General features: G+C 39.8%; 2 protein-coding genes across 3 annotated transcripts; both read right to left on the bottom strand.

Annotated features, from left to right (window-relative positions):
- Positions 1-517: 517 nt before the first annotated feature.
- On the bottom strand, positions 518-25,199 carry LOC127439866 (high affinity cGMP-specific 3',5'-cyclic phosphodiesterase 9A-like). Its single transcript, XM_051696135.1, has 21 exons — positions 25,110-25,199; positions 24,608-24,753; positions 24,249-24,380; positions 22,482-22,552; positions 22,307-22,384; positions 22,134-22,177; positions 21,695-21,749; positions 21,516-21,586; positions 21,342-21,429; positions 19,555-19,636; positions 19,373-19,447; positions 18,778-18,864; positions 18,562-18,666; positions 18,399-18,481; positions 17,871-18,027; positions 17,510-17,623; positions 17,288-17,392; positions 1,583-1,711; positions 1,403-1,498; positions 949-1,018; positions 518-675 (listed from the first exon to the last, which is right to left on the bottom strand). Exons 3-20 carry the CDS (start codon positions 24,315-24,317, stop codon positions 968-970), a joined length of 1,560 nt encoding a protein of 519 aa, XP_051552095.1. The 5' UTR covers positions 24,318-24,380; positions 24,608-24,753; positions 25,110-25,199; the 3' UTR covers positions 518-675; positions 949-967.
- Positions 25,200-26,184: 985 nt separating this feature from the next.
- LOC127439867 (glucose-6-phosphate exchanger SLC37A2) lies at positions 26,185-44,232 on the bottom strand. Of its 2 annotated transcripts, none has more exons than XM_051696137.1 (18): positions 43,625-44,232; positions 42,861-42,942; positions 41,879-41,969; positions 41,631-41,709; positions 40,997-41,132; positions 40,435-40,511; positions 39,805-39,971; positions 38,456-38,493; positions 35,188-35,325; positions 34,703-34,793; positions 34,559-34,621; positions 34,345-34,430; positions 34,071-34,119; positions 33,365-33,438; positions 33,088-33,166; positions 32,725-32,822; positions 30,682-30,793; positions 26,185-28,251 (listed from the first exon to the last, which is right to left on the bottom strand). In XM_051696137.1, the coding sequence occupies exons 1-17, from the start codon at positions 43,681-43,683 to the stop codon at positions 30,725-30,727; spliced, it is 1,476 nt and encodes a 491-aa protein (XP_051552097.1). In that variant the 5' UTR covers positions 43,684-44,232; the 3' UTR covers positions 26,185-28,251; positions 30,682-30,724. The 2 variants fall into 2 exon arrangements, with proteins under 2 accessions (XP_051552097.1, XP_051552096.1); XM_051696136.1 differs by having other exon boundaries at positions 30,729-30,793.
- Between the last annotated feature and the right edge of the window lie 16,716 nt (positions 44,233-60,948).

The following is a 60,948-nucleotide window of genomic DNA, read 5'->3' as shown; positions in this document are numbered from 1 at the left end:
AGATTGTTGGTTAATGGAGAAAAATAACCTTGGGAGAAACCAGGCTCACTGTGGGGGCCAGTTCCCCTCTGGCTAAACAACATGAATATAATGCCAATATTAGTGTGCAGTACAAGTCATGGTTTTAAATTTGTAAATTAAGCATTAAGGTCCAGTGTTTAAAAAAAAAAAAAAAAAAGATTTTTTATGAATTTAAAGATTAATGACTAATGTCTTTGAAGTCCTTCCTGGATTAACTGCAGAACTTCACATAGATGCATTGTCCTTTGTTAGTTGGCTGATGAAGGATTTTGCTGGCCATCAAATGATAGTCTATGTATTCCATTATAAGAGTGTAGTCCATCAATAGACAAAGGTGATGCAGGCTGAGATCATCTATATATATATATATATATATATATATATATATATATATATATATATATATATATATATCTGAGGGCCAAGCACTTCATTTCAATGGTGCAAAAATATCTGTGAAGAATAATTAGACCAGCAAAAGACACATAATCTGTTTTCTTGACCCCTCTCCATACTACTGCTGTTTGCCTTCTGTGGACATTCTTCATGCCTCAATACACAGAAGAGGTCCAAAACTGTCTTTGAACCTTGGAGAGCCCAAACAGTTCTAGACCTCAGTTTCAAGAAACTGGGAACTGGATCAGCTTGAGATCCCTAAAGGAAGAGGACAGGACAATGAAAATGAGGACAAGGCACTCAAGAAATCATGGTATAAGAGGCTTTGTGTTGCAGGAAGGTTAGCAGAGGACAGCTCTGTCATTTAAAAATGTAAAAGTGTTTAAATTTGTAAATGTTAAAATAATTTATCCTTTCACAGTTTAATGAGTAGAGAAAACATTATATTTGACAGAATATTGTTTAGGAAATTGTAATTGATGAAAATAATGGCTAATTAATGGAAATTATTAGCATGTAATTAATTTATACCATAAAAGAAGCAGGCTGTCTATTTCTTCTTTCCACCCAAAGACATGCTCTCTGTTTTCTTCTTCTGTGCCTGAAGGCAAAACATCACATTAATACAAGGTACAAAACAATAAAGTCAAAAAGAGGTTTGCATTCTGTACATATTATGATTGTTCTAAAAAAAAACTGCATGATTGTTGCTAACAGCAGAGGTTAAAACATTATTCTCACAGCTTCTCTTATTCAAAGACTGAGTTGGCAATTCAGATTTAGGCTTCGTCCACTCTATGTTTTCATTTGAAAACACAATGATTTTGACATGTTTACGCATCTCATTCACACTTTTTCCTTCACCGAAAATAAAGACTTAAAAAAAGGTTCTCCATTACTACATACTTTGGAAAACGGATGACTTAGGAAACTAAAAATGGATTAGTGTGGACGTGGCCTTGCTATAGGTGGTAGGGCTCATTACCTCTGTCATGGCATCATCAATCTGCTTTAGCTCTTCATAATGATCACGAGAGTCCCTCAAAGGCTGTACCATGATTTCCTCGATCTGAGGAAAGAGCTGAACACAGACAGTTGTCTTGACATTAGAATTACAAATTCCAATTTAAAATTCCAATTCATAAATCAGTCTGTGAATACACACCTTCATGACTGTCTCAAACATTGGGATGAGGACGAATTTAATGAAGCCAATCTGTGCCGTTGGTTTGGTGACTTTGTCACGGTCCATAAATGGAGCAACAGGAAGACCTTCCGACTTCTCTCGATCGCTCTGCCAAATCAACCCAAAAAGCAGTCAAGATTATCATATATATATATAATTTTGTGCTCTCAGTCGATTAAAATATTGAATTGCGATTAATCACATGATTTTTCATAGATAATCGCGATTAATCGCAGATTCTTCAAAATTCCTGACGTTTGACTATATATATATATAGTTTTTTTTCCTGTCAATTTTGTTTTTTAAAATTTTCCAACCAAACACCACAGTGTAATGACAGAAATGCACTAAAATACCACCAAAACAAGTAATATAAAAAATTTCCCAAAGTGTAAGTGGGAGGTTGACTGATTGATAGAACTAGTCCTCTTAGGTTGCATATTCATTGCAATTAGCATTAAATCTTTTAAACCATCATCCTCAACAATATTAATTGTGGCTTTCCACTTTGCTACAGCAATCATGAAGCCGCATTTATGATATGATTATGATTTGTGCCGCTTCAAACTCCACATGAAATGTGCTTGCAGAGAACGTCTTTTGTTTTTATCGCTGCATGGCACAGCACACGTAAATTATACTTTATCCAAATTTTCCAGTAAGACAGAAGCACAATGTGACACCGTGGAAATTCTGATGCTTCACTCTAGCTTGTCATCTGAATGCATTTCACCACATCTAAGTTTGTTTTGTACAAAAAAAGTACAGTTAAGAGGTCCTCCCTCCATCATTTGATCATTGACACAGAATCGTTGTTGTGTGTGTGTGTGTGTTTGTGGTGTGTGCATCAGTGTAATATCCCCGGACACATCGCAAAGATTCCGCCCTGTTCCAACCACTGATAAGAACCAGAGGTGGGTATAACGCACTACATTTACTTGAGTAACTTTGGAGAAAATGTACTTTTAAGAGTAGATTTAATGGCAGGTAATTTTACTCTTACTCAAATGAAATTCTAATGAAAAACAAAGTACTCTTCATTACAATGGGGGACATTACTCTAGTTACATTACTGATTTTAATTCAATAACAGTTAATAAATGCGTGATTATTGAGAGATTTTTGAATGGGACTTTTACGACACTGGAACTTTACAGTGGCGCTCTGTCACTCGACACTGCAGCATCAGCATGAGGAAAAAACTTGTTCCCTATCTGTCACTCACTCGACGTTGGTGTCGATGTAGTGACACTAGGGGTCACTCTTGGGAGCCCGAGACACCTCTGGTCTTTGATAAAAGGCCAATGAAAATTGGCGAGTGGTATTTGCATGCCACTCCCCCGAACATACGGGTATAAAAGGAGCTGGTATGCAACCACTCATTCAGATTTTCTCTTCGGAGCCGAACGGTCATGCTCATTGAGCTGAATACTACTGTTCATTCACCTGCTGGATCTGACGGCGCATTTCAGCGGCTTCTCCCTCCTCTGCACTGGTGCACTGCAGAGAACGCCCCTGGGCGCTTCGGCAGAAAAACTAGAGAGTATATTTTCTGAAAGAGCATTTTTCCCCTCTAAAAGAGTATATATTTCTCTAAAAGAGCGCACACACGGAACGTCTTTTTAAAGACGCGTCTTTTTAAAGATGCTTTTCCGATTGTGTGTTATTCCTGGTTGTGCTCGTTATCTCTCGCCTTCTAACGGTCACGATCACTGTCTTTCGTGTCTGGGCACTGCTCACGCGGAGACAGCGTTCGTGGATGGTCACATTCTCATTGCGAGAATGTGTCCATGGCAACGTTGCGGTCGCGGCTCGCCTTCGTAAGGAGGCGAGCCACCCCAGAGGCTCCCGCCTCGGTCCTTTTACCCACGGGTTTGAGGCCAGCGCGGCTAGCACTGGGGGCGATTTGGGGACCCCAATGGGACCGCCTCCGCCGGGTATCCCCCCGCGGAACTCCCATCCCCCAGCACGCTCGTCTGCCCCGATCGGGCTTCCGGGTGAGTCCGCCGGCTCGTCTCACGGCGAGTTCGACCTCTTATTCGGAGCCCGCGAAAGTGATGAGCTCTCGAGCGCAGCATCGGAGAGCGGGCTCGTCCAGTCGGAAGCCTCGGCTGGGCTCCTCCCTTCGGGGTCGATCGCCCAGTCACAGGCTGACGCGGAGATGACGACATGCTTTCCCGGACAGCCGCTCAAAGCCACGCCCCGCCCCGTTCCTTTCTTCCCGGAAGTGCATGAAGAGCTGACAAGATCGCGGGAGGCACCTTTTACTGCCCGGTCCCGATCTTTTCAGCTTCCCCGCTCTCACTACCCTCGATGGTGGGGCGGCCAAGGGTTATTCGGCAATCCCCCGGTGGATAAAGGCGCTCGCGGTGCACCTATGCCCGCAGAGCGCCGCCACCTGGCGTGGGTGCCCAAAGCCCCGTCCAAGGCCTGTAGGTTTACGTCGTCTCTGACGGTCGAAGCCTACGGCGCTGCTGGACAAGCCGCCTCCGCCCTGCACGCCATGGCTCTCCTGCAAGTCTGCCAAGGCGCTAAAGGAACTGCACGAGGGTAGTTCCGCCCCGGGATTGATGCAGGAACTGTGCTCGACGACCGACCTCGCTCTCCGAGCGACGGAGGTCACGGCACGGTCTCCCGGGCGGACGATGGCCACACTAGTGGTCCAGGAGCGCCACCTTTGGCTCAACCTGGTCAAGATGGGTGAGGCCAACAGGACACGATCCCTTGCTGCCCCCATTTTCCAGGCGGGCCTATTCGGCGACACTGTCGAGGACTTTGCCCAGCAGTTCTCGATGGTAGAGCAGTAGATGGGTGCTAGCCGGCTTGTCCTGCCCCGGCGTGGCTCAAGATCCCCCCATCTACTCATCGCCGAGGGCGTCCCCCTGCGGTGACTGCACCGGCTCCGCCGCAGCCCGCCCTTCCGGCCCGGCCCCGGCGTGGAGCCCACCGCAGGAAGCCGACGCCACCCGTCTCACAGCCGGCACCGAAGAACCCACGGAGGTCTTCGAAGCGCCCCTGAGACGGGTGACCCAGGGACAACGAAACCCGCTGCTCTGGAGCTGGTAAGCAGATCTTCTTTTTGTTACCTCTTGCATTTAATTGCGCTGCATGCCCAAGTGGCTGCAGTACTCAAGAGCTCCGCAAGAGTGGTTTCCTTGTTCCCTGGGTCACATATTCGGTGTGTACGGCTGGCATCACGACCACCGTCCACCACTCCATTTGGCAGGTTGGCGCTCCAGCGGCGGTCTCCCGCCCTGAGCGCCCAGCTGTGGCACAAATCTGCCCCCGATGTGACAGTCTCCACGGGTCATGAGGACAGGCCTCTTCCTCCCCCGTCCCAGGCTGTTCCGGGGGTGGTCACAAGGAGCCAGGTAAGTGCTTCGATGTCCTCTGACTCAGCACGGCCACGATGGGGTGTGGCACCTCAGGCTCCGCCCCGCCGCGAGGCCCCACCCGCCGGTACATCCGATGACGTTGTCCCTTTGGTCCCCCTTGCGCGGAACTCGGGTGCATGGCTTGCGCTTTCCAGTCCGTCGCGAGGGCTGGTCCGGACCGTCCGACTCGGCTGCACGATTCACTTCGCTGGGCATCCGCCCAGGTCCAGCGGTGTCCACTTCACCTTGGTGAAAGATGGAAACGCTGCTACCTTGCGCGGAGATCGCTACCCTCCTACGGAAGGACGCGATAGAACCTGTAAAAAAAAAAAAAGAAAGCCCTCCAGCCGAGATGAAGAGGGGGTTTTACAGCCCCTACTTCATTGTACCGAAAAAAGGCGGTGGGTTGCGGCCAATCTTGGACCTGCGAGTACTGAACCGGGCCTTACACAGACTCCCGTTCAAGATGCTGACGCAAAGACGCATTCTAGCGAGCGTCCGGCATCAAGATTGGTTCGCGGCGGTAGACCCGAAGGATGCGTACTTTCACGTCTCGATCCTTCCTCGACACAGACCCTTCCTGCGGTTTGCGTTTGAGGGTCAGGCGTATCGGTACAAGTCCTCCCTTTCGGCCTGTCCCTGTCTCCTCGCGTCTTTACGAAGATCGCAGAGGCTGCCCTTGCCCCGTTAAGGGAGGTGGGCATTCGCATTCTCAACTATCTCGACGACTGGCTAATCCTAGCTCACTCTCGAGACGGGTTATGCGCACACAGGGACCTGGTGCTCTCACACCTCAGCCGACTAGGGCTTCGGGTCAGCTGGGAAAAGAGCAAGCTCCTCCCGGTTCAGAGCATCTCTTTTCTCGGTTTGGAGTTGGACTCAGTCTCCTTGACGGCGCACCTTATGAACGAGCGCGCCCAGTCGGTGCTGGCCTGTTTGAAGGCGTTCAAACAGAAAACAGCGGTTCCACTGAAACATTTTCAGAGGCTCCTGGGGCATATGGCGTCCTCGGCGGTGGCCACCCCGCTCGGGTTGATGCATATGAGGCCGCTTCAGCACTGGCTCCAGACTCGAGTCCCGAGACGGGCATGGCGCCACGGGACACACCGCGTGGCCATTACACCGGTCTGTCACCGTCTTTTCAGCCCTTGGACCGACCTCTCGTTTCTACGAGCAGGTGTTCCTCTAGAACTGGTCTCCAGGCGCATCGTGGTCACGACAGACGCCTCCAAGACGGGCTGGGGCGCTGTTTGCAACGGGCACGCAGCCACCGACCTCTGGACGGGTCCGCGGCTGCGTTGGCACATCAACTGCCTCGAGTTACTGGCAATTCTGCTCACCCTGCGGAGGTTCCGGCCGTTGATCCAGGGCAAGCACGTGCTAGTTCGGACAGACAGCACGGCAGCGGTAGCATATGTCAACCGCCAAGGCGGTCTGCGCTCCCGCTGTATGTCACAACTCGCCCGCCGTCTCCTCCTCCGGAGTCAGCAGCACCTCAAGTCGCTGCGAGCCACTCATATCCCGGGCAACCTCAACGTTACAGCGGACGCGCTGTCACGGCAGGTTCCCCGCAGGGGAGAGTGGAGACTCCACCTTCAGGTGGTCCAGCTGATTTGGAGTCGATTCAGTCAGGCACAGGTGCACCTGTTCGCCTCCCAAGAATCCTCCCACTGCCCGCTCTGGTACGCCCTCACCGAGGCCTTCCTCGGCATAGACGCGCTGGCACAGCTGGGCCCCTGGCATTCGCAAATATGCGTTTTCCCCAGTGAGCCTGCTCGCACAGACCCTGTGCAAGGTCAGGGAGGACGAGGAGAAGGTCGTCCTGGTAAGCACCCTACTGGCCCGCCCAGACGTGGTGCTCGGACCTCACGCTCCTCGTGACAGCTCCCCCGGGCAAATTCCCCTGAGAAAGGCCCTTCTTTCTCAGGGAAGGGGCACCATTCGGCACCCGCGCCCAGACCTCTGGAATCTCCATGTCTGGCCCCTGGACGGGACGCGGAAGACCTAAGCCGTCTCCCACCTGCGGTGGTAGACACATTCACTCAGGCTAGGGCTCCCTCTACGAGGCGCCTGTATGCCTTTAAGTGGTGTCTGTTCGCTAAGTGGTGTTCTTCCCATCAGGAAGACCCCCAGAGGTGCGCAGTCAGATCAGTGCTTTCCTTCCTGCAAGAGAGGTTGGAAGGGAGGCTGTCCCCTTCCACCTTGAAGGTGTACGTTGCTGCCATAGCAGCACGCCATGACGCAGTCGACGGTGAGTCCTTAGGGAAGCATGATCTGATCATCAGGTTCCTAAGAGGCGCCAGGAGGCTGAATCCCTCCAGGCCACGCCTTGTTCCCTCATCGGACCTCTGTAGTTTTTCAGGGTCTACAGAGAGCCCCCTTTGAGTTTTGCAGTCAGCCGGGCTTAAGGCACTCTCCTTGAAGACTGCCCTCCTGACTGCGCTCACTTCCATCAAGAGGGTAGGTGACCTGCAAGCGTTCTCTGTCAGCGAAATGTGCCTGGAGTTCGGTCTGGGCTATTCTCACGTGATCCTGAGACCCCCGACCGGGCTATGTGCCCAAGGTTCCCACCACTCCTTTTAGAGACCAGGTGGTGAACCTGCAAGCGCTGCCCCAGGAGGAGGCAGACCCAGCCCTGGCGTTGCTGTGTCCGGTGCGCGCTTTGCGCATCTATTTGGATCGCACGCAGAGCTTTAGACTCTCTGAGCAGCTCTTTGTCTGCTTCGGTGCACAGCGGAAAGGAAGTGCTGTCTCCAAGCAGAGGATCGCCCACTGGCTCATTGACGCCATAACTATGGCATGTCTCGCCCAAAACATGCCGCCCCCGGTAGGGCTACGAGCCCATTCTACTCGTGGTGTAGCGGCTTCTTGGGCCCTGGCCAGAGGTGCCTCTCTAACAGACATTGCAGAGCAGCGGGCTGGGCAACACCCAACACCTTTGCAAGGTTTTACAACCTCCGGGTGGAACCGGTTTCGTCCCAGGTAGTGGCACGCAACACAAGCGGATAAGCCCGGGATAGCCGGCCGGGTGTATCGCTTGCACATAGCGCCTTCCACCTCCTTTTGAGCTGAAGACGTGCGCTGTTAATTCCCAGTAGTGTTCACAAAGGTTGTTCCCTGGTTGACTTCCTCCGAGCCCTGTGGCAGTCGAGTTTTCGGAGAGACTCGCTGCCGGCCCAGTACACGCGCTAACTAAGAGCCCGGTTCTGGGGTAGGTGCTCCGCATGTGGCGGTTCCCTGTAAGGCTAACCCCATGCGATCTATATCTTCCGCTAGTTCGTTTCCCTACTGGCAAACTGCGTCTTCCTTGGGCAGAGCCCCTCAGTCTCCATGTTGTAGTAACTCCTCCCCCATTGGGTAGGATCTACCTTGAAGGCTCTCCACATGGTTGGAAAGACCATGTGATGTATTCTTCCACTTAAATATCCCCCCTCTCTTGGGGCGAGGTGTGGTCTCCGCGGTGTCCTCCCCTTGGGAGGGACACCCCCGACTAGACCTGGCGGCCCAGTCGGATAATCCCCCTTCTTTTTTAGGGAGTGGAAAAAGAGAAGGGGAAAGAGGCCATGACTGGGTTAAGCCTGTCTCTATCTCTGGGTAGTCGACTTGTCCCCAAAAAGGGCCGTTTGACACTCATAACTGTGTTGGGGGAGGTTACGTGTCGACCTGGTGTGCTGGCTATGAGGCACACAGCAAGTCTGCCCACCACACACCGCCAGTTCACGTAACACAGTTCAGCCTTGTGGCGTTTTGTATAGGGACCCCTAGTGTCACTACATCGACACCAACGTCGAGTGAGTGACAGATAGGGAACGTCATGGTTACTGGTGTAACCTCCGTTCCCTGATGGAGGGAACGAGACGTTGGTCCCTCCTGCCACAACGCTGAACTACCCGCTGAAATGGCCGGACCTTATATCGGCTCCTCAGCGTAAAACCTGAATGAGTGGTTGCATACCAGCTCCTTTTATACCCGTATGTTCGGGGGAGTGGCATGCAAATACCACTCGCCAATTTTCATTGGCCTTTTATCAAAGACCAGAGGTGTCTCGGGCTCCCAAGAGTGACCCCTAGTGTCACTACATCGACACCAACGTCTCGTTCCCTCCATCAGGGAACGGAGGTTACACCAGTAACCATGACGTTTTTATTTCACAGTGAAAATGAAGAATTATGTTTATGCGATGTCTTCATTCAACACCAAAACAAGCGGGAATTTCAGCATACAGAATTACGGATTCAGCTAAGAGAACATGTTGCAGTAAGTTGTGGTGATAATGATAACGCGGGCTTGTTTGTTATGGTAATGGTCAGTTTCAGCGTGATTCTGTACCTATGGGCTCTTTTGAACTCAGTTTTTAATTATACATTTTCTGCTGCAATACATCAGTGCATATAAATTCATGTTACAAACTGTCTACAACTGACGCAAGTGATGTCGTGTCACAACGCCATGTGGACCCATCCATTGTAGACAACGTAATTTATTATAATGGGAGCAATTTGTTTTTGTTGCATCGTGCCGCCCTGCTCGCGTCTGATGTAAGGCTTGTTTGAGATGAGCAATCTCTGTGCAGAACCGATCACCGGTGATCAGTGGCAGGTGCATGCCGGTTAAAAATCTGTCTGACTTGCTGTGATGTCATGGTGACATATGCCAAAAAAGTCTCGTGAGAGCGAGGCGCGTGCAGTTGTAAGAGCCAGGTGGCCCAGTTGGATTTTTCCAGCTGCGCAAACTAAAAGCATGATGGGAAACGTCTTGCTGACAACACAGCTTAATGCTCATTGGCTTAAACAACCATGATGAAAAACAAACAACAAAAAAGCACTGAAAACATGTAAAGTTTTAAAAGAACTAAAATGTATGTAAATATTGTGTCTGGCAATGTAAATTATATTAATATGGTGACTATGTATAAATACCTCTTGTTTGTATGGCATTGAACAAATAAAATAAAAATAAAAACAACAACCGTGATGTGATGTGATGTTTCATTCTCTTCTAAAATGTTAGATTTTTATATTCCCAACACTCTGACAGTGCAATCTCTCTATGGGATATGTGATTTTTTTTTTATCATATTTCAGAAATACCTAAAATACGTGTCTTTATTAAACTACAAATGGATGGAAAGACACGTCTTATTAAATAACAGATACATACTACACTGAGTGTCTTTTTCATCATATTTATTTTCATTTTAAAGTAACAGAATTTAAATGATATCCACTTTATCAGCAATCCCCTGATATCTGCCTTTGATCTCGAAGGTGTCTGATCCACAACGAGAAGTGAAAATTGTCCAACTTGACGGCACTTATTTCACTCCTCCCCTGACTGCAGCCGTCTACTTTCAAGGCGAGGCGTTTGGCATGTAGACAGAATGTTATTTTGCTCTGCTGATTGCATGCTTGATAATGCTGCACTAGCATACAGCCATATGTACGGTGGCCGTGAAGTGCAAAACGAAAAAACAAATCTAAAAACAAAATGGCAAATCCGAAAACAAAAGAGCAAATCAGAAAACACAACAGCGAATCAGGAAACAAAACTATGAAGCTATGGTACCTACCGTTTCTGTTTCAACTGAATTGCCGTTGTGTTTTCTGATTTGCTCTTTTGTTTTCTGATTTGCCATTGTGTTTTTAGATTTGTTGTTTTGTACTTCACGGCAACCATACTTATGCATTATAAAGGCCGAAACATACTTCATGCAAGCACGCAGACGCGAGCGCTTGGCCAACGCATGGTCACGTTGTACATATATTACATGCGCTTTTGTGTTGCACTGGCGGTTACAAACCTCAGACCACAAGAGGGCAATCGATTTTTTAGGCGTGACCACGAAACCAGTGCTGCATACGAAACCATTGCTGCATCCAAAACCAGGAAAATGCTGCCTTCGGAGGCTGAATACGGAGGCAGGATGAAAATAAGGTGCTTTTCAAACTGTTCTGAGACCAGTTTCCTTAAGCGTTCCATTCATTCAAGAATGTGTTAAGCCATTAACTGATTAGGCAACAAGTCAGCTGCCTACGTTTTCGGATGCAGCCCGGATGTGGTCGATAAGTCGATAGTTGAGGAGTGGGGAGAGACATGGAGAAAAAACAAGTTCGTCTGAATGGACTGGGGACAAGAAGTCGTATATATTTTCGAAAAGATTAAACTCAAATTGCTTCCCGAGTCCGCCATGACAGTAGTTGATTGAAAGAAGAAAATCCTCTCTAGCACCCCTTGCTGCAATGCTGAGAATGCAGCGCGTACTTGCGTTGTGTTATGAATTGAGCGCTGACACATTTCACAACGCAAGGATGCGTGAAATTGAGCTTGCGTAACAAGGTGTGTCTGCGTTCACGTTCTTGCGCAGAGTATGTTTGGGCCTTTAAGCATGCAGGCAATGTGTTTTTCTTCAGGTCAACAGAGAACAAGCTCTGAACTAAAATAAGCCTAAACGTGCTTCTAAACACAGAGATAAGGTGCAACTTTACTTTTAAATTATTTTGTCAGTGTATATATTGTAAACTACTGAATATACTTAAATAAGAATCCATGAGGGACTTTAAAAAGTTGTGAAATAGCGACATTAGGCATTAATAATGGACAATCTTTCTTTGATTCATAACTAAGAACATTCAGTGTTATAAAAAGTAATATAATTGAGCCTGTGTTTAGTTTTTTTCTGTAATAATTGCTAGGAAAGTTTCTAAACTTTTCTTCTAATTTTCCAACCTGATCTGACAAGTATATTTAAAGTGATAGTTCACCCATAAATGAATATTCTTTCATCTTTTAGACTCACTCTTGTTGTTCCAAACCTTTGTGTCTTCGTCTTCTCTGTAAACAAAAAGGTGTTAGGAAGAACGTTAGGGACTGACATCCTCAGTCACCATTTACTTTCAAAAATGGCAAACAAATGGAAGTTAAATGGTGACTGAAGCTAAAATTCTGTCTAACATCTTAATTGTGTTCATTGTGTCCAAGTCATTCTGGATTAGAACATGAGGGTGAATAAATGATAACATCATTTTCATTTTTAAACTATCACTGTAACAGTGGGTGTAAAGGATGACAAAAAGGCACATGATTCATGCATGCAAGGCGTTAAAATTTATAATCAGATTTTGCAATGTAATTTCCAATGTAACTAGTTACTCGCTATTTGAGTAATCTTTTAATTCGATACTTTCTTACTATTAATCAAGTAATTATTAACATTAGTACTAAAAACATTTTTAAAAGACTTGATACTTCTTCTTGAGTACAGTTCCCTATCTGTCACTCACTCAACGTTGTGTCGATGTAGTGACACTAGGGGTCGCCCTTGGGAGCCCCAAACACCTCTGATCTTTGAGAAAAGACCAATGGGAATTGGCGAGTGGAATTTGCATGCCACTCCCCCGGACATACGGGTACTTGCAACTGGCTTGCAACCACTCATTCAGATTTTGTCTTCGGAGCCGAGCGGTTGTGTTTCAGCGAGCTGAATTCCTCCGCCGATCCATTCACCTCGAAAGCTGTTGGATTTATGGCGCATTACAGCAGTTTCTCCCCCTCTTGCACAGGTGGTGTGCAGAGAACACCCCTGGGCGCTTCAGTGGCTAAAAGAGTATATTCTTCCTAATAAAAGAGTATTTTTTCCTACTAAAAGAGTGGCACAGACGGAGCCTTTCCATTTGTGTATAATTCCTGGTTGCGGTCGCTATCTCTCCATTTCTGATGGCCACGATCGCTGTCTGACGTGCTTGGGCGCTGCCCACACGGAGACATCATTCGTGGATGGGTCATGTCCTCATTGCGAGAACATGACCATGGCAACATTGCTGTCGCGGCTCTACCTTCGTCAGAGGGAAATCCACCCCAGCGGCTCCCCGCCTAGGTCCTTCTACCTACGGGTATGAGGCCGCGGCTGTTAGCACTGGGGGCGATTTGGGGACCTCAATGGGAGCTTCTCCGCTGGGAAACCCCCCACGGACCTCCCATTCCCCAGTACGCTCGTGTGCCCTGGTCGTGTTCTGGGATGAGACTGCCGGCTCATCTCAGGGCGAGTTCGCAATCTCATTCTGGGCTTGCGAAGAGGATGAGCTCTTGATCACAGCATCAGAGAGTGGGCTTGTCCAGTCTGATGCTGAGGAGCTTGGTGATCAGCCAACTCAGCCGGCTGGGGCTTCAGGTCAACTGGGAAAAGAGCAAGCACTCCCCTGTTCAGAGCATCTCTTTTCTCGGCATGGAGTTAGACTCAGTCTCTATGATGGTGTGCCTCATGAGCGAGTGAGTGCAGTCAGTGCTGAACTGTCTGGAGGCGTTCAGGCAGAGAACGGCGGTCCCAATGAAACAATTTCAGTTGCTCCTGGGTCATATGGCATCCTCGGCAGAGGTCACGCTGCTCGGGTTGATGCATCTGAGACTGCTTCAGCACTGGCTTCAGACTCGAGTCCCGAGATGGGCATGGTGCCACAGGTCACATCATGTGGCCATCTCGCCGATCTGCTGCCGCATGTTCAGCCCTTGGACAGACCTTGCGTTTCTGCGTGCAGGGGTCCCCTTAGTGCATGTGTCCAGGTGCATTGTGGCTACGACAGATGCATCCAAGCGTGGCTGGGGTGCCATGTGCAATGGGCGTGCAAGTCACCAGCCCCTGGACAGGGCCACGACTGCGTTGGCATATCAACTGCCTCGAGTTGCTGGCAGTATTGCTCGCCCTGCGGAGGCTTCGGCCGTTGATCCAGGACAAGCACGTGTTGGTCCGGATGGACAACACTGTGATGGTTGCGTACATCAACCGCCAAGGCGGGGTGCGCTCTCGTCGCATGTCGCAGCTCGCCCGCCTTCTCCTCTGGAGTCAACAGCGGCTCAAGTCGTTGCGAGCCACTCACATCCAGGGCGACCAGCGGCAGACGCGCTGTTGCAGCAGGTCACGCTCAGGGGAGAGTGGAGACTCCACCCCCAGGTGGTCCAGCTGATTTGGAGTCCATTCGGTCAAGTGCAGGTAGACCTGTTCGCTTCCCGGGAATCATCCCACTGCCCGCTCTGGTATGCCCTGACTGAGGCTCCCCTTGGCACAGATGCGCTGGCACACAGCTGGCCTCGGGGGCTACACAAGTATGCATTCCCACCAGTGAGCCTACTTGCACAGACACAGTGCAAGGTCAGGGAGGACGAGGAGCAGGTCATCCTAGTAGCACCTTACTGGCCCACCCAGACTTGGTTCTCGGACCTCACGCTCCTCGCGACAGTACCCCCCCCGGCGAATTTCCCTGAGGAAGGACCTTCTTTCTCAGGGACGGGGCACCATCTGGCACCCGCGACCAGACCTCTGGAATCTCCATGTCTGGCCCTTGGATGGGATGCGGAAGACCTAAGTGGCCTACCGCCCGCGGTGTTAGACACGATCACTCAGGCTAGGACTCCCTCTACGAGGCGCCTGTATGCCTTGAAGTGGCGTCTGTTCGCTAAGTGGTGTTCTTCCCGACGCGAAGACCCCCAGAGATGCGCAGTTGGGTCAGTGCTTTCCTTCCTGCAGGAGAGGCTGGAGGGGCGGCTGTCCCCCTCCATCTTGAAGGTGTACGTGGCCGCTATAGCAACGCACCACGATGCAGTTGATGGTAAGTCTCGAGGAGGCTGAATCCTCCCAGACCGTGTTTCATCCTCTCATGGGACCTCTCCGTGGTCCTTCGGGGCCTACAGGGAGCTCCATTTGAGCCCCTGGAGTCAGTTGAGCTAAAGGCACTCTCCTTGAAGACTACCCTCCTGACTGCGCTCACTTCCATCAAGAGGGTAGGGGACCTGCAGGCGTTCTCTGTCGGCGACATGTGCCTGGAGTTCGGTCTGAGATACTCTCACGTGGTACTGAGACCCCGACCGGGCTATGTGCCCAAGGTTCCCATGACCCCATTTCAGGATCAGGTGGTGAACCTGCAAGCCCTGCCCCCTTGTCGTTGCTGTGTCTGCGTGCTTTGCACATCTATTTGGATCGCACGCAGGGCTTTAGATGCTCTGAGCAGCTCTTTGTCTGCTTTGGAGGACAGCGGAAAGGGAGCGCTGTCTCCAAACAGAGGATCACCCACTGGGTCATTGATGCCATCACCTTGGCATATAACGCCCAGGATGTGCTGCCCCCCTTGGGGCTATGAGCACACTCTACTAGGAGTGTGGCGGCCTCCTGGGCTCTGACCAATGGCGCCTCTTTAGCAGACATCTGCAGAGCAGCGGGCTGGGCAACATCCAATACCTTCGCAAAGTTCTACAATCTCCGGGTTGAGCCAGTCTCGCCCTGTGTGTTGTCAGGTACGAGCAGGTAAGTTGCGGGACAGCTGGCCGGGTGTACCGCTTTCGTATAGTGCCTTTCCCCTCCCAGAGGCGAAGACGTATGCTTTTTACCCCCAGTCGTGTTCACGAAGTCGTGGACCCTGGATGTCCTTTCTCCTTAGCCCTGGGGAAGGCGAGTGTGCGGAGAAACTCGTTGCCGGCCCAGTACATGTGCTAACTTGGCTCTGTACTGGGGTTGGTGCTCCACATGCTCTGGTTGCCCATATGTAACCCCGTGTGATGTATATTCCGCGAGACAGTTCCCCTGTTGGTGAACCCACATCTTCCTTGGGCAGAGGCCCCTCCCCCCCTGGGTAGGACCTACCACGGGGACTTCTCCACATGAGACATTGCTAACAAGACTCGGTAAACCATGTGACGTATTTCCTCCCCCTCGGGCAGGGTGTGGTCTCCGCGGTGTCTTCCCCTTTGGAGTGACACCCCCCCAATGCAGACACTATAAGGCCCACAGCTGAACGATTTTTGCTTTTGAGGAGAGAAAGAGAAGAGGCCGTAGCTGGGGCAGCCGGTCCCCATTTTTTGGGCAGTCGACTTGTCCCTGAGGTGCAGGGGACCGTACGATGCTCGTAAGAGCGTTGGGGGAGGTTACGTGACGGCCGGGTGCGCTGGCTACGAGGCACACAATGGTCTGCCCATCTCACACCGCCAGTTCACGTAACACTAGTAAGAGCTTGCTCTTTACAGCTAGTTGTGCCGTTTGGTATAGGGACCCCTTGTGTCACTGCATTGACACAACGTCGAGTGAGTGACAGATAGGGAATGTCCTGGTTACTTTCATAACCTCCATTCCCTGATGGAGGGAACGAGACATTGTGTCCCTCCTGCCACAACACTGAACTACCCGCTGAAATGGCCGGGACCTTGTCTCGGCTCCTCAGCACAAAACTTGAATGAGTGGTTACAAGCCAGCTCCTTTAATACCCGCATGTCCGGGGGAGTGGCATGCAAATTCCACTCGCCAATTCCCATTGGCTTTATCTCAAAGACCAGAGGTGTTTGGGGCTCCCAAGTGCGACCCCTAGTGTCACTACATCGACACAACGTCTCGTTCCCTCCATCAGGGAATGGAGGTTACAAAAGTAACCAGGACATTTTTGGCTTCTCTACCACCTCTGTTAAGAACTCACACAGAACTGAATGAAATGTCAAAATCTAATGTCAAATTTGTAAATGCATTAATCAGGTAAAAAAAAAAAAAAAAAAAAAACACAAAATAATCACATGCGTTAACGTGATAATTTCGACAGCTCTAATATCATAATTACTCACCCTCATGTCATTTGTAACCTGAATAAATGTATCTTTTTCTTGAATGTGAATGGTGCTGCCAAGCTTCAAAAATAAGCAAAAAGTACCATAGAAGTACTATAACAATCCACACAACTTGTGCACTTTGTTCCAAGTCTTCTGAAGCCATGATTGCTTTGTGTGTAGAACAGACCGAACTTTAAGTTGCCATTCACTGAAAATCTTCCCTTTACGCCGCATCTTTCAAATCTCAATTGTGCAATATGAATATGCGCATGTTTAAATTGTGCAAAACACACAAGAACCAATGACATTAGGTGCAAATTATTTCAAACCTGTCAAGACAAGTCTTAACATCCCATTCTTGAATATACACAAACGTGCATGTGATTAGAGGAGAGGAGAAGATTATCAATGAATAACAACTTAAATTTCTGTCTTTTTTTTTTCAATCAAACCTATTGTATGGATTTAGAAGACTTTGAATACAGTGCACAAGTCATATGGACTACATTTATGGCACTTTTTTCATTTCTGGAGCTTGACAACCTCTGGTCACAATTCACTCTTATTGTGTGGTAAATAGCAGCATCAACATTCTACTAAACATCTCCTTTTGTGTTCCACATGAGGGTGAGTAAATGATGACAGAATTTTCATTTTTCAATTTCAATTATCCTTTTAACACATTCATTTTCAAAGCACTTGCATGAAATGAATCATTTCACTCTGGAGATACCTGCATAAAGTACTCTTCCAGTAGACAGTCCACCCATGGCTCTGCCACGTCTGTAGGTCTGACCTCATTGGAGATGTCACAACACTTGATCATGACCATCTTGAGCTGCAAAGACAAAGAAATATGTATACCATACAGTAAAAAGCCAGCATGTATTTGAAGCAATTTACTGTAATACTGTAATCATTGTTGAACCAGAGGAAAAAGCAGGGAAACACATACACATTTGACATGTTCCTCATTGGTAAAATCAAAGTTGTCCACTTTCTGTTTGAAGGAGTCCAGTATCTCTCCATGTCTGGCCATATCCGTCGCCAGAATCAGAGTAATGATTGCCTACAGCAGACACAAAAATATTTCAGGCTTGTTTTAGATCTTGTTTCATACAAGCTACTTTACTGAATATTTTCTAGTTCACAGTATATGAGATATGATTTACACACCAAAGTTAAATAGGGTACGAAGGATCTTCAAATCCCCAACCAGAAGTATGAACAATAGTAATAGTGATGCAGTCACCACTAATAACAATGAAACTTGCTTCACACAAACATCAGGTGGATGAGTGGTGGATGTGAGGTACCTGTCGTATCTTTTTGAAGGATTCAGGATCTATGTTGGCAAATATGTTGCACTCGGGCATAGAAAGGATCTGGAAGGCCACAGCACAATGGTGGTTCTCCAGTGGAGAGATGTCATTATAGCGCACTGCCAAGTCAGTGCGAGCATTAATCTGGTATCTGAGTATAGAATGACAGGGGGCATAAGACTCTTCTCAGATATCTTCTCTGAATTTCATTGCATTAGATTACAAAATATAAAAACAAATGATGCTAGACCTAGTTTGTTCCACTGAGTCTGAATACCAAATAGTGTCTAAATAAGTTTTCTCCTAATTTTATATTTGTTTTATCAGTTAAAACTGAATAAAAAATGATTTTGTTTATTGTGAAAATTTTGCATGAAAAATTTGCTAATGCTATATTTCTTTACCATAAATGCCACTTGGTTTGATAAATTGTTATCTAAAGCATTGTTATAAAATGTGATAAAACATTAAGTGTTGTAAGTGGTTCTGATCTCTGGAAAGGGCGATATGTCAGTGACATACGTGTTGTTGTATCCTGGGTGGTCCAGGTCATGACACACTGCTGCAGTCATCAGAATACACATGTCTGTCATAGTCAGCCTATCCTAAAGAACAAAAACAAGTTACATGCTTATCTGGCATGTATGAATCTCTACCACATTTGACAATAAATATGTCACCTCACCTGAAGGTTACACAGATGGATCATTCCATACATCATCTGGCTTACACAGAAGCAATGGCGGAAGTTGTGGAAAGGGTTGTCACGGTAATTTTCTTGAATTCCCAGCTATTAATTAGCAACAACACAATAGAAGTATTGAAATACTTCAGAGATTTATTTTTCAGAAATCCAATATCGTTTATAGATCAAGTATTTTCAAGAGAAAGTTCATCTTACCAGCCATCTTTTGAGAGTAATGGGGTTTATGTTGAACTCCTTAACCAGTCCAAGGTCATGATACATATACTCCAAACAGCTTAGCATCTGTAAACAACAGTAAATCAGTACACAAACAATCAGTATATTACTGATAACTTCTTTGTAATTGTACACACTCTGGTCATAAAAAATATTTACAATAAAATAAATAAAAATCAAAACAATGTAGTTTTATCAAAAGATATCTGGTAATAGTTTACAATAAGGTTCCATTTGTTGACATTAGTGAATGCATCAGGTTTCAAGAACTAGCACTTAAACAATTTAATATTCATATGCAGTATTTATTAAAGCAACTATTAATGTTTGTTAATGTTAGTTAATTGTTCATTGTTAGTTTATAGTCTATTAACTAATGTTAACAAATACAACTTTTAATTAAAAAATTAGTATATGTAGAAATTAATATCAACAAAGATTAGTAAATGCTGTAAAAGTATTGTTCATTGTTAGTTCATGTTAACTAATGTAGTTGACTAATGTTAACAAATGTAACCATACTGTAAAGTGTCACCAGATATCTTAACACAGATATCATAGTAAGATGACAAACCTCATTGTGTTCCCAATGCCATACATCAAAGGTGGGCTTTTTCAGAGCCTCTATAGTTTCCTGAGAAAGTGTGTACTGCATGTAGACATAAGAGAATGTCAAAATACAGTATTAAATAATTGTTTAATATGGCCTTGTATATATAAAACAAAAGGAATACTAGTAAGCACTTCTATTTGTACCTTTGGATAGCTTGGGACATCTCGCCTGGGAGAGAGTTTCTTTCCATCATCTGTAAAGTTGTATTTGCAGTTGCAGGTCACTCTATAAAATATATACCAGCATAACCAATTAAAACAGGACATAAAGACACTGTCAATATTATTAAACAGAACACAAAAATCAAATCAAATGAAAGCACATTACTAATGGCATTACTGTGCATGTATGAAGCTAAAAACAAAGCAGAAAAGAAAGAAGAAAAAAGAGCAAAGCAAAAGAAAACCAAAGAAAACTAAACTAAGCTAAGCTTAACTAAACTAAACAAAAAACAAAGCAAAGCAAAGCAAAGAGCAAAGCAAAAAACAAAGCAGAAAAGAAAGAAGAAAAAAGAGCAAAGCAAAAGAAAACTGAAGAAAACTAAACTAAGCTAAGCTTAACTAAAACTAAACTAAAAAACAAAGAAAAGGAAAGAGCAAAGCAAAAGAAGACTAAACTAAATTAAAGTAAACTAAATAAACTAAACTAAAAACAAAGCAAAGAGCAAAGCACAAGAAGACTAAACTAAAGTAAACTAAATAAACTAAACTTAAAACAAAGCAGAGGAAATAGCAAAGCAAAAGAAGACTAAAGTAAACTAAAGTAAACAAAACTAAACTAAAACAAAGCAAAGCAAAAGAAGACTAAAGTAAACTAAAGTAAACAAAACTAAACTAAAACAAAGCAAAGCAAAGCAAAGAGCAAAGCAAAAGAAGACTAAACTAAACTAAACTAAAAACAAAGCAAAGAAGACTAAAGTAAACTAAACTAAAAACAAAGCAAAGAAAGCAAGAGCAAAGCAAAGAAGACTAAAGTAAACTAAACTAAAAACAAAGCAAAGAAAAGCAAAGAGCAAAGCAAAAGAAGACTAAAGTAAACTAAACTAAAAACAAAGCAAAGCAAAGAGCAAAGCAAAAGAAGACTAAACTAAACTAAACTAAAAACAAAGCAAAGAGCAAAGCAAAAGAAGACTAAAGTAAACTAAACTAAACTAAAAACAAAGCAAAGCAAAAGAAGACTAAAGTAAACTAAAAACAAAGCAAAGAAAAGCAAAGAGCAAAGCAAAAGAAGACTAAACGAAATTAAACTAAACTAAACTAAAAACAAAGCAAAGCAAAAGAAGACTAAATGAAACTAAACTAAACTAAACTAAAAACAAAGCAAAGAGCAAAGCAAAAGAAGACTAAACTAAACTAAACTAAAAACAAAGCAAAAGAAGACTAAACTAAACTAAACTAAAAACAAAGCAAAAGAAGACTAAACTAAACTAAACTAAAAACAAAGCAAAGCAAAAGAAGACTAAACTAAAGTAAACTAAACTAAACTAAACTAAAAACAAAGCAAAGCAAAGAGCAAAGCAAAAGAAGACTAAACTAAACTAAACTAAACTAAAAACAAAGCAAAGCAAAAGAAGACTAAACTAAACTAAACTAAAAACAAAGCAAAGCAAAAGAAGACTAAACTAAAGTAAACTAAACTAAACTAAAAACAAAGTGAAGTAAAGCAAAAGAAGAATAAACTAAACTAAAGGAAAAATAAATAAATAAAATGACACTATGTTTACGGACAGAAGGAAGAGAGGTCAGGATTTTGTTCAATAATAATAATAATAATAATAATAATAATAATAATAATAATACATAAATAAATAAATAATAATACATAATAATAATATAAAATAAAATAAAAACAGTAAATATAATCAAAGAAATATTAAAGCAAAACAAAACAATAAATAAAACATTAAAAAGGATCAGTGTGATGTTCATACCTCACTCCTCCTCTAGAGGTCATCTCATCCCTTAGTTTCCTCAGATCATTCTTACACCTCTCAATCTCTACCACTTTCAGCCCCTCTACTGTTTCATTACAAAGATTCAGACTATTAGCTCACAACAACATCAAGTAGCAGTCAGGATGTGCATCATATAAAAGCTACACTTACATTCCACTCTCTTTTCCAACATGGCCAGTCTATTGGTCACCTCCGTCTTCAGCTCATTAATCCTGAAGGCCCTGAAACACAGATCACATTCATTAACATGCACACACAGATCTAAATCAAAGCATTTGTAAATACAAGAAATGCACATTCATTGTGACAGGATATGACACACGTCTCACCTGCTGAATTGTTCAGCCACTTGTGACAGAACATTCTGGAACATGTCTTCCTTCTCTTTTGTGCGAAGAAAAGGTGTTTATTGATATGATACAATGCTGTCCATTGCTGTATTTTCTATTGCTACAAACTTTTTTACATGGCTCATAAAAATGAAAATTCTTTACATTTTTCTTTCAAAAAAGCTTTTTGAGTACCATAAAAGCAGTCTTGACTTGTGTGATATTGCAAGTCTTCTGAAGCCATACGATAGCTTTGTGTCATATGGACTACGTTTATGATGCTTTTATTAAGACTTTTTGTACAAGAAAATCTACTTTTGTGTTCCACGGAAGAAAATCAATTGGGTTTGGAATGGCATGGAGTGAGTGAATGATGCATTTTTTTTCTGTGAACAATTCCTTTCTTTTAGTAAAATGTTTAGTAAAAAACTTTTCATACCTCCTCCCTGGCTTGTGCAATGGGGAACGACCTTATACAAGTTGCTAGAAATAATGACAAAGAATGTATGCATTTACTGCTTCTGATTTATTCATTAATAATAACAACTATATTGAACTAAACTTTTTATTTTTGTTGTTGTCATTGTAATTACGTAAAAAAGCCTTACTTACTTTGGAGTGTTTGCAGGCATGGCAGGGTCGATAGATATCAATGCTCCTTCCATGTCAACCAAAAGTATAGCAGTGTTTCTAGATATAAGAGCACAATAAATTGGGAGTCATTTGGGGAAAAAAATCCTTAAAATCAGATTAATAAGTGTAATTTTACATATGAGAAGATGCTGACCTGGCAAGATTGGATGATGAACAAAGAAGCTCTTTGATGTCACATGGGCTACAGTGTCGACTGAAAATGACCTAAAACCATCGGAAGTATTATATAATTATGCATTATAAAAATTTAATATTAAACAATATTTGCACAATGAGAGAGCAAACATTAAGAAATGTCTAACAGTCCAATTTGCGCACCTTCAGAAATGAAGAGCAACTTATCCCTAGAAAATAACCTTGCTTAGAAACACCAGTGAGGTGATTACTTAAGCACAATACTGGGTTTAAGTGGAAAGATGTGAATTTGCCCTTTGCAGGTGTCACAGGGACTTGTTTGTGTCAAAGGCACCTGTCACCCACAATGGCTCTCAGTGTATTTTTAACTCAAGTAGTGATCCTTATAAAGGTACATGTTGACCTTTATGAAGTGAAGTGACCACTCTTTTGATGTAATTATACAGTATTAATCTCCAGCATCCAGTAACAGCAGTATACAGGTTGCAGAGACCTCACTAGAACGGTTTGTCCACATTTTTCAATTAGATAGTGACTCAAAAAAGAAATTAGAAATGTTTAATTTATGAATGTAATTGCATAAGATAACAAAATGTCAAACTAAGTGACATCTACAAATAAATCATACTAGCGCTTTTCTCAGAGCCATTTTTGCAATTACTTTTAACCAGTTGCATGGTGATTTTGAGTGGATGTATGAAACCAGTTCTCCTCAAGTTCACACAGGTGTCCTAGCAGAGAAACCACGTGTAGTTCATCACATTACCTATAGACATGTTTCACTGCGTTTAACAACCTCAAAGTGTCAGTATATCTGACAAAAAAAAAAAAAAAAAAATGTGTGTTTGAACTGTCCTTCTTTAAAATAAATGCAGCTTTGTTTGATATACAGTATTGTTTTCCGATGCTATGACATTTATTCAAAAGTTTTTAAGTGTCTTAAAAGCATAGTTCACCCAAAAATTAAAATTATCTCATTATTTACTCACTCTCATGCCATCCCAGATGTGTATGACTTTCTTTCTTCTGCAGAACACAAATAAAGATTTTTAGAAGAATATATCAGCTCTGTAGGTCCATGTAATACAAGTGAATGGTGACCAGAACTTTGAATCATCATATCACCATAAAGAACATAAAGGCAGCATAAAAGTAATCCATCCAACTCCAGTGGTTAAATTCATGTCCTCAGAAGTGAAATGATAGATGTGGGTGACAAACATATCAATATTTAAGTCCTTTTTTACTATAAATTCTCATCCCTGCCCAGTAGGTGGCAATATGCATAAGGAATGTGAATCGGCAAAAACAGAAGAATGAAGAAGAATGTGAAAGTGTAGATTTACAGTAAAAAAGGACTTAAATATTGATCTGTTTCACACCTACACCTATCATATCGCTTCTGAAGACATGGATTAAACCACCATGAGTCTTATGGATTATGTTTATGCTGACTTTATGTGATTTTTAGATCTTCAAAGTTCTGGCCACCATTCACTTGCATTGTATAAACCTACAGAGCTGAAATATTCTTCTAAAAATCTTAATTTGTGTTCTGCAGAAGAAAAAAAGTCATACACATCTGGGATAGCATAAGGGTGAGTAAATGATGAGAGAATTTTTATTTTTTAGTGAACTATTCCTTTAAGTGTCCAGATACATAGAATGCTTGTTGTATTGTTACAACATCACCTAATGTTCCTATTATCCGTGGTTTAAGATTCTTAACCAAACAGCCTTTCAGGTTTGTAATTTTGAGACTCACCCTTTGAACCTTTCCATCCACGTCCAGGTAAATAGTTTTAGGGGCATAAGATGATGAGCTTGACCCCATGATTATGGTTATCCTACTATCCTCAGTCTATTGCTACCACCTTTTTTGGACCAGTGAAGAACACTAAAAAAGACAAAAATTATATTAACTCATTATCAATCATCATTTAATTCAGTCTTCCCCTTCAATTCTCCTTCAATACAGTGGGGTCGATTTACATTTTTATTTCCCATTTAAACCTGGAAATAAACTAAAGTTTTAGAATTTAGAAACAATTGAAACAGAGAAGATAAAAAAAAAAAAAAAAGTATAAAATATGTTTTAAATTCTGCACTATATGTAAAACTGACCATGTTAACACTTTTGTTCAAAAGGTCAGATTTTCTTGCTTCCATTTAAGCACACAAGATGATCTTTGGAAGATTCAGAAAACATGCTGGCTAATGTGGATCATCAGGCTTTACACAAGCTTGTGCAACTCGAGTGCATGCTGTCACTGAAGCAAAAGAGAGACATACCAAATACTACATCATTCTGAAATTTGTCAATTTTTTCACTTCATCTATTGACTAAATTTGCCATGCTCATAATCTAAATTTGTAACTATATGTTTCATATTAAAACGCTTGTATATTTTGCTTGTAAAGTTACACATAGGACAAACCAAGTGATATGGAAGAGCTGACTGCATTACATGTATATGTTTTCATTTGGCAAATGATTTCATTCAAAGCGACTTTCAGTAAGCTACATTGTGTGCACGACATGAAGCCAATGGATTCATGGCACTAAAATAAATTTTTAGAGCAATAATTGATATTGACAGCACATAAATAAAAGCTGTTGACGTACCTGAGAATGTGCCATTCAATCTCTCAATTCACTCAGAGATGCTGATGGAGATGCTGGATGCAGGAAGATTCAGCAGGACTTTCAGTGCTGCTCTTTAAGTACTGTTGGCTATCACTCACTCATATGCTCTCCAGCGTTGCCAAGGGATGGTTACAGCAGAGTGCTGACTGTGTACTGGATGCCATCTACTGCTTATCCATTACAACACTGTTCCTTGTCATGACACTTGGAATAGCTATCCTAACATACAAGCATAACTATAAATGAAATGGTCAGAATATATGTAAAACTGTTATACAATCCTCCCAATGTCTGATCATTAATTAATGTGATGGGGGTCATATTTGATGTGTGTCGTATTTATAATGTATTAAAATACAGATCAAAGAACAATTCAAGAGATATATTGTTTGTAGATTAAATAGTGAGATGCTGAACTAAACTGAAACACTGATAGCACTGAAATTTGACAACAGACAAATAGTGTATTGCACATATCGGTCTATACAATAAAATATTTAATATGAACACCATTAAATCATGACATCTTTATCTTTTATTTTAAAGATGGTGGGATTTCCTATCAAAAAGACACATTGCATACATAAACACACTAACCAAAGAGTACTGTGTCTATGACATTTCTTAAATCTCTGGTATATTAGTAAAAACAACAGGTGTGAACTCAAGTAAACTACAGGCTTGACACTAAGTGTTAAGAATGCATGTGACTATAAGGCTGATTTAAATCACATATAACACATATACAATAGATTTCAAAAGTCTGAGACCACTAGTGAAAAATGCTTCTATTTTAAATTTTTGTCTCATTTGATAAAATATTTTCATTATAAATTATATATGCATAAAATTTATAAATGATATTGGCATAAAAATTTGAGTTGATTTGAATGTGATGAAGTTAAATTGAAAAATAAATAAATAAAATAATAATAAAAATAACATGCATATAACCTGGTTGGTCCCATGTAACTATATAAGCAAAATATACAGTGGGATCCAAAAGTCTGAGACAACTAGTGAAAATGCTTCTCTCTCTCTCTCTCTCTCTCTCTTTTTTTTTTTTTTCAAATTTAATACATAAAGTTATAAATTATATTTGCATTAAAACTTATAAATTATATCAGCATACAAATTTAAGAAAAAAGTTGTATTGAAAAAATAGCATGCATGCACATAAACAGGTTTGTTCAGTAACAATATAGGCAATACAATGGGGCCCAGAAGTCTGAGACAATCAGTGAAAAAGCTTCTTTTTTTTTGCATTTTAAAACAAAATATTAAATGAGAAAATTATTTTACCAGCATAACAAAGAGTGAAAAGTTGAATAAAAATTTTGTAGCATGTGGTGTCACCTTTTTGCTTTAATAACAGCATGCACTCGAGCTGCACAAGTTTGTGTAAAACCTGATGATCCATGTTTTTCAGCATGATTTAAGAATGTGTGTGAATCAATGAAAGCAAGGAAATCTGACCTTTTATACAAAGAAGCTAACATGGTCAGAGTCACAAACTTGCTCATTAGTGACCTAATGCAGAATCTTAAATATTTCTCCATCATTTGACATCATACCATTTCTGTTTACATTTCTCAAAATTCTAAAACTGACCATTTATTTCCAAGTTAAAATTAAATTTTGAATTCCATATTTTAAAAGTGTCAGACTTTCTGGACTCCACTGTATATTTTACATATATACATTTTATATTATAAAAAGGATTTTTATTTCAAAATATAAAGGGGCCTACTTTTTTTGTAACTTTGTTTTAGTTTGATTGCACAGTCTGCCTCTAAACTCAGAATCATGAACATTTGAGACAAACCTACAGGGTGAAGCTTGTCTTGATAACTTGTATCCAAAATTATTTACTGCAGTGCTTTTATGCTGTTTGACTTGATTTTGAAGCCATTCTGAAGTTATGAGTATGTTCGCCTGTTCTCACTGTCACAAGCTGATAGGATCTATTCCCTAAAGCTAGAAAACCAGTGACATCCTTTTGTACATACAGAAAATAAAGCCTCAGAAAATTCAACAGAGCAGTTCTCTTGGGATGCTCCAAGCTACTTGGAATCTAAACACAGAAATACTGAATGAGGGTTGAGAAGATGTCTGTAATCGTGTGTGTGGTTATGACCTCAATCTCCACTGTAAGAAAGGCACTGATTCACCTACATAAGCAAACAGGGCAATGACAGGCAAACATAGTGTTTGGACACTTTTGGACATAAAAATACAAAGCACACTTAAAATTAATGTCACTGTATAAAGGCATCTGCAAACAAATGATGCTAGACGGTTTCTCAAAAACTAACTTTTACAAAACAAAATACATTTTAACCAACTTGTCTCAAGGTAATGTGAGGTCAGTTCCCCTCAAGTTCACACAGGTATCATGATTATGGACAAAATAAAATAAAAATAAAGTGTCCAAATACTCTTTTTATTTTTAATTTTTGAACAATTTATCTATTATTTTATAATTTGAAACCAAACAAGCATCTTTTATTTTTTATGTTTGCGCTAAAAATACATTTGTGCAATATTTATTTAAAATAAATGCCACTTGGTTTTATATTTTGTTATATAAAGCAAAGACATTCATAAATTTTGAATTGTGGTGTAAGTGTCCAAATACTTGGGCCCACTATACTGCATGCAAACCAATCCATTAGTGAGAAAGGACGTGCATATACTGAGATGTGTGGTTCACAACAGGTGTGATATTTAATTGATCACAGACAAACAGCTCAGATAAAAGGAGAATGCACTGATGGTATATTTTAATGATAGAAAAAAGGTGCATTTGGATCAGGCACTAAAAACATCCTTTATTAAAATTAAGTTAGTAATTCTCTCTCTTTTTTTTGTCTCGCTCAGGTGTGGATGAGGGTGTGAGACTCTCCTCCTCCCTCACGGCAGCAGCTGAGCTTTGTTCCGTTGTCAGTATAAAAGGATGAAAGTCTCATGTTACAATTTTCATATAAAATAACCCCGGCAGCAAAAAAGGCTTAAGCGTGTTGGATCAATCCTTGGTCCCTTTTTGTCGTTACACTGCAGGAAATTTCCATCACAGGTGTGATATTCTCTTGTTCTGCGGGCAGCTCAGATCTCTTTGAACCTGAAATAAAAGCACAGACGAAACCACTGCAAACACATGGTGCAAAATTAAACACTTCCCATTAATCATCAGATACTCTCAGTATCTCAGTTACACAAAACACAAACAAGTCAGAATAATTATCTGACTATTGATTTAAAGTGTCAAAGGAGTCCATTTAAAATTTTAGTGTTATAAATGTATTTAAAATGTAACAAAAAAAACAGAGATAGACCATAACTGGCTTGACAAACATTTTGTTTTAACAGATATTCACTTTTTGGTTATCATCTCTTTAACATAGGGTTAGGTCCACCGATAAGTGCCTTTTTGGGGGCTGTCTGAAGAATAGCACCAAACTACACCATTACACCATTGTATGTTCAACAGAACAAAACTGAATTTACAGGTAAAGATTTGCATGGATTAAGCAAATAAATGTGTGACCATTTAGATCACAAAACAACTTTACATAAAAATACTGGCATAAATAATAATAATGCATATTTTTTGTGGTCTAATTATGTATTTATTGTGTCAAAAAGGAGAAATAAAACAGCAATTAAAATTGGTTCTGCATGTTGGTTATCGGACACTTTTACGAAATTAATCTGATTCTGGATCACTTTATAATAATTACATGGTATAAAGTCTTCATAAAGCATTAGTTTATTTTTAATTCACTATTTATAACTCTTTGTTCCTACACTGTTTATGCATTAGAGTATACTGTATACAAATATTATTTTTATTTTTCATAGTATTTGTAGCAAACAGTTTATTATTGTTTAATAAGTTCATATATAATCAGATTGATAAGGGTTTTTCATACTTGGTAAACAATTTATAAGAGTAATGGATCATTAATAAATGTTTAATTAGGCATATGTAGTTCTCACTTTAGATTAGGTCATGCAAAATACATAGCTAGCAATTAGTCTGATTTATTACGACTTTATTAAGCATTAATTACTGTAATAGTAAGTGTTCCTAAAAAAGTAATTCAGTATAAATTACTAACCAATTCATGACATATATACATTTCTTTATTTTTCTACTGTATGATTAAAGTATGCCTTCTTTTTCACTGGTTTGCATCAACTAAAACACATTAGTTAGGTATGGTTAACAAGTTGTTTACTAAGGATAAAAAAACATTATCAATCTGATTATATGTGAACTTATTAAACAAATTGTTTGCAAAACTGGGTATAAACAAATAACATATCATTTATATATAGTCTATTAATGTATTAACAGTGATGAACAATCATTTATAAATGATCAATTAACTATAAACTGTTGCTTTACAAATCCTTAATATTTTGTAGTTATTATAAAGTACTACCTAATAAACAATCTTGAAAATCAGCCAATCTCTAATAAACAGCAAGAAAATGTGTTTAATTTTTTTACGATAAATTTATCATAGATTTTTGATTGAGACAAAAATTGACTGATGATTACACTGATGTCAGAGATGTAATGATATTGCACTTACAGTGCTTAATCATTTTCCACCTCAACACACAGATCTGTCAATCCTTTGGGAAGACAGTGAAAACTAACAAATCCCCAGGTAAGTCACAAGCTCTTAGAATAACTGATTGCTTTGCAACCACTAAAAATAGCCATGACTAAATCATACTGACTGCTGGAAGACCTAATTAATTAGAGAACTGCGTCTCTTTTTGATCATGACGATTTATATTTTTGGCTGCCTCTAATATCAAGTACACATAATGGCAATCAAGCAGCATCAACCTGCACATTAAAAAGACGTCGGTTAAAAACAGAAGGTTAAAAATAAAGCGTAATAGAGTCATTTGGCAATGGAAGATAATGCTAAATATAATAAGGTCACTTAAAAAAAAAAAAAAGCAATAGAACAGTCACCACATGGAGGCATCCCAAGGTGATACCTCAAGAAGTTGGCTGAGAAAATGTCAAGAGTACATTTCTGCAAATTCTAGGCAAAGGGTGACTACTTTGAAGATGCTAAAATATAACACAGTTTTTATTTATTTTGGATTTTGTTTAGTCACAACATAATTCCCATAGTTCCATTTATGTTATTCCATAGTTTTGATGACTTTACTATTATTCTAAAATGTGAAGAAAAAAAAAATTATAATAAAGAATGAGTGTTTAAAAACTATTGACCGGTAGTGAGTGTGTGTGTGTGTGTGTGTGTGTGTGTGTGTGTGTGTATATATATATATATATATATATATTTTTTTTTTTTTTTTATATATATAAAGTGAATGGTGACTGAGTCTAACATGCTGCCTAACATCTCCTTTTGTGTTCCAAGGAGAAAAGTCAGCAATATGGGTTTGGTACAACATGAGGGTGAGTAAATGATAACAGAATTTGTATGTTTGGATGAACTATTCCTTTAAACAAAAGCACTGTTTTTTTTAAGTGTGAATATTTTGAAGGGCTCCTTACTTTTTTTTTTTTTCATAAATGCATAAAGAATGAGTGTGGATGTTCACCCTCTCAATCTTGTTGTGTATCCACACCATCCTCTGATCTCCTTATAGACGAGCCTGGACAACAGCTTCAAAAATAGAACAACAAGAGGAGACAGTGAGACAAAGACACTGAATATACACAATTTCATCACCATGGAAAAACTAAAAACTAAAAGACCATTTCTATTATAATACTGACATATCCTATACTATAAATTACATACAGGTGCATCTCAATAAATTAGAATGTCGTGGAAAAGTTCATTTATTTCAGTAATTCAACTCAAATTGTGAAACTCGTGTATTAAATAAATTCAATGCACACAGACTGAAGTAGTTTAAGTCTTTGGTTCTTTTAATTGTGATGATTTTGGCTCACATTTAACAAAAACCCACCAATTCACTATCTCAAAAAATTAGAATATGGTGACATGCCAATCAGCTAATCAACTCAAAACACCTGAAAGGTTTCCTGAGCCTTCAAAATGGTCTCTCAGTTTGGTTCACTAGGCTACACAATCATGGGGAAGACTGCTGATCTGACAGTTGTCCAGAAGACAATCATTGACACCCTTCACAAGGAGGGTAAGCCACAAACATTCATTGCCAAAGAAGCTGGCTATTCACAGAGTGCTGTATCCAAGCATGTTAACAAAAAGTTGAGTGGAAGGAAAAAGTGTGGAAGAAAAAGATGCACAACCAACCGAGAGAACCGCAGCCTTATGAGGATTGTCAAGCAAAATCGATTCAAGAATTTGGGTGAACTTTACAAGGAATGGACTGACGCTGGGGTCAAGGCATCAAGAGCCACCACACACAGACATGTCAAGGAATTTGGCTACAGTTGTCGTATTCCTCTTGTTAAGCCACTCCTGAACCACAGACAACGTCAGAGGCGTCTTACCTGGGCTAAGGAGAAGAAAAACTGGACTGTTGCCCAGTGTTCCAAAGTCCTCTTTTCAGATGAGAGCAAGTTTTGTATTTCATTTGGAAACCAAGGTCCTAGAGTCTGGAGGGAGGGTGGAGAAGCTCACAGCCCAAGTTGTTTGAAGTCCAGTGTTAAGTTTCCACAGTCTGTGATGATTTGGGGTGCAATGTCATCTGCTGGTGTTGGTCCATTGTGTTTTTTGAAAACCAAAGTCACTGCACCCGTTTACCAATAAATTTTGGAGCACTTCATGCTTCCTTCTGCTGACCAGCTTTTTAAAGATGCTGATTTCATTTTCCAGCAGGATTTGGCACCTGCCCACACTGCCAAAAGCACCAAAAGTTGGTTAAATGACCATGGTGTTGGTGTGCTTGACTGGCCAGCAAACTCACCAGACCTGAACCCCATAGAGAATCTATGGGGTATTGTCAAGAGGAAAATGAGAAACAAGAGACCAAAAAATGCAGATGAGCTGAAGGCCACTGTCAAAGAAACCTGGGCTTCCATACCACCTCAGCAGTGCCACAAACTGATCACCTCCATGCCACGCCGAACTGAGGCAGTAATTAAAGCAAAAGGAGCCCCTACCAAGTATTGAGTACATATACAGTAAATGAACATACTTTCCAGAAGGCCAACAATTCACTAAAAATGTTTTTTTTATTGGTCTTATGATGTATTCTAATTTTTTGAGATAGTGAATTGGTGGGTTTTTGTTAAATGTGAGCAAAAATCATCACAATTAAAAGAACCAAAGACTTAAACTACTTCAGTCTGTGTGCATTGAATTTATTTAATACACGAGTTTCACAATTTGAGTTGAATTACTGAAATAAATGAACTTTTCCACGACATTCTAATTTATTGAGATGCACCTGTAACAGAACAGAAAATAAAATACATAACATACATGACAAAACATAAAAACAAAATGCAACATAGCAAAAAATAAAAATAAAAAAAGATACATAAAATAAAAAACAAAACATTAAACAAACAAAAAACAACAACAAAAACATAGCATTAAAACATAATGAGACATAACTATAATTATAGGTTAATAAACACCAATAACATTTGAAGTCTCACCAGACAAGCCAGTACATCAGCAGCGATGAGCATATAGAAAACATTATTCCAACCAGTAGGAGAGATCAGACCGGCCAACAGAGGTCCAATAGCAGCACCTAGAGACCATTAAACATATTACACAAAATGTTAGGCAGATTTTAGGAAAAATGTTAGGAACTGACAACCTCAGTCACCATTCACTTTCATAATATGGAACAGATCAGCATCAACATTCTTCAAAATTTATCTTCCTGTGTTATGGTTTGGAATGACATAAGAGGGAGTACATGATAACTGAATCCTCATTTTTGAGTGAACTATCCCATTAACTAATTGTTAAGTCAGTAATTTGCATGAAAAGTTCACACATTCCCTGCATACCTATTGATCCAGTGCCGTCAATAATGGCTGTTACAGTGGACAGTGCTCTCGAGTTTCCTCGTAAACACTCGTGGGTTCCCTAAAAGATCAAGAAACCTTATGAAATTTACAATACAAAATGCTTGTTGCATCATTAAAAGCATTTATTGACCAGTTATTGACAGCAAGAGTTGCAGGTCAGTGCCGGCTTATCTTCTTTTGGGCTTTTTTTGTGTTTATTTTTTTAGACTTTACACATGACCATGTGAAACATGGTGGAAAGGTGCACAATGCTTACTAGGTCAGCTGACACAGCAGTGGTTATGAGGGCATAAGGTCCATTCACGAGAGCACCACACCACAGCAACATGCCTAAAAGTCACAAGAGGGCATAGGAGGCGGTATTGGCATAAGAGTCATTGGTGCAGCGCCTTTGAGTTAATTCACAAACCACTTACACAATGTAAATTATTACTGATTTAGCCAGGCCAAACTGCTATTACTTTTAATTTAAAAAGCAAGCAAGCTTAAGGTGAACATAATGTAACATGAACTAAACCTGCCATTCACATATCAGCAATAAGACATCAGCATGCACTTCTAATGGCATTTTATTCCACTTAGTGCTATTACCAATTTTGTGAAATAGGGTTGGAAACTAACCATCGCATGGGAGGAAAAAACTTTAGGCCATCGAAAGTTTCAAAAATGCTCCAGATTATGAAACGTATCATAATCATATTCTATTTTAGGCCTGTCTAGTTATGGGTTTAGATACCACGGTGACAGTATTTGAACATGTTACTGTATGTGTAAAGTGTTAAAGTCCTAAAAGGATGATAAAAAAGTATCCCTGAAAATCTATTCAAAATCTGTTCCTTAAGTACATTTTTGGCAGATCAAAATTTTGAATTTTTTAAATCACATTTTAGTGTGCAGCAGCTGCAGAATCCATTTGTTTGGGTATAAATGGTTGTCAAAATCTTTAGGGTCTCTATACTCACCAATGGTGGTTGGCAAGCCGTTCTGTCCGATCTTATTGTACAGGAAGAGCTAGACAAAGAAAGGTAAACATGAAATAAGCAGCAGATTGAAGGAAAGAGAAACCTGCTCAAGTGTTTACACGGATTCACAGGTAAACTCCAGCTTGTGGGTGTTGTGTGCTCAAGATTTCAGACGCCTGTTAAAACTCTGAGCAAACTTCAAGATGTACTGACAAACACATCAGCACACTTCTGTTTAACTTTGGGATTCTGTGACTTTGTAGCTGCCACCCACCATAGGAGCAGCAATGATCAACATGGCACAGCAGGTAGTGGCTCTGCCCCCACTGTAGTCAGATATTAAACCAGCCAGGATGCCACCTAACAGAGAACAACAAACACAGGCTTAGAGAACACCTGTCCTTAACAAAAGTGCTTGAATATTAACAAATGTGAATCACAAAGCAAACTGGCTTATTTGGTGACCGACGTCAAGTCTGTGTGCTTACCCACAATTCCTCCAACATCAAACAATGTAGACATGTCCCCAGCTTCTTTAGGATCAAAATGAGCTGAGAAAGAATTGATATTGGACTTTATAAGGAAGTTTTATGACATGGGTGATTGTGAGAATCTAGTGAAGGATTTCTTACCAACATTAGCGATATATAAAGGAAGCCAGTAGAGGAAGGTGTAGCTGACCAACTTGGCAAAAAGCAAACACAAGGAGAACTCCACCACACCCTGTATCAGAAAGTTTTGCAACAAAGACATGAAAACACGATGATTACTTAATTTGCACTTGTATGTAGGTGAGGCAGCGCCCTGTCCTAACTTGCAGTTTATGGCCAACTTTGGAATACACTAAAGCTGTGCTTCTACTGTTACTGTCTCCTTAGAATGAATCTCTTGTGTTGTTGTTGTCTGGTAAATGAAAACAAACATGTAAATTCAGAAGAATATAGCTTGAGAAACTTTAGATACATGCATTACTTAAGTAAAGCTGTAGATAGTTTGAGAAAGCTAAAACTGGATCTTTTAATTCAGGCTGATCTAGGACACCAAACGGATAAGGTCGATTCAATGTAAAACAGCTATTGAGACAGACCGAGTTCTGTGAGAATGCCAAGGAACTCACAGGAATCTTGAGCGCTCCACAGAAGCTGATGGCCTCTGTGTGGTCCTCCACTGGCTCCACGGCTGTGGAGGTGTGACTGCTGAAGATCTCCTCATTAATGGATGAGTTCCTCAGGAGAGGTTCCTGCTCCACACTCTCCTAAACACACAAAAATATGAGAACCTGTAAATGGTTCATCTTTGAAGGTAAAATTGTGCACGTTTTGTAAAGAGCAGAATAAGAACATGAGAACGTTTGTCAAATCATGTACATCAATGACTTACACAGAACAACAGCACTATCCACCTGGGATGTGATTTTCAATTTTTTAAAAACTCTTATGGTTACTTCAATTTCTACTTTCAACTCTCACATAATTTTTCAACCAATTCACAACAGCGTTGATTACTTAAAGGGTAATGAATGATTTCATGTCACATTCTCAGTTTGTCAAATATTTCATTTTTTATTCCTTTGAACAATAAGTTTGTAATAATTGGAAGTATAATTAAAAAGCACGAGACAGAACGAGGCAGTTTATCATTCAGAATAAAAAAAATTAAAAAAAAGAACAGCATAAGACAAGCACTTAATTTCACCTGGGAATGCTGATGTTTGTTGGGTGAACTTAAAGGAATATTCCGGGTTCAAAACAAGTTAATCTCAATTGACAGCATTTGTGGCATAATATTGATTACCACAAATTTATTGACTTGCCCCTCCTTTTCTTAAAAAATAAAAAAGGAAAAATCCAGGTGACAGTGAGGCTCTTACAGTGGAAGTCAATGGGGGCCAATACATAAACGTTAACGCCACAAGACATAAACAATATGCATGTTAACATAATTTGTGATAAAATCACAACCTTTTCTGTATAAATTATAACAAATCTTTCAACTTCATTGCCATGATGATGTAATGTCAAAAACCCCAAAACCCAAAAATGACTGTAAAAATTACAATTTAAACAACTTACACCTCAAATAATAAATGAGTTTTAACAGAAAAATGAATGTAAGTGCTTTTTTAAATTATAAGCTTCACATTTCTGCCTTTAAACCCTCCAAAAATTTGCCCCATTCACTTCCATTGTAAGTGCCTCAATGTAAACATTTTTCTTTTTTTAAAGAAAAGAAGGAACAAGTCGAAATGTATTTTTTGTGGTAATCAACATTATGCCACAAATGCTGTTGATTGAACTTAACTTGTAATGAACCCGGAATATTCTATTCCTTTAAGTGTTATGTAGTGTATAGGGCTGCTCGATTATGACAAAAAACAATCACGATTATTTTGGTCAATATTGAGATCACGATTATTTAACACAATTACACATTGACTTTGGAAACATCATGCATTTATTGAACTTTAAAAAAAAAACATTTTTAACAGTGGATTTCCTTGAACTTGAAATGCAAACTGCTAGTAGGGGAGGAGGCTATTGTCATATGATAATTATTTTATGTCATGTATGGTAGTCAGATTAAGAAAAGCCTCCATCACCACCATTTACAGCAGGGATGCTCAGACTTCTATGGAATGAGATTAATTCTTCATCATGTTATTGCAGCAAGATCTACCATGTACAATAAAAGCTATACATTATCACAATACCAACATTTCAGTAGTCAGTGTTCTCAATACCAGCTTCAAAACCACAACAAATAATAACACTAACTAATGTTAACTATGAAAGAATGGTTTCAAGTTCTTCACAAGTAAACAGTCAGTAATAAAATAACAAAAAACATCAATAAATAGATGAAAATAGAACAAAAAATAAAAATTTAAAAAATTCAGTGCTTTTTTTTAACAGCTTTAAAAGTTTTTAACAGCAGTATCAAGTATTCAAGTAAACATTCAGAATGAAATGCAACATAAAACTACTACTGGTTTCACTGTATGATTATAATACATTAATACTTTTTAAAGGTACTAAAGTTACTCAGTCAAGAGCAATGAGTGTTTTCTCGTTTTCTTGTTATGGTTGTTTGATTATTATAATGACACACTAGACGGCAGCAGGTCTATTAGCTTACATTTAAACTTACAAGTCCGACATTTTAATACAAATTCGCTTTTTTCTCCGCTGTTTACGTTCACTTTAGACATCACTCTCTGTGTTTACATGAATACCTCATCAAGACGGCCATTTTGGCAGAATTTAAAAATGCATTTGACCATTCAGGTGCACATTAGCGTGAGCATTTTCGGAACACGTGCATGTTCAGCACACACACACACACAAGCCGCCTGTCAGTCAAACATGATGCAGCTGTTACTAGATCACAAGCAAATTACAAAATTACTTTCAACAGCAGAATAAGAATATGAACTTTCTAATAAGTGACACAGGCCTAGACTATCACAAATATAGCTGGTTATTTTTTCGTTGTTGATGTTTTAATCAGTCTGTTTGTCTGGTCGGGTAATTCAAATTCTCTTTCACTCGCCCCTTCAAAAATCCACTTGTCCCAGACAAGCGTTAATGTCGAGCCCTGATTAAATATTGTATTCAACATTCTCAGATAACAATATTTTCTTCTGCAGTATAGCTCCTAAAGTAAATGTATGCTGTTTTAAAGGAGTTTTAGATATTATTTTGGAAAACAAGCCAAAAAAAAAAAAAAAAAAAGACTAATCAAAAACTTCTTTTGTTCCAGTGTATAATGGGCTAAGACACACTCTCACATTTATGTTCACTTTGATCCATCTTTAACTCACAGTAAACAAATCTTTTCTTCTTAATAGAGCTGCATATCGCAGATTTTCTTCAGAATACATATATTATGATTCACTATGTCGCAAGCCATCACGTTATTATCTAGCTGCACTAAACGCGCAAGTGACGAGCGTCCCCGCGCCGAAGTGTGCATCAGCCGGGTGAAGATTCAATCTCTTCCCCGATCACTTCACGCAACTCATAGAAGCGGTGCTGACCGCAAAAGAGAAATGCCAGTTTTGGAGTTTATTTTCATAACCCACTTCCTTATTATCTGAACTTTAATAAAATGATGCTTTAAAGATATAACGCCGGGTTGTTTCGTTGCGAAACGGAATGCGGCACAATAACGCTCTCGATTATTTTGTTTTCATAATCGTTGGAAGCAAAATCGTAATTGATAATAAAATTCGACTAATTGTCCAGCCCTATTTGAAAGTGCACTCAGTTCTCACTTAGAATTGTATATTCGGCTCTCAGTGTCTCAGACTGTGATCAGGTTATTGTTCTGCTCCCAATATTTCATCACGTTCCTATTTCACACCTCAATGATGTAAGTGAACTCACATGGTGTTGTGGTGGAACGCAGTTCACATCTTCAGGTTCTAGAAAAGAGAAAACATATGTTGTGTTTAAGGCAAGACATAGTTTCTTAACCCTAAAAAGGTATTTGTGTCCTGGGGGATGCAAACATTTAAGAGGCTGTGGAGAAGAGCAATGAGTGAGTTGGCAAATGTTTTTTGAAAAATATTGAAAAGGGGGTCCCTGCAAATACCGAGGATGTGTGACTTTGTATAAAAAGTCTGGCATCAACTCACAATCTTTCTCTAAAAGCCATTCAGAGGTGGACTTGCTCCTATGCTTTGGATCATTGTCTTGCTGCAAAATCCAGTTGCGCTTGTGCTTCAATTCACGTACTGATGACCGGATGTTCTCCTTCAGGATTTTCTGGTAAAGAGCAGAATTCATGTTTCCCTCAATTATTGCAAGTCGCCCTGGCCCTGAAGCAGCAAAGCATCCCCACACCATCACACTACCATCACCATGCTTGACCGTAGGTATGATGTTCTTTTTGTGGAATTCTGTGTTTAATTAACACCAAAAGTAATGGGACCCCTGTCCTCCAAACAGTTCCACTTTCGACTCATCAGTCCACAGAACATTCTCCCAAAAGATTTGAGGATCTTCAAGGTGTGTTTTGGCAAAATTCAGGAGAGCCTTAATGTTCTTCTGGGTTAGCAGTGGTTTTTTGCCTCGCCACTCTTCCATGGATGGCATTTTTGCCCAGTCTTTCTGATAGTGAACACTGACCTTTATTGATGCGAGAGAGAATGATGTATTTCAATCATCTTTTTCCTCATCATTTCTGGAATTTCTTTTGACCTTGGCATAGTGTGCTACTGGGTGAGACCTTTCAGCCAACTTCATACTGCTGAAAAAGTGCTATTTAGGTGTTAATTTGATTGAACAGGGCTGGCAGTAATCAGGCCTGGGTGTGTCTAGTCCAGCTGAACCCCATTATGAATGCAGTTTCATAGATTTGGGGGGATTTAGTAACTAAGGGGGCAAATATTTTTTTTACACAGGCCTAGTTGGTATTGGATAACTTTTTTGCTTCAATAAATAACATTATCATTTAAAAACTGTACTTTGTGTTTACTCAGATTGAATTTTTGAAACAATTTAGTATGAGATCCTGTATACACAAAAACAGAAGAAATCAGGATGGGAGCAAATACCTTTTCACAGCACTGTAAGTTGAATTACTGATCCCTTTGTTTACATGCATGTAATTTAGTCTGCACAATCACTGCTTATGTTTTCCTCATGTTCCACTTTTATTCCTTACTTTTTACATGATATGCATACATAAACAAGCCAATTTCCTCTGATCTAACTGTGTATGCATGACTTACTCTCAACCAGGAACAAAAAGCAGAGGACTCCAGTGGAAGCAATGATAATACCAGGCACAATGAAGGACAAGCCCCACGCAGACGACACATAGACACCAGCAATGAGAGAGCCCAATATGTTCCCCACTGAGGTATGAGAGTTCCATATGCCCATGATGAATCCACGCCTGCATGCAAAGACCACCATGAAGACTACATATACAGTACAACTACAATGCATTTTTTTAATTCCAAAAGAGGTCATATTATGAGCCCTATCTTATGAACTAAAACTTTGTTGATGTTACTATGAAAACTGTGAGTAAACACTGTTACTCATTATGTTGGCTTGACACTGTCATTCTACAGACATGGTTTAGGTTTTGTTTTTTGCATTTTTTTGCTTGTTCATTAGCTGCTACTAGTTACAAATCAAAAAGAGAACTGGAAAATGCACACAGCAGTCACACGGGGGTCTCAGGAGGTTAACATTAAAAAAATTGCCTTTAGATTGATTGACAATAGTTAGGGACGATTTCTGTGGAGATCTGCGTTTACTTGCATTTATGGAAAATGTCGATGCAGGTACGATTCTGCACTGTCAACAGCACAAATACCGCGTACACAGCACAGAATATGACAGTCTCTTACTTTCCCTTCCCAAACCAGTTCCCGACACATGCTACAACAGCTGGCCAGCCTGTAGTCTGCACCAGCCCATTTATGGCCTGTAAAGGAAAGGCAGAAGAGGAAAAAAAACAAGGTAATCAGCAAGCCTGACTCGCAAATGGTCTTGACATGTCCAAGACGAAAAGTAATCCTCTACCGATGCAGTCATGTGCTCGCCATGTGACTAACAGCAACATGACTCGTGGTTTCTGTGAGATAACTGAGAGAAACAAGTTGGGAACGTACATGTACGTTGGGCTAGAAAAGAGAAAGAGAAATACATAACATACATTCCAGTCTTTTATCTATTGATCCATGATGTTATTTAATTTCACTTTGTAAATTAGTTCCTGACAAAAAAACATGTCACAAGACAAGAATCACTTCTGTTTTTTGGGGTTTACACATTACGAAATTAAGTTCTCCTGATATTTTGGTCTTAAAATGCTTTTTTTTTACCTTTTTCCCCCAGACCAGCTCATCTTTTAGGAAATATTGGCTTTTAGTTGCATAAATTGAGAGCAGATGAAGGCATGTAGCTCACCTGAATAAGGCAGTAATACCAAAGTGAGTGGATGTTCCAGTAAAAACCCAGACCAAACAGAACAGTGAAAAGCCCACTAAGAAGCATCCCCGTGCTCAGGTAGTAACGCAGGGGCAATCTTTCTCCAAACATCCCACTGTCAGAACAATTTACAACCAGGTGTTATACCTCAAAAAACAATTTAGTTTTTGTTGCATCTTAACTTTTTGTCAAGGATCACACAAAAAGGCACTTTTTACACATAGTACTACCTTTTCTGTAAATTTAAGAGCATTTTCCCGTTTACAATCAATTCAGCTCTGGAAAGTCAATGCATGTTTGAATAACTGATTTGGTATCTTGATGTTGAAAGAGAAATATCCGGTAGTAAATTAGGGTCATTTTATTCTAATTTAACACTTTACTTTTGTGGCTACTGACTTATTTCTGTGGTGATCCTTATTATTCTAACCAGTGCTGGGTAGTAATGGATAACATGCAATTCGGATAACGTAATCAGATTTCAATTTTAGTCATGTAATTTATAATCAGTACCAGATTACTATTTAGAAGTAATCTACCATGCACTGATTATAACAACATACAGGGCACCTAGTTCTCTGAAATTCGTTACCAAGAAACTCCAACATCATACCTAAAGAACATGCCAATTGCATATGCAATGAGGAAGCAGTTGTCCAGCACTCCAAACAGATTCTGGTAATTGTTCTGGTCTGTATTGAGAGAGAGAAAGAGTGAGAGTGAGAGAGAGAGAGAGAGAGAGAGAGAGAGAGTGAGAGGTTAATGGATTTTACTGGAGCTATTAACATACATCAGTGCTAAAATAAGCATCGACAGATGGATGCACTAACAGAAAGCAAACGATAAAAGAATGAAACTCACCAAAAGGGACCCAATCACACCAGGTGTCATTGTCAGTAATGTTGAGGTCTGCTGGATGAATGACATTAGAGCAGTTTCTATGCAGCTGACTCTGTAAATGCAAAAATACATCCAGTTGAAGTTAGAAGTTTACATAAACTGAGTTTAAATGTATTTGGCTAAGGTGTTTTACAATTCCTCACATTTAATTGTAGAAACCATTCCCTGTTTTAGGTCAGTTAGGATCACTACTTTATTTCAAGAATGTGAACTGTCAGAATAATAGTAGAGAGAATTATTTATTTCAGCTTTTATTTCTTTCATCACATTCCCAGTGGGTAAGAAGTTTACATACACTTTGTTAGTATTTGGTAGCATTGCCTTTAAATTGTTTAACTTGGGTCAAACATTTTGGGTAGCCTTCCACAAGCTTCTTGCAATAAGTTGTTGAAATTTTGGCCCATTCCTCCAGACAGAACTGGTGTAACGAAGTCAAGTTTGTAGGCCTCCTTGCTCGCACATGCTTTTTCAGATCGGACTGTGGTCAGGGCTTTGTGATGGCAACTCCAATACCTTGACTTTGTTGTCCTTAAGCCATTTTGTCACAACTTTTCTTGTCTAAACTTCTGACCCACTGGAATTGTGATATAGTCAATTAAAAGTGAAACAATCGGTCTGTAAACAATTTTTGGAAAAATTACTTGTGTCATGCACAAAGTAGATGTCCTAAACGACTTGCCAAAACTATAGTTTGCTAATATGAAATCTGTGGAGTGGTTCAAAAATGAGTTTTAATGACTTCAACTTAAGTCTATATAAACTTCTGACTTAAACTGAAATAATTATCTGACACCAAGCAGCACCTTACAATGTACTATGTAATTACAGGTAATCATGTAAATTATGTGCAAAACAAATCTGTTTGTCAAATGTCTTTTCAGAGCAGAGCTACAATCACTCTGCTTGTTAATGTTTAGATTCGTGGTCACTTAATTTTTATTACCTTGACAATACTGATAGGCTTTCGCGAGATGTGGTAGCTGGTGTAGAAGACAAATGTGATGACGAGGATGAAGAACCGGTACCTAAATCAAAGAGAAACAGGCCTTGAATAAAGGATTTACAAGTCAAAAGTACAGTAGCATAAACGTTAGTGTGTAACTCCAGAGCGAGAGCTTCTAAATCTTATTCAGCTGGAGACACTTGGAGGTGTTTGCTGTATAAGAAAAAACAGTCACCCAGTGATAGAAATGTAACCACATTACCAGACTTACAGGAAAACAGCCTCACCAAGCACAAACACATACACTGAGCGCTCTATATGAACTTTTAACATTTCCTGCAGGTAACACAGAGTAAATCAGTTTGATCTTTTGTGCATGTTGCAAAAATGACAACTTCAACATCCCTGTGCTTTCACTTAAGCACTGATTTTATTACAAGCAATGAAATAGACCTAATTTTCCATTATTGATGCATATCCATAATGGTTAAGAATGTTTAAATTGTGATTGTGCTTATATAAAGAGACTTTGATATGTTGAAATGTGTATTCATCATGCTGAAATGTATATTAGCATTTATTGATAGGAACCATTATAGATGATTATTTGCCAATTTTAAGGCAGTGCTAAAAATCAAAACCATTACCAAAATTCAACAGTCATGTCTGCTAAAATAAAAGCCCTCACGATGAAAGGACAAGCACCTTGTCTCGTTTTAAAGCCACAGCTAACATGCAAGTTTGATTTGTTTACATGGACTTACCAGCTGTCTCTAGAGAAAGAGGTAATGAGTTTGATGCCCGGGGCCAATGAAGATCTCATGTTTACAGGTTTAGCTTTGTTTGTATCTTTGCTAAAACGCTTCAGTAAAGTTTGTCCGAAGGTATTAGTGTTTAATAAAACGTTCCATTTCAATTAAGATGTATAAAAACGCAAATGTAAAACTACAAACCCCGTCACGAACTTAAAATATTCGAACGAACAATTCAAATATTCGAAACAAACGAAACCAGCTGACTAATCAAAACTAACGATACCGTTCATTTCTCACGAGTTAAAACTACAAGTCTGTTTGATCATGCTCGTTGGAAGCCGGCAATCCTAATCCAGATGTACAGTCGCTTTTCCATTTAAGACGTGCTGTTATTTCCTAAATCCAGAGGTGGAAAAACCTTCAAGCGCTCTGAATTTCTAAACATTTCCATGTTTTCCTTCGCAGTGGTGCGTCTGCGTCTAAAGCCGGATGTTATTAATACCCTTCTGTCTGTTCTACAACATCACATGAGTATCCACTGATCATTAGCTCGGATAATGTGTGTTAAAGGTGTTTCGCCGCCGCCATTGCTGTTTTCCGCACTGGGCTGCGGCGCACACTAGATCATCTGTGACGTGAACATGTGATGACGTGACGTCACCAGAGCTGCGCTGGTCAGTTCTTCGTTAGAGAAAGACAACTCTACAGAACAATTCTACATGTTTTACCATTGCATTCATGCAAGATTGTTTTGGAAAAATGTGGAAACCTACACTGGCGGCCAAAAGTTTCAGAAGGAAATTGGTACTTTAATTCACCAAAGTGGCATTCAACTGATCACAAAATATAGTCAGGACATTACTGATGTATAAAACAGCACCATCACTATTTGAAAAAAGTCATTTTTGATCAAATCTAGACAGGCCCCATTTCCAGCAGCCATCACTCCAACACCTTATCCTTGAATAATCATGCTAAATTGTTCATTTGGTACTAGAAAATCACTTGCCATTATATCAAACACAGTTGAAAGCTATTTGGTTCATTAAATGAAGCTTAACATTGTCTTTGTGTTTGTTTTTGAGTTGCCACAGTATACAACAGACTGGCATGTCTTAAGGTCAATATTAGGTCAAAAATGGCCAAAAAAACAAAAACAAAAACAAAACAAAAAACAGCTTTGTCTAGAAACTCGTCAGTCAATCATTGTTTTGAGGAATGACGGCTATACAATGCTTGAAATTGCCAAAAAAACTGAAGATTTCATACAAAGGTGTACACTACAGTCTTCAAAGACAAAGGACAACTGGCTCTAACAAGGACAGAAAGAGATGTGGAAGGCCCAGTTGTACAACTAAACAAGAGGATAAGTACATCAGAGTCTCTAGTTTGAGAAATAGACGCCTCACATGTCCTCAGCTGACAGATTCATTGAATTCTACCCGCTCAACACCAGTTTCATGTACAACAGTAAAGAGAAGACTCGGGGGTGCAGGCCTTATGGGAAGAATTGCAAAGAAAAAGCCACTTTTGAAACAGAAAAACAAAAAGAAAAGGTTAGAGAGGGCAAAGAAACACAGACATTGGACAACAGATAATTGGAAAAGAGTGTTATGGATCTTAACCCCATTGAGCTTTTGTGGGATCAGCTAGACTGTATGGTGCGTGAGAAGTGCCCGACAAGACAGCCACATCTATGGCAAGTACTACAGGAAGCGTGGGGTGAAATGTCACCTCAGTATCTGGACAAACTGACAGCTAGAATAACAAGGATCTGCAAAGCTGTCACTGCTGCATGTGGAGGATTTTTTGATGAGAACACTCTTTTGTAGTTTAAGAAGTTCTGAACATTTTTTCAAACTGTAATAGTAATTTTTCACATTATTAATGTCCTGACTATACATCGTGATCAGTTGAATGCCACTTTGGGGAATAAAAGTACCAATTTCTTTCCATAAGAACAAAATCTGTACATTATTCCAAACTTTTGGCTGCCAGTGTATATCTGAGAGAAAATTGGGATGTGGGATAATAATCAGTGCATTATATTTTAAAGATGATATTTTGGAATGTAAAGAACAAAACATGGTACAGTTAATTATTTTACTGGAAAAGTGCCTTATACACAAGCAAAAAATGGGCTCTTTTGAAACGAGTTTCATAAATTGTATAAATTAGTTATAATAACATGTAAACCTTTAGGGAAAAAGCAAAAACAAATAAAATCACTTAAAAATGTAAAGTTAAAAGGAACTGCAATTTATGTTAATGTCAGTGGAGTGTGGTGGACTTTTGAAATGAGGAGGCAGAGTGCCATCTCAGCGTTCGTCCATTCGTTCGTTCGTTTTATTTTTTTTTTTACAAGTCCAATATAAATTCCTATTTTAGTTCCAGTTGACATTTAAATAGCTTTCAGGTTAAACCCATACAAATCTGAAATCTGAATTTTCACAACAGATGATATGAAAAAGTAGGTCTGCATATAATTATATAATATAAAAAGTCACATATTTTGCTTATAAATGCAACAACATAATAACAAAATACTAAAAATGGCTGTTGTTCTATGTGTAACATACAGTAGTTTCCATAAATCAATTTATTATCATCAAATTTGTATAGGCTATGTACATATATACCCCCCAAAAATGAATATTATAGATGTTAATTGTCATACAGGATATCAGATTTCTGTACGGGAAGGCATATGAAATACCTTTTAACTTACACAGTAAATAAGCATAAAATGAACCAGAAGATCTCCTGGTGTTGGGGCAAATGTCAGGGACGTCTTCCTGCCACCCTCTGCAGCTGGACACTGGATCCTTTCGATTGCCTCTCATTCATGCTTTTCCATCAACACATTCCTCCTTTCTCGTCGAGACAAACCATGCAACCAGGGTCCATATCCATCTCCAGAAACCCCCGGATAAGGACCGAGTGGGTCAGCGTAAATAATTCCTCCCCACCCCTTTTCCTCTTCCACATACTACCTCACCACATATCACAATTGTTCCCTATTCCTAATTTTACACCCACTTTTCATCTTTCCTTCTTAACCATAGCCAGAAGCTACCTTTTTCTGCTTCCTCTGCCATTTCCTTGAGATTTCTTCAACACTGATCAAAACATACCAATGTCTTTCTCGACACCTGACCTCCACAGGGTAAGTGGCAGCCCTCCATCCAATTCCCCTGCACTCGGTGGCCAGATCAGCATATTTTAGCTATTACCTCTCATAGGTTGCCTCCAGTCCCTCTTCCCATTGGACAGTAAGTTCAATCATTATGACTTTCCTAGCTGATGCCGACCATAACACTATGTCCGGCTTAAAGGAGGTAATGGCGATCTCAGAAGGAAATTTTAGCTGCTGGTTAAGCTCGACCACCATTGACCAATCACTTCCATATGCCAGGATTGACCTTTCCTCCTTCCATGTCGTGCCTTGTGTGGCACCTCCCTTTTTAACAGACTCAATGTACTTCCTCTGAGGAGCAGGATGGCCTTTATTTGCCTTTATTTTGCAGAACCTGATCATGCTGTCACCTGTAGCATCCTTGTGCCAAGGCGGTCTTGCACCCAGCCAACATGTGCTGCAGATTTACACTTGGGGCCTCGCAGAGGGGACAACTCTCCACTTTATCATACCACAGAGACAAATTTCCAGTGGCTTGGAAGAGTGTCATGTAGATCTTATCAGAAAACTTAGCCTGGCCTTGGGTATCTTCCACAGGTCAGCCCATCCTAAAACTCTATTAGATGCACCTTCCCATACTGTCCACCTTCCCATACTGTCCCATACTGTGCCATACTGTCCTGACTGCTCGAATCATATACCCTTCCTCTTCCATCCTAAATACTTCTGTCACTACCATCATTTTCTTTTGTTTTTTAGAGGCTGCTGACCACAGTTTTTGAGCCATCCCCCATCCAAAGCCTGCTCTTCCTGATTGGGTTCATCCAACAATCTCTTGTTGCTTCAGTCTTGAAACCACCCTGTTTACAACCTCCTCTGCCTTCCAGGTGACTTTGCTGACTTGATCTTCATCCTGGCCCATGCCAAAAGCTCTTCTGGCCATTTTAAGAGTCTGTTTGTACATACAGCAGTCTAAAGGATACTTGTGACATCATCCATCTTACTCCAGATTGTGCACAGATTCCTTAGGCCATCTGTCTGGCGCTAATTAGGATGATCTCGAATGGAGCTGTGAACAGGATGGGAGAGATTGAACAGCCCATCGCAATTCCTTATTCCAGATGCTGCCAACCACTTGTGTACTCCTGTGTTGCACAGGGTTGGGGAGTTACGGAATACATGTAACGGGAATACATATTTAAAATACAAAACTACACAGTTTCTATATATTCTATATTCCACTACAGTTACAATTTAAATAATTGGTATTTAGAATACAGTTACATTCAAAAAGTATTTTGATTACTGAAGAGATTACTTTGCATTTTATTGTCATTTGTTTCATTTAATATTTAGTCCTTTCAGATGGAAAACATTTATACATATAAATGATGCGATCCAAAGTGCATTTGAACAGCAGTGAAACACTTTCTTATGATGTGTTACATTCATACGAGCAGACAGGGAAGTACGTTTGAAGTAACTTTGGAGCAGAAGACATAGAAATAAACCTTGTGTAAATTGTCAGCTTTACTCTAAGATAAAATGCTATTTCTAGCCATTTTACATGCACATGTTACCAGGCATGATCATATTTTTTATCAAGAAAATTCACGTTGGATCATGATTTCTTTTTTCTAGTAAGACCTTTGATATTAGGGCAAAAATTGTATTCTTGATAAAAACATTTTTTATTGTTTTCCTGTAAAAATATCAAAAAATCCTTAAAACAAGATCAGTTTGATTTATCTTGTTTTTGAAACAACACTGCATGAGATATTTAGGTTTTTCAGAGAATGTATTTTTAACATGTGTATTTTGTCCTACTGTACTGGCAGAGTTTTTATAGTCAAAACAAGTGAAAAAATCTACCAGTGCTGAAGAAGTAATCCAAAGTATTTAGAATACGTTACTGACCTTGAGTAATCTAACAGAATACGTTACAAATTAAATTTTACAGCATGTATTCTGTAATCTGTAGTGGAATACATTTCAAAAGTAACCCTCCCAACCATGGTGTTGCATTACATATTTTCAGGTCCCCCATAGTACCTACCTACCAAGCTCTTAACCTCTGGTTCATGGAAAAACTCCAGTGCATAGCTGATGGGCTGGAATCGAATCGATCCATGGGCATTTGCCAGGTCCATTCAGACTACATGGAGGTCTTGTCTCTCTTGACAGACTGGATCTGCTCCCATATACAGTATATATATATATATATATATATATATATATATATATATATATATATATATATATCCTCTATATACATTTTTTTTGGTTTTTTATTTTTCCCCTTTTTCACCCAATTTGGAATGCCCAATTCCCAGTGCGCTTTTTAAGTCCTTGTGGTCGCGTAGTGATTCACCTCAATCCGGGTGGCGGAGGACGAATCCCAGTTGCCTCCGCGTCTGAGACCGTCAATCCGCGCATCTTATCACGTGGCTTGTTGAGAGCATTGCCACGGAGACATAGTGCGTGTGGAGGCTTCACGCTATCCACCACGGCATCCACGCTCAACTCACCACGCGCCCCACCAAGAGCGAACCACATTATAGCGATTACGAGGAGGTTACCCCATGTGACTCTACCCTCCCTAGCAACCGGGCCAATTTGGTTGCTTAGGAGACCTGGCTGGAGTCACTCAGCACACCCTGGATTGGAACTAGCGAACTAGCGAACTCCAGGGGTGGTAGCCAGCATCTTTTACCACTGAGCTACCCAGGCCCCCCCTAAATAATTTTGTATGAATTGTTTTGAGAAAACAATTTCCCTTAATTCTGAAGGTTTTATCTGCAGCTATTTTCATACAGGTAACTGACAGGTAACCCCGTAACTGTGGAAAAATCACTGTAACACACAACCCTCAAGTGGATTATTGCTTGTTGTCTGCAACAGCAATTTGACAAAAGACACCAATGTTCAATACACACATACATTTATTGTTACTAATTATCAGAATAAACCATTATTCCACCAAGTAATATAGTTCCTTATGCAATTTGCTATGTTCCGAATCGCATGCTGCCATACTGCTATTTCTATTTCTGCAGCAGGTAGAATATAGAGCAGAATATTAGTAGTGTGCTATTTGAAACATACAGTATTTTACATGTTTTCTATATATATATATATATATATATATATATATACACACACACACTACCGGTCAATAGTTTTTAAACACTCATTCTTTATTATAATTTTTTATTTCACATTTAGAATAATAGTAAATTCATCAAAACTATGGAATAACATAAATGGAACTATGGGAATTATGTTGTGTCTAAACAAAATCCAAAATAAATCAAAACTCTGTTATATTTTAGCATCTTCAAAGTACAGGTGCATCTCAATAAATTAGAATGTCATGGAAAAGTTCATTTATTTCAGTAATTCAACTCAAATTGTAAAACTCGTGTATTAAATAAATTCAATGCACACAGACTGAAGTAGTTTAAGTCTTTGGTTCTTTTAATTGTGATGATTTTGGCTCACATTTAACAAAAACCCACCAATTCACTATCTCAAAAAATTAGAATACATCATAAGACCAATAAAAAAAACATTTTTAGTGAATTGTTGGCCTTCTGGAAAGTATGTTCATTTACTGTATATGTACTCAATACTTGGTAGGGGCTCCTTTTGCTTTAATTACTGCCTCAATTCGGCGTGGCATGGAGGTGATCAGTTTGTGGCACTGCTGAGGTGGTGTGGAAGCCCAGGTTTCTTTGACAGTGGCCTTCAGCTCATCTGCATTTTTTGGTCTCTTGTTTCTCATTTTCCTCTTGACAATACCCCATAGATTCTCTATGGGGTTCAGGTCTGGTGAGTTTGCTGGCCAGTCAAGCACACCAACACCATGGTCATTTAACCAACTTTTGGTGCTTTTGGCAGTGTGGGCAGGTGCCAAATCCTGCTGGAAAATGAAATCAGCATCTTTAAAAAGCTGGTCAGCAGAAGGAAGCATGAAGTGCTCCAAAATTTCTTGGTAAACGGGTGCAGTGACTTTGGTTTTCAAAAAACACAATGGACCAACACCAGCAGATGACACTGCACCCCAAATCATCACAGACTGTGGAAACTTAACACTGGACTTCAAGCAACTTGGGCTATGAGCTTCTCCACCCTTCCTCCAGACTCTAGGACCTTGGTTTCCAAATGAAATACAAAACTTGCTCTCATCTGAAAAGAGGACTTTGGACCACTGGGCAACAGTCCAGTTCTTCTTCTCCTTAGCCCAGGTAAGACGCCAGGAGTGGCATAACAAGAGGAATACGACAACTGTAGCCAAATTCCTTGACATGTCTGTGTGTGGTGGCTCTTGATGCCTTGACCCCAGCCTCAGTCCATTCCTTGTGAAGTTCACCCAAATTCTTGAATCGATTTTGCTTGACAATCCTCATAAGGCTGCGGTTCTCTCGGTTGGTTGTGCATCTTTTTCTTCCACACTTTTTCCTTCCACTCAACTTTCTGTTAACATGCTTGGATACAGCACTCTGTGAACAGCCAGCTTCTTTGGCAATGAATGTTTGTGGCTTACCCTCCTTGTGAAGGGTGTCAATGATTGTCTTCTGGACAACTGTCAGATCAGCAGTCAGCACCATGATTGTGTAGCCTAGTGAACCAAACTGAGAGACCTTTTTGAAGGCTCAGGAAACCTTTGCAGGTGTTTTGAGTTGATTAAATGATTGGCATGTCACCATATTCTAATTTTTTGAGATAGTGAATTGGTGGGTTTTTGTTAAATGTGAGCCAAAATCATCACAATTAAAAGAACCAAAGACTTAAACTACTTCAGTCTGTGTGCATTGAATTTATTTAATACACAAGTTTCACAATTTGAGTTGAATTACTGAAATAAATGAACTTTTCCACGACATTCTAATTTATTGAGATGCACCTGTAGTCACCCTTTGCCTAGAATTTGCAGACATGTACTCTTGACATTTTCTCAACCAACTTCTTGAGGTATCACCCTGGGATGCTTTTTAAACAGTATTGAAGGAGTTCCCATCTATATGTTGGGCACTTATTGGCTGCTTTTCTTTATTATTTGGTCCAAGCCATCAATTTCAAAAACTTTGTTTTTATTTTTGTTTATTAAATTTTAGTTTTATAATGAAATAAATTAATATGGTGGCACAGTTATATTTTTGTCTACAAAACTAATTTCAAACATTTAAGCATACGCCTTCAGATCAAAAGATTTTTAAGATCATGAGAAACATTTTGAAAAACTTTTGACTGGTAGTATATATATATATATATATACACACACACACACACACACACACACACACATACTGGCGGCCAAAAGTTTGGAATAATGTACAGATTTTGCTCTTATGGAAAGAAATTGGTACTTTTATTCATCAAAGTGGCATTCAACTGATCACGATGTATAGTCAGGACATTAATAATGTGAAAAATTACTATTACAATTTGAAAAAAATGTTCAGAACTTCTTAAACTACTTCAGAGTGTTCTCATCAAAAAATCCTCCACATGCAGCAGTGACAGCTTTGCAGATCCTTGTTATTCTAGCTGTCAGTTTGTCCAGATACTGAGGTGACATTTCACCCCACACCTCCTGTAGCACTTGCCATAGATGTGGCTGTCTTGTCGGGCACTTCTCACTCACCTTACAGTCTAGCTGATCCCACAAAAGCTCAATGGGGTTAAGATCCATAACACTCTTTTCCAATTATCTTTGCCCACTCTAAACATTTCTTTTTGTTTTTCTGTTTCAAAAGTGGCTTTTTCTTTGCAATTCTTCCCATAAGGCCTGCACCCCTGAGTCTTCTCTGTACTGTTGTACATGAAACTGGTGTTGAGCGGGTAGAATTCAATGAAGCTGTCAGCTGAGGACGTGTGAGGTGTCTATTTCTCAAACTAGAGACTCTGATGTACTTATCCTCTTGTTTAGTTGTACTTCTGGCCTTCCACATCTCTTCCTGTCCTTGTTAGAGCCAGTTGTCCTTTGTCTTTGAAGACTGTAGTGTACACCTTTGTATGAAATCTTCAGTTTTTTGGCAATTTCAAGCATTGTAAAGCCTTCATTCCTCAAAACAATGATTGACTGATGAGTTTCTAGAGAAAGCTGTTTCTTTTTTTGCCATTTTTGGCCTAATATTGACATTAAGACATGCCAGTCTGTTGTATACTGTGGCAACTCAAAAACAAACACAAAGACAATGTTAAGCTTCATTTAATGAACCAAATAGCTTTCAACTGTGTTTGATATAATGACAAGTGATTTTCTAGTACCAAATTAGCAATTTAGCATGAATACTCAAGGATAAGGTGTTGGAGTGATGGCTGCTAGATTTGATCAAAAATGACTTTTTTTCTAATAGTGATGATGCTGTTTTTTACATCAGTAATGTCCTGACTATACTTTGTGATCAGTTGAATGCCACTTTGGTGAAATAATGTACCAATTTCCTTCTGAAACAGCAAAATCTGTACATTATTCCAAACTTTTGGCCACCAGTGTGTATATATATATATATATATATATATATATATATATATATATATATATATATACACACACACACAGTACATACTGTATATATATAAATGTTGAATTCACCATTAGTACATTGCTCAAAAAACAAATAAATTACAAATATATAACTTTTTTAATGTCAAATGTGTAAGTGCTAATATAGTGCAAGTCCTCTTAACTCATGAGTTTTCATTTTATATTTCAAACTAAAATTATCTTTTGAATGGAAAATAGTACAATGTCTGGAATGGAAACAAATTCCACAGACACTCAAAGACAAAACGTGTTATTTAATTGACAGTCATTGACTTCTCCATTAAGTAATAAAATGATTGATCAGGTGTACTGTTCTTCACTTGGATAATGGTCAATGAAGTGTATAAAAGTTACCGTGCGAGTTACAGTGGTGATGCCACATATATTCACACAAAAAATAAATGCAGACAAATCATTCAGTTTATAACAGTAAGTTATTGCTACATAACACCTGCAGCTTTCCAGTTTTAAAACATGTTCAATATTTAATAGTAATGACTCAAAGGAGATGACAAGTAATCATTTCCTTTGAAAATGGCCATCCGTAGAGGTGGCTTTCCAGGTGGATGCATACTGTCCAAGATCCCCTTCCTTCACATTACAGCTTAGCAAGACAGACTGCAGAGCCTGAGCATACGCTGCCAGAAAAAAATGAAAAACAATAAAAAATTAGATTACATATATATATATATATATATATATGGAATTATTCAGAATGATTTAATAACTGGTTGTCATTGTTAAAAAAGTAAGTCTATTTCTATGAAAGGTGGAAAAACAAAAGAGGCCCCACACATGCTGATTGTCAAGTCATGCTACTGTGACTAAACAGGCGCAACGTAACAAGGTGCCAGCTCAAGAAATTTGCAGGTTCGCATTGAAAGCGAAAATGCTGCGCAACGCAACACAAATCAAAGGCAATCAGAAAATATTTGAAATATTTTAGTTTACAGTAATGGGGAGAAGGATGTTGGACCAATGAGATTTTACTGTAGGTGGGGCAACCAAGTGCAATACCACAGAAATTGAAATCGCTGGGCTCTATTTTCTTGAGTGCGCAAAATGCAGCGTAATATTAAATTTTCATGAGAGCACTTATTCTGAGTGCAATTTTCATGCCAGCGCAAGGTGGGTGTAGGTGGGAGTGTCTGCGCTATTGTGGGTGCATGTGCACAAACTGTGGGAGTATTGTATGTTAATGACATGGCGCAAAGCGCAATTTGCTATTTTCCTGAGAAATAGGTCATTGTGCTAAGACGTTTGAAAACCACATCTGTTTTCAGGGCAAAGTCTAAATTCAGTTCCTACATTTGGAGTTTGGAGATTCCACCAGCAGGTGGTAATAAAGTTCATGTCCAAACTCTGAAAATATAGAGAAACATCAAATTATGACAATCACAGTTTCAGCAGTTTTATGAAACAAAAATGTATTAGATTTGTGCTATCTATAGGTTCTGGTTTATTTTTCAATTATTTGAATAATGTTTATATTTAAAAAGAAGAAGAAACCACTGATAAATTATAAAAGCAGGTGCGTAGGAAAAATATACAGAGGTAAATCAACAAGAAACATAATCCTGCACACTGCTGCTGCTTGCGAATAAACAATTTAATTAATACAACGTTCGGTCATGTGACCCTATATAACTGATGTAGGTCGCATGACCGAAACGTTATATTACTTTAATTGTTTATTCGCAAGCAGCAGCAGTGTATGGGATTATGTTTATATTTACAGTTGTATTTATGATATATATAATTTGTATTTGTAATTTTCCACCTGTCGTCGAAGAGCGATTTTTATGTTTTTAACTGCAAAAGGTCCATATCCTGTTGAGAATCAAATTTTCTATGTGTATAAAAGGAGCCTGACATTCGACATGGATGTAGTTAATGCACAAAAGAACACAAAAGTCCATATTTCTATTCTTCTAATTCAGTGCATACAGTCCATTTACACTACCAAATTCTTATGAATGTGCTGTCTTTGTTTTATATTGCTGGTGCTTGACATGTAATGGACTGTATAATAGGATGCAGACAGAGTAATTACTGGAAAAGAACCTCAGAAGTAAATTTCACTTGACCCAGCCCATTAGCGCTTTGCACACGTACTTTCGCCAAATCCACTTGTGCCTAGACTTAGTGCATTCTTGCACAAAAATACAAAAACTTTATGGCCATGCCCACTGACTTTGCACTTGTGACTTAAAGTATAAAGCATCTCGTTGCCACTGTAGAAATCAGATATTCATAGTCAGCCATGATGAATTTATTCCACAGTTGAAAGCGCTCAGTTCCAGAAGATTATTTAGATTTATTACATGGATCGCTGGGATACTCGATTCTGATTGGTCAATGGCGCCATCTAGCGTAACAACCGCACATCCACATATCAGACCGCATATCCGGGTATTGCGAGCCATCTTTCCTGCTTCTCGGATCACGGTGCAATCTCTACAAGTCATCTAATAAAATAATTTCAACTCAAACCAATGTTTCTTGCCCATTTATTTATTTATTGGCAAGTAGTCTTGTAATAAGCTGGATAATGAGGAATCATACAGTCTTTAAAAAATAAAAATAAAAACACGGCAACAAAATTCAGCTTCAGATGTTCAGCGTTTCTACTCACGTAATAATCAAATCAATAATTTATGTCCATTTATTTATTAATTTGGTTAGTAGCCCTGTAAATTGACCTGTGGGTCAATTTATTTAAACAGAAATAATTATGTTTGAAATGATGTACCCTCACATGAGATGAAGACTCCTAGAGAAAAACCTGCTGTATTCTACAAATGCCGCCATGCTGAGATCATATGACCAGCCGAATATTACTCATGTTGTAAGGGATAATGTACAGTCAGCCAGTTGTTTTCGCAAAATAAATCCCTTCATGGTGAAATGAGACCCCTCTGCCCTGATCACCCAGTCAGGTTTTTTTTTCCAATAACAACCGGCTGACTGTACATTATCCCTTACAACGTGCAAGCAATTCACCTTTTGGATTGTTGTAGACGATGCAGTTGTTGGCACAGGTATCAGGATGGGAATCCCAGAAAGTGTCTCCACAGCAACAAAGCTCTATTTTATCCTTCTCCAATTTCCCTTTTATTAGAGCCTGCGTGGCCTCAATGTGCCTGTCAAAAAACATTACAGCACAAGCCATCATAGCATTTTAAGATAATCATGATGTTCACAATCTGGGATGAATTTTTTTTATTTTTTATTTTATTTATTTTTTTGCTGTGTTTACAGTTAGAATATTTAGCCAAATGCTATGATGAACATACACATAGAAAGATCTCACATACTGTGTACTGAAAGTATAGACCGTACCTTTTAGTCTCTTTGATTCTCTTTATTCTTTGTCTTTTCTCTACCTCCTCTGCTGCCTCCTCCTCATCCTGTCTCAATCACTATAAAATCAAATACTCCCTCCCAGCCACCTCCTTTTTCTTCCTCCTGCTGTCGCTGCCTCTCCATCTTTATCTCCTCTCCTTTCCTGAGTTGTTCTTTTTCATTCTTAATCCTACACACAGCAAAAAATTCTAAGCGAAGATGGCAGTATGTAAAGCTCAACATTAAGAAGTCCTTCACAGTCTCAGTTGTACACTACCAGCCAAAAATGTGGACACACTTAAAGGAATAGTTCACCCATTACTTGAAAATTCTCTCATCATTTACTCAGCCTCATGCCATCCCAGATGTGAATGACTTTCTTTCTTCTGCAGAACACAAATGAAGATATTTAGAAGAATATCACAGCTCTGTAGGTCCATACAATGCAAGTAAATGGTGACCAAAACTTTGAAGCACCAAAAAGCACATAAAGGCAGCATAAAAGTAATCCATAAAACTCCAGTGTTTTCATCCATGTCTTCTGAAGCAATCTTATCGGTTTTGTGTGAAAACAGACCAAAATGTAACTCCTTTTTCACTGTACATCTTGCCATTGCAGTCTCTTGGCATAATCATGATTTCAAGTTCAATTACACTTCTTACTGCTTGACGCATGTGCAGAGTGCTAGATGGCACTAGGAAGTGTAATCGAGACATGATCGCCAAGGAGACTGAAGATGTCAAGATTTATAGTGAAAAAAAAAAGAGTTATATTTTGGTCTGTTCTCACCCAAAACTTATATCACTTGTATCACTTCTGAAGACAAGGATTAACCACTAGAGTCGTATGGATTACTTTTATGCTGCCTTTATGTGATTTTTGGACCTTCAAAGTTCAGGTCACCATTCAGTTGCATTGTATAAACCTACAGAGCTGAGATATACAGTGCATTCAGAAAGAATTCAGACCCCTTCATTTTTTCACATTTTGTTATGTTGCAGCCTTAAGCTAAAATGCTTTAAATTATTATTTTTTCAACATCGGTCACAATTTATACCCCATAATGACAAAGCAAAAAACAGATTTTTGATAACTTTTGAAAACTGCAAATTTATTAAAAAGAAAAAACTGAAATATCACATTGACATAAGTATTCAGACCCTTTGCTATGACACTTGAAATTTAGCTCAGGTGCATCCCATATCTCTGGATCATCTTTGAGATGTTTCTACACTTTGATTGGAGTCCACCTATGGCAAATTCAATTGATTGGACATGATTTGGAAAGGCACACGCCTGTCTATATAAGGTCTCACAGCTGAAAATGCATATCAGAGCAAATACCAAGTCATGAGGTCAAAGGAACTGCCTGCAGAGCTCAGAGACAGGATTGTGTCGAGGTACAGATCTGGGGAAGGCTACTAAATTTTTTGGCTGCATTGAAGGTTCCCAAGAGCACAGTGGCCTCCATAATTCTTAAATGGAAGAAGTTTGGAACAACCAGGACTCTAACTAGAGCTGGCCCCGGCCAAACTGAGCAATCGGCGGAGAAAGGCCTTGGTAAGAGAGGTGACAACGAACCCGATGGTCACTCTGGTTAAGCTTCAGAGATCATGTAGAAACTTGCAGAAGGACAACCATCACTACAACACTCCACCGATCTGGGCTGTATGGCAGAGTGGCCAGCCGGAAGCCTCTCCTCAGAGCAAGACACATGAAAGCCCACTTGGAATTTGCAAAGAAGCACCTTAAGGACTCTCAGATTGTGAGAAACAAGATTCTGTTGTCTGATGAAACGAAGATTGAACTGTTTGGCCTCAATTCCAAGCATCATGTCTGGAGGAAACCAGGTACCGTTCATCACCTGCGCAATACCATCCCAACGGTGAAGCATGGTGGTGCTAGCATCATGCTGTGGGGGTGTTTTTCAGGGGGACTGGTCAGGGTTGAAGAAAAGCTGAACACAGCAAAATACAGATATATTCTTAATGAAAACCTGGTCCAGAGCGCTCAGGACCTCAGACTGGGCCGAAGATTCACCTTCCAACAGGACAATAACCCTAAGCTCACAACCAAGACAATGCAAGAGTGGCTTAGGCACAACTCTGTGAATGTCCTTGAGTGGCCCAGCCAGAGCCCGGACTTGAACCCAATCAAACATCTCTGGGGAGACCTGAAAATGGCTGTCCACCAATGGTCCCCATCCAACCTGACAGAGCTTGAGAGGATCTGCAGAGAACAATGGCAGAAAATCCCCAAATCCAGGTGTGCAAAGCTTGACTTGAGGCTGTAATCGCTGCCTAAAGTGCTTCAACTAAGTTAAGGGTCTGAATTCTTATGTCAATGTGATATTTCAGTTTTTTCTTTTTTAATAAATTTCCAAAGTTTATTTTTATTTTTTTGGTTTTTTTTCCCCTTTTACACCCAATTTGGAATGCCCAATTCCCAGTGCGCTTTTTAAGTCCTCGTGGTTGCATAGTGATTCGCCTCAATCCGGGTGGTGGAGGATGAATCCCAGTTGCCTCCGCGTCTGAGACCATCAACCCGCGCATTTTATCATGTGGCTTGTTGAGCGCGTTGCCACGGAGACATAGCGCGTGTGGAGGCTTCACGCCATCCACCACGGCATCCGCGCTCAACTCACCACGCGCCCCACCAAGAACGAACCACATTACAGCAACCACGAGGTGGTTACCCCATGTGACTCTACCCTCCCTAGCAACCGGGCCAATAGCGAACTCCAGGGTGGTAGCCAGCGTCTTTTACCAGTGAGCTACCCAGGCCCCAATAAATTTGCAAAGTTATCAAAAATCTGATTTTTTCTTTGTCATTATGGGGTATGGAGTGTAGATTGATGTGAAGAAAAAAAAATAATTTAAATCATTTTAGCTTTAGGCTGCAACATAAAATGTGAAAAAAATAAAAGGGTCTGAATACTTTCTGAATGGACTGTACTTAAAAAAACTTCTAAAATTTAGTTCTGCAGAAGAAAGAAAGTCATACACAGCTGGGACAGCATGGGAGTGAGTAACTAATTAGATATTTTTAATTTCTGGGTGAACTATTCCTCTAAGAAGTCCTTTACAATCTTAGTTGTACACTACTAGTCAAAAGTTTGTAAACACGTGACTGAATTTATGTTTCTCATGATCTTAAAAAAACCTTTTGATCTAAAGGCTTGTGCTTAAATGCTATTTACATCAAGGTTTGTATACCATTTTCGGTCGCTACATAATTCCCACACTTCCATTTGTGTAATTTGATAGTTTTGATGACTTTACTATTATTCTTAAATGTGCAAAATAGTGTTGAAACTTTGACTGGTAGTGCATTTCAGTACCCAGTCATTTTACAGTAACTAGTCAGTCATGTACATTTCTATGCATCATAGCCTGACTAGTACAGAAGAGAAAACAAAAGAGAAGTGCGCAACAATCATGCGGAAAGGGATGAAAATAGATAGCCTTGAGACTTTTTAGTAGCAATCACTTTAGGAACATATACATTTCCTAAATGGTAGATAAGGGAGTCTCGTGAACATGTTTGTGGTGAAGTTCAACCTAGCAGTTCACTTCAGATGTTTCCTGTGTCTTTGGTGCTCCTTCACTTGCTCTCTTTCGATGTCCATGAAGAGACGACAATGCATGAGGAACTGAGACTGCCTCTGAAACAATGCAGTTAGTAAAACAATGCTGTTTTTTTTTTTTGTTTTTTTTGTTTTTTTAAATATTCCACATAAACCAATACTAAACAAATAAATATAGAAATATTAATCAGTTATGCTTTTTAGTTGCATACTGTTCTTACAAAGTTGTAAAGATATCGATGACAACATTTATCAGCATCTCATCACAACATATTTGTGTCTTCTTTCAAATAATTTTGCATGTCTCTAATAATAAAATAAAATATGCAACTGATTACCTAATAAAATGTTTAAGAGAAGACACCACTTAATGAGGTTTGATTCCCTACCTGCCTCTTTAGCTTCTCCTGATTTTCATAAGGCCACAGCACTTGGGAAGCTCTGTAGTCTGTATAGGAACCAGTGAGATGTGGCTCATACTCCTTAAGTCATACCAACACATATACAGTACATGAGCATCAAAGGCAGTATTGTATAATATTATCATATTGTGTAAAAAACTGATTCAGAAGGTACAGATGGCGAACCAAAGTTGAAGTTAATGTAGGCGTGCAGAGCAAGACATTTTTTTACTGTTTGCATAACGTCTAGTCCACATTATAGCATATTCTAGCCAAAAACTGCCCACTTAAATGGGAAGGGGTCATTTGAG

Source organism: Myxocyprinus asiaticus, chromosome 4 (genome assembly GCF_019703515.2).
Source record: "Myxocyprinus asiaticus isolate MX2 ecotype Aquarium Trade chromosome 4, UBuf_Myxa_2, whole genome shotgun sequence".
Taxonomy (NCBI): Eukaryota; Metazoa; Chordata; class Actinopteri; order Cypriniformes; family Catostomidae; genus Myxocyprinus; species Myxocyprinus asiaticus.
This window is presented reverse-complemented; position numbering and strand designations above follow the sequence as displayed.

What these genes read in the sequence shown, in the direction of transcription:
- LOC127439866 (XM_051696135.1), bottom strand. Translation starts at nt 24,317, where the DNA reads ATGGGGTCAAGCTCATCATCTTATGCCCCTAAAACTATTTACCTGGAC. An exon ending in TCCATCTGTGTAACCTTCAG is followed by an intron (nt 18,482 to 18,561) that starts GTGAGGTGACAT and finishes TTTGTTCTTTAG; the next exon opens with GATAGGCTGACTATGACAGA. An exon ending in CCTTCAAAAAGATACGACAG is followed by an intron (nt 17,624 to 17,870) that starts GTACCTCACATC and finishes TGTCTGCTGTAG; the next exon opens with GCAATCATTACTCTGATTCT.
- LOC127439867 (XM_051696136.1), bottom strand. Translation starts at nt 43,683, where the DNA reads ATGAGATCTTCATTGGCCCCGGGCATCAAACTCATTACCTCTTTCTCT. An exon ending in CTTTTTGTTCCTGGTTGAGA is followed by an intron (nt 38,494 to 39,804) that starts GTAAGTCATGCA and finishes TCTCTTTTCTAG; the next exon opens with AACCTGAAGATGTGAACTGC. An exon ending in TGATCATTGCTGCTCCTATG is followed by an intron (nt 34,120 to 34,344) that starts GTGGGTGGCAGC and finishes TTCTTTGTCTAG; the next exon opens with CTCTTCCTGTACAATAAGAT.